We start from the raw sequence: 72,089 nt of genomic DNA on the forward strand, positions 1-72,089 counted from the left end.
ACAAGGCTATAGTTATTCAGCTAATTTATTTCAAATGCCTACTAACTCAAATTACTTTTTTAATCATAGTGAAGAATACCAGCTTTCTTTCTTTTTGTTGTGAGCCATATTATTTGACATTTTATTAAATATATATATTTGAAGACCAACAAGTAGTATCATATCATAGATTTTCTTAACTACATTAATGATATAAGTTAGCTATTATCTTCCAAGTTACTTTTATCATTCATTTTTAATTTTTAAATTTATATATTCTGTTTTATTACTTTTAATTTTTCTGTATTTTACATTATACAAATTTTCTTCATTTACATTTTCTCATTAAATTGTTTTAGGGTTTTCCTATAATCAAAATTTTGTTTCATTTTATCTTGTTTTCTGGTATATGTGAACAAAAGCTTCTTTATGGTTTCTCTCTTCCACCTACAATCATAATTAGAAATTTTAGTATATATAATCTGTTGATTTTATTAATCTCCATCAAGATTATGAGTTTTTTACCAAAACAAAAGTAGTATAACATTTTTTTTGTTTTCTTTTAATAATTTTTTTTAACATTTAACAACTGGTAACTAAAGTAATTGAATGTGTTTTCCTGTGCTGCTGTCCATGTTTCTTCTTTTTTGATGAGCCTTCATATATGTTGTCATTTCTATTACCTTTCCCTGACAAATTATAGATGTTATATATTCTGTATGCTAATGTTATATAAATTTTCTGTGTTGCAAATATCTTCTAATTTCACTTCAGTTCTTAACATAATATATGATATCTTGTGTCCTGTAAAATGTTAATTTCATTTAATCAAATGTATCACAATGTTCTTTGTTTTCTCAAAGGTCAAAACAGCTACCTCCTACATTATTGTTTCCTGTAATTTCTACCTTTTAGCTATTTAGAACTTATACTTCAGTAAAGTCTGAAGTAGAGATCTAATGACAATTTTAATAAGAAAAATCAGTTATCTCAACACCATTGCTTAGCTAGTTCATCATTATCCATTGATTGATAGTGTTCTTATAAAAATGTCTTGTACAGGCTTTGTTGTATTTCTGGGCTTTTAACTCTGATCAATGTATTTATTGTCTGTAGCTCAAACCACACTATACTTTTACACTTCATTTTGATACTATTATGTTTAATCTCATTATGTCTTACTATTCTTTTGTCTTCCCTTAACTTTTATTAGGTTTTAAATTTCCATATGAATTTTATCATATGTGTTTAGTTCTGCAAAGCTCATTTTGTGATCTTGATTGTAATTGCCTTGAATTTATAGAATGGGGGAAAATTAACATCTTTATGAAATTGTGTCTTCTCTTTCATGAGTATGCTATAATATTCCATTTATTTGGGTCTTTTTTTTAAGTTACTATAATGTTTTGTAATATTTTTATAAAGATCCTCTTCTTATTTGTCAGAATTCACTCCACATGTTTTTATGTTATCATAAATGTACATTTTGATTTTTTATAATCATTTTTCTAGTCATTCACTTAATATATAAACTGTTTAAATTTTTATATGCTGACAACAGTCCTGATGAACTGTCTCCAAGCAACTATATTGTTTGAAAATAAGAGTAACTGCATATATTTCTATAAATTATTTGCCTACTCCTATTTTTGATTAATGTAGTAGATAGAACTTCTACTAAAATATTAAATAAAAAATAGCTATAATAATTACCTTTAGTGGAAATAATTCTAAAATCATAATATAGACCATGTTTTCTGTGGGCTTTTGGCATCTATCTTTAGAGGATTAAATAAGTTATTTTGTATTTTTAATTTGCTAAGCTTTCTAAAACTTGTGAATAAGTACTGCATTTTATTGGATGATTTTTCTACATTTAATAAAATAATGATATGAACTTTTCCCTGATTTTTTTAATATGTAGAAATATATTCATAGTTTTTTTTTTTGAATTTTGAAACTTTTCTGCAGTTGTAATAATGTGTACTTGACTATTGGGTAGTACCATTTTTAATACATGAACAAATGTAACTTGGGATCTTTTCTTTAGAACTTTTTTATCTGTGATGGCAAGCAGAATGAGCATAAGATGTTTTTAATTTATTTTTTAATTGAAGAATAATTGCTTTACAAAATTTTGTTGTTTTCTGTCAAACCTCAACATGAATCAGCCATAGGTAGATATGTATATCCCTTCCCTTTTGAACCTCCCTCCCATCTCCCTCCCAATTCCACCCTTCTAGATAGATACAGAGACCCTGTTTGAGTTTCCTGAGCCATAGAGCAAATTCCTGTTGGCTGTCTATTTTACATATGATAATGTAAGTTTTCATGTTACTCTTTCCATATTTCTCATCCTCTCCTCCCCTCTCCCCATGTCCATAATTTTATTTTCTATGTCTGTTTCTCCATTGCTACCCTGTAGATAAATTCTTCAGTATTATTTTTCTAGATTCTGTATATATGTGTTACAATATGGTATTTATCTTTCCCTTTCTGACTTACTTCACTCTGTATAATAGGCTCTAGGTTCATCAACCTCATTAGAACTGACTCAAATGCATTTCTTTTTATGGCTGAGTAACTGTGGTGTTGGAGAAGACTTTTGAGAGTTCCTTGGACTGCGAGGAGATCCAAACAGTCCATCCTAAAGATCAGTCCTGAGTGTTCATTGGAAGGACTGATGTTGAAGCTGAGGGTCCAATACTTTGGCCACTTGATGCGAAGAGCTGACTCTTTGGAAAAGACCCTGATGCTGAGAAAGATTGAAGGTGGGAGGAGAAGGGGACAACAGAGGATGAGATGGTTGGATGGCATCAGCAACTCAATGGACATGAGTTTGGGTAACTTCTGGGAGTTAGTGATGGACAGGGAGGCTTGACGTACTGCAGTCCATGGGGTCACAAAGAGTCAGACACAACTGAGCGACTGAACTGAACTGAACTGAACTGAATATTCCATTGTGTATAGGTACCACAACTTCTTTATCCATTCATCTGTCAATGGACATATAGATTGCATCCATGTTATATCTATTGTAAATAGTGCTGCAATAAATAATGGGATGCATGTATCTTTTTCAATTTTGGTTTCTTCAGGGTATATTCCTAGGAGTGGGATTGCTGGGTCATATGGTGGTTTATTCCTACTTCTTTAAGGAATCTCCATACTGTCTTCCATATTGGCTGTATCAATTTATATTCCCACCAACAGTGCAAGAATGTTCCCTTTCCTTCACACTCTCTCTAGCATTTATTCTTTGTAGACATTTTGATGATGGTCATTCAGACTGGTGTGAGGTGATATCGCATTGTAGTTTTGATTTACATTTCTCTAATAATGAGCAATGTTGACCATCTTTTCATGAGTTTGTTAACCATCTATATGTCTTTTTTGGAGAAATGTCTGTTTAGGTCTTTTTCCCACTTTTTGATTGGGTTGTTTGTTTTTCTGACATTGAGCTGAATGAGCTGCTTATATCTTTTGGAAACCAATACTTTGTCAGTTGTTTCATTTGCTATTCTTTTCTCCCATTCTGAGAGTTGTCTTTTCACCTTGCTTATAGTTTCCTTTGCTGTGCAAAAGCTTTTTAGCTTAACCAGGTCCCACTTGTTTACTTTTCTTTTATTTCCATTACTCTAGGAGGTGGGTCATAGAGGATCTTGCTTTGATTTATGGCATTCAGTGTTCTGCCTATGTTTTCCTCTTAGAGTTTTATAGTTTCTGGTCTTAAGTTTAGGTCTTTAATCCATTTTGAATTTATCTTTGTGTATGGTGTTAGGAAGTATTCTAATTTCATTATTTTATATGTAGCTGTCCAGTTTTCCCAGAACCATTTATTGAAGACGCTTTCTTTGCCCCATTGTATATTTTTGCCTCCTTTGTCAAAAATAAGGTAACCATAGTTGCTTGGAGAAGGCAATGGCAGCCTACTCCAGAACTCTTGCCTAGAAAATCCCATGAACGGAGGAGCCTGGTAGGCTGTGGTCCATGGGGACGCTCCGAGTCGGACAGGAATGAGCGACTTCACTTTCACTTTTCACTTTCATGCATTGGAGAAGGAAATGGCAACCCACTCCAGTGTTCTTGCCTGGAGAATCCCAGGGATGGGGAAGCCTGGTGGGCTGCTGTCTATGGAGTCACACAGAGTCAGAAATGATTAAAATGACTTAGCACCAGTAGAATAGGCGCATGGGTTTATTTCTGGGCTTTCTATCTTGTTCCATTGGTCTATATTTCTGTTTTTGTGCCAGTACCATACTGTCTTGATGACTGTAGCTTTGTAGTATAATCTGAAGTCAGGAAGGTTGATTCCTCCAGCTTCATTCTTCTTTCTCAAGAATGTTTTGGCTATTCTGTTTTTTTTTTTTCTTCTTCTTTTTTTTTTTCCATATGAATTGTGAAATTTTTTATTCTAGTTCTCTTAAAAATGCCTTTGGTAATTTAATAGGGACCACATCAAATCTGTAGATTGCATTTAGTAGCATTACCATTTTCACAATATTGATTCTTCCTACCCAGGAACATGGATTATCTCTCCATCTGTTAACAGTTTATTGTGATCCACACAGTCAAAGGCTTTGGCATAGTCAATAAAGCAGAATTAGATGTTTTTCTGGAACTCTCTTGCTTTTTCCATGATCCAGCAGATGTCCGCAATTTGATCTCTGGTTCCTCTTCCTTTTCTAAAACCAGCTTGAACATCAGGAAGTTCACGGTTCACATTTCTCTTCAGACCGTATAAATCTTTTCATTGTTAGGATACAGAAATGCAAGTGATTTCTGTGTATTGATTTTTCTAAATTCACTGATTAGTTCTAGCAATTTTTTGTTACTATATTTAGGAATTTCTATGTACAGTAATATGTAGGAATTTCTTTATACAATATCATGTCATCTGGAAACATTGAGAGTTTTACTTCCTTTTTTCTGATCTGGATTCCATTTATTTCTTTTTCTTTTCTGATTGCTATACCTAGGACTTCCAGAATTGTGTTGAATAATAATAGTGAAAGTGGAACCCTTGTCTTGTTCTTGATCTTAGGGGGAATGCTTTCAGTTTTTCAACATTGAGAATAAAATCTGCTGTAGGCTTATCATATATGGCTTTTACTATGATGAGGTAGGTTCCTTCTATGCCCATCTTTTGAAGACTTTTAATCATAAAGGGGCTAAATTTTGTCAAAGGCTTTTTCTGCATCTATTGTGATTATCATAGGGTTTTCATCTTTCAATTAGTTAATATGGTGTATCACATTGATAGATTTGCATATATTGAAGAATCCTTTTATCCCTCAATTAAACCCAACTTGATCATGGTGTATGAGCTTTTTGATAAGTTGCTGAATTCAGTTTGTTAAAATTTTGTTGAGGATTTTTGCATCTATTTTCATCAGTGCTATTGGCCTGTAATTTTCTTCTTTTGTGCTGTCTTTGTCTGACTTTGGTATCAGGGTGATGGTGGCCTTGTAGAATGAGTTTGGAAGTATTCCTTCCCCTGCACTTTTTTGAAAGAGTTTTAGAAGGATAGGCATTAGATCTTCTCTAAATGTTTGATAGAATTCTATTATGAAGCCATCTGGTCTGGACTTTTGTTTTTTGGGAGATTTTGATCTCCCAAAATTGATCACAGGTTCAATTTCAGTGCTTGTAATTGGGTTGTTCATAATTTCTATTTCTTCCTTGTTCAGTCTTGGAAGATTGAACTTTTCTGAAAATCTGTCCATTTCTTCCAGGTTATCCAGGATTTGGAATAGCTCAACTGGAATTCCATCACCTCCACTAGCTTTGTTCATGTTCATTTCTAGTGATGCTTTCTAAGGCGCACTTGACTTCACATTCCAGGATGTCTGGCTCTAGGACAGTGATCACACCATCATGATTATCTGGGTCATGAAGATCTTTTTTGTACAGTTCTTCTGTGTATTCTTGCCATCTCTTCTTAATATCTTCTGCTTCTGTTAGGTCCATACCATTTCTGTCCTTTATTGAGCCCATCTTTGCATGAAATGTTCCTTTGGTATCTCTAATCTTCTTGAAGAGATCTCTAGTCTTTCCCATTCTGTTGTTTTCCTCTATTTCTTTGCATTGATTGCTGAAGAAGGCTTTCTTATCTCTTCTTGCTATTCTTTGGAACTCTGCATTCAGATGTTTATATCTTTCCTTTTCTCCTTTGCTTTTCACTTCTCTTCTTTTCACAGCTATTTGTAAGGACTCCCCAGACAGCCATTTTGCTTTTTTGCATTTCTTTTCCATGGGGATGGTCTTGATCCCTCTCTCCTGTACAATGTCATGAACCTCATTCCATAGTTCATCAGGCATTCTATCTATCAGATCTAGGCCCTTAAATCTATTTCTCACTTCTAATGTATAGTCATAAGGGATTTGATTCAGGTCATACCTGAATGGTCTAGTGGTTTTCCCTACTTTCTTCAATTTAAGTCTGAATTTGGCAATAAGGAGTTCATGGTCTGAGCCACAGTCAGCTCCTGGCCTTGGTTTTGCTGACTGTATAGAGCTTCTCCATCTTTGGCTGCAAAGAATATAATCAATCTGATTTCGGTGTTGACCATCTGGTGATGTCCATGTATAGAGTCTTCTCTTGTGTTGTTGAAAGAGGGTGTTTGTTATGACCAGTGCATTTTCTTGGCAAAACTCTCTTAGTCTTTGCCCTGCTTCATTCCGTATTCCAAGGCCAAATTTGCCTGTTACTCCAGGTGTTTCTTGACTTCCTACTTTTACATTCCAGTCCCCTATGGAACGTCCTGAAGATATCAATGAAATCCATCTCATCTCATGTGTCATTTAAGACTTGTGTTTCCTTATTAATTTTCTGTTTTGATGGTCTGTCCATTGGTGTGAGTGGGGTGTTAAAGTCTCCTACAATTATTGTGCTACTGTCAGTTTCTCCTTTTATGTCCGTTAGTGTTTGTCTTATGTGTTGAGGTGCTCAATATTGGGTACATAGATATTTACAATTGTTATGCCTTCCTCTTGGATTGATCCCTTGATCATTATGTAGTGTCCTTCTTTATATCTTATAATATTCTTTATCTTAAGGTCTGTTTTGTCTGATATGAGGATTGCTACTCTAGCTTTCTTTTGCTTCCCATTTGCATGGTATATATTTTTCCATCCTCTCACTTTCAGTCTATATATGTCTTTAGATCTGAAGTGGGTTTCTTGTAGATAGCATATATATTGTTCTTGTTTATGTATCCATTCACTGAGTCTGTGTCCTTTGGTTTGAGCATTTAATCCATTTACATTGGAAGAAATTATTGATATATATGTTCCTATTGCCATTTTCTTAATTGTTTGGGGTTGATTTTGTAGATCTCTTTCTTATTTTGAATTTCTTGACCATATAAGCTCCTTTAACATTTGTTGTAATGCTGGTTTGGTGGTGTTGGATTCTCTTAACTTTTACTTGTCTGAAAAGCTTTTTATTTCTCCATCAATTTTGAATGAAATCCTTGCAAGACACGGTAATCTTGATTGTAGATTTTCCCCTTTCAGTACTTTAAATATATCCTACCATTCCCTTCTGGCCTGCAGAGTTTCTGCTAAAAGATCACCCGTTAAGCACATGGGGTTTCCCTTGTATGTTACTTGTTGTTTCTCCCTCGCTGCTTTTAATATTCTTTCTTTGTGTTTAGTCTTTGTTAGTTTGGTTAGTGTTTGTCTTGGCATGTTTCTTCTTGGGTTTATCCTGTTTGGGACTCTTTGTGACTCTTGGACTTGATCGACTATTTCCTTTTCCATGTTGGGGAAATTTTCAACTATAATCCCTTCAAAAAATTTTTCCTACCCTTTCTTTTTCTCTTCCTCTTCTGGGACCCCTATAATTGGAATGTTGGTGCATTTGGTACTGTCCTAGAGTTCTCTGAGATAATCCTCAGTTCTTCTCCTTCTTTTTACTTTATTCTGCTCTTCAGAAGTTATTTCCACCATTTTATCTTCCAGCTCACTGATTTGTTCTTCTGCTTCAAATATTCTGCTATTGATTCATTCTAGAGTATTTTTAATTTCAGTACTTGTGTTATTTGTCTCTGTATGCTTATTATTTAATTCTTCTGTTTCTATTAATTGATTCTTGCATTTTTCTTCATTTTGTTTTCAAGGTTTTTAATCATCTTTACTATCATTATTCTGAATTCTTTTTAAGGTAGTTTGCTTATTTTCTCTTCATTTATTTGGACTTCTGTGTTTCCAGTTTGTTCCTTCATTTGTGTAGTTTTTAATCTTCCCTTTCACTTTTTTTTTTTTTTCAACTTATTTTGTCTGAGGCCTCACTTTCCCAGGCTTCAAGGTTGAATTCTTTCTTCTTTTTGGTTTCTTCCCTCTTAAGGTTGGTCCAGTGGTTTGTGTAAGCTTGTATAGGGTGTGCTGAGTTTTTGTTTGTTTATTGGTTTGTTTGTTTTTCCTCTGATTGGCAAGGCTGAGTGAGGTAATAATCATGTCTGCTGGTGATTGGGTTTGTATTTTGTTTTGTTTGTTGTTTAGATGACGTGTCCTGCACAGGGTGATACTGGTGGTTGGGTGATGCAGGGTCTTGTATTCAAGTGGTTTCTTTTGTGTGAATTCTCACTATTTGATACTGCGTAGGGTTAGTTCTCTGGTAGTCTAGGGTCTTGGAGTCAGTGTTCCCACTACAAAGGCTCAGGGTTTGATCTCTGGTCAGGAACGAAGATTCCACAAGTGGTTTGTTATGGCATTAAGTGAAATTAAAACAAGTATCCAAAAATGAGAAACCAAAGATGAACCTCAGACAAATGGAAGTTATAAAATCAGGAAAATAGTAATTAAAATAATGGAATATACACATATACATATACACCCACAAGCAAAATCAAGCAGTCCAACAAAAATAAAGTACAGTAGATTCACCCAGCAAACAAAGAAAATAAAAAATTATATCTACCAGTTAAGAGCAAAACTAAAGCACAAACTAGAAAACAAAACTAAAGCAAGGTACCAAGTTGGGAATAATGCAATGAAAACAAAACTAACAAATATGTTGAGAAGAAAGGAAAGAAAGGAAGAATAGATATGCAAAGTTAAATAGAGGTAAATAAAGAAGATTTATATGCATTAACAATTAACTGCAAGAGAAAAGATTAGTAGGAAAAGCAAACAAAGGAATAAATGTAGAAAATAATAATAGGCTTAAAAAAATAAAATTAGAAAAAGAATAAAGGGGAAAAAAGGAAGAAGAAAGAAAAAAAAAAAAAAGGAAAACTCCACAGCCCTGCAAAAGCCCAACTTGGAGGCAGAGGTTTATAACAATAAAAAATGTGACTGAGGGAAAAAAGCTCAAAAGATTAATTAGATTTCATACTGCGAATAAAATAGACAAGTACAACAAAGGGGTGGAAGAAAAGAAAGAACTTTTTTAAAAAAATCCAAAAGAATCTACAGAACAAGTCAAAACATAAGAATAATAAATGTTTTTCTTGAATCACTGCTGTCAGAGTCCTTTCCCTCGCTGGGAGTCACAGTCCACCTCACCTCCCTAGGATGCTTTCCAACTTGGTGGTCTCTGGACCTGTTGTGGGGGCAGCACACACTCTAAACTGGTCCTACTCTCGTGTGTTCTTGCCTCCAGTTTCTACAGCTACCAGAACTAGTGCATTTTTTTTTTTTTTTGTGGGAGCTCTCAATGCCTTTTTATATATTCCATAGACACAGAGTCTGTCTAATTCATTGCGTGGATTTAATCTGCAGCTTGTATAACTGGTAGGGTTTGGGGTCTTCTTCCTTAGTCACACTACCCCTGGGTTTCAACTGTGGTTTTATTTCCACCTGTGCATGTAGGTTGTCCACTAGGGTTTGCTCCTGGGGCTGCCCTGGAGGACTTGGGTCTGCCCCAGTGAAGGCCAGGTGTGGGGGTGGTTCAGCTGCTTGGGTTTCAGGGGTTCTGGCAGCACCAGGTATTCAGAGGAGACAGATAGGGCAGCAGGAAATATAGTGCTCTAGAAGGGTATGGAAACCAATATTGACCAATACCCTCCATTATTCTTGCCTGGAGAACCCCCTGACAGAGAAGCCTGGCAGGCCACAGTCCACAGGGTCCCAAAGAGTTGGACATGACCGAAGCGACCCTGTGTGCATAGACCCAAGACTCTTTTGCCTGTGGCAGCTCTGCTCCAGTGAGTGTTGAGTGTGAAGGTGGTGCAACTGCTTGGGTTGCGGGGACCCTGGAAGCTCCAAGTGTACAGAGACACGGCCTGCCTCTGCCACAGGTGTTATGGCCCTAACAGAGTCTTTTTTTGAGCCTCTTGTAGCTGACAATCAGAAGGCCTCTTTGGCCAGTTTTTCTCCATAGCTCTGCCCATTCAGGCACTTAGAGGACTCACTTGTCTGGGGTCCTTCTCTGTTGTTTAGCATGTCAGGCATGTAGAGGGGGCCCCCTGGCTGGAGTCCTACTCTGTTGTTCAGCAAATCAGTCACTTAAAGGAGCACCCTGGGTGTGGTCCTACTCTGTAGTTCAGTGCACCAGGCATTTGATGGACCAGCCTCTATATTGTTCAGCTGCCAATGCTGGCATGTGGGGAGAGGCTATGGTGATGGCTTCAGCCCTACGAGTGACTCGGCAGTATCACCTTGTTTCCATGGCTGCCTGGCTTTCCTCAACAGGCATTTTCCACTACAAACTCCTCCCTTACATCTCCTCAATCTGTCTCTCTGCAGTCAACATCAGCCCTCGCCCTGGGATTGTTCCACAATCCCTAAACTCTAGCTCCCAGCTGTTGCCCCTCTAGGGGACCTGTGTCCCTGTCCAGGGTATGCATGGCTTCAGGAAGAACTGTCTGATTTTCATTTCATTTAGTCTGCCACAGATCAGATGTTTCACTCTCAGCCTTAAATGTTTCTCTTCTGACTCAGACAATTGCCCCGAAGTGGGGACTGGACCCCTGCTTCAGTTCCCCTACCCGTCGAGGACAGGTCCAGTCCTACTAACACTCCTGTTTTTCCCCCTAGTTCCTTCATCCTACCAAGTTTTCCGTGGTTCTATATATTCTTTTCCACTGGTCAGGTACTCCTGTCAGCTCTTAGCTGGTGTTCTGCTTGCACTTCTGTGTCTGAAATTTTATTCCTGATGTATCCGTGGAGAGAGATATACTCCATGTCCACCTACTCCTCCTCCATCTTGTTCTCCTCTTGAGCGTATGATTTTTATTTTTGTTCTTTCCCAATGTTTTTAAGGTTTTACTAGCTTTATAAATTTGTTAGCCCTGTTCTTTTTCATTACTCTAAATACTTTGTGTAAAATGATGACTGTACACTGAAAATTTAGAAATCTTTGCATTTAATGCAGCTTGGCTCTTGTAGCAGATACCTGTGATGCTGTAAACAATATTCCCTCATCTCATTTGGGCTGCAGCTGAGTTTGAAGATTTTCTAGATCATTTTGTTGCTCCCTGTCTTCAAAACCATAGAAGTCAGACAAGAATTGTGGGCAAGTGATTCTCAAATAAATGGAAGGGGGTTGAGAGATAATCATGTATGGATGTGAGAGTTGGACTGTGAAGAAGGCTAAGTGCCGAAGAATTGATGCTTTTGAACTGTGGTGTTGGAGAAGACTCTTGAGAGTCCCTTGGACTGCAAGGAGATCCAACCAGTCCATCCTAAAGGAGATCAGTCCTGGGAGTTCATTGGAAGGACTGATGTTGAAGCTGAAACTCCAATATTTTGGCCTCCTGATGCAAAGAGCTGACTCACTGGAAAAGACCCTGATGCTGGGAAAGATTGAAGGCATGAGGAGAAGGGAACAACAGAGGATGAGATGGTTAGATGGTATCACCAAGTCAATGGACATGAGTTTGGGTAAACTCCGGGAATTGGTAATGGACAGGGGGGCCTGGCGTGCTGCAGTTCATGGGGCCACAAAGAGTCGGACACAACTGAGTGACTGAACTGAATTGAACTAATCTTACCCAGCAATGGTCATGCTGGTGACCATGGGAACACCCAACTCTAATCCGGGGTTCCTACGAGGTCCATCTGCCTCGACCTGCCTAGGGATCTAGTCCTCGAAAGCTTGTCACGCCACAACCTGCTCGGGGATCTGCCAGTCCAGGGTTCTCAGGAAGTTGAAATTCCTTGACCTGTCCAGAGATCCAATTGTCAGGAGGCCGACATGCCTCGATGTGCCCAGGGATTCAATCTGCAAAAGGTTGTCACTCCTCAGCTTGCCTGGGAATTTGCACCCTGACGTGGAAGTGCCTGGCTTTCAGGTTACAACTGTACTGTGTAGGATAAGCTTCAAAAGGACTCACCCCTAAGGAAGTCCTCTCATGGAAATTGAAGGAAGCCTATTAGTTTTTTTTTTTTTCTTTTTCTCCCTTTCATTGCTGTTTTTCAGATGGGAAATAACCAATCCACTTCCCAGCAGATTCTTTTGAGATGCATCCTTGATAACTGGAAGCTGTTTGATCCTCTAACTCTAAGAAGTTGCTTTAATTATTTTGTGCCACTGCGTGGCCATGGTGTCCTCTGGGGGACAAGGAACACTGGCCTGAGGATGGGAGTTTAAATTACAATACCATCCTACAGCTAGAATTATTCTGCAAAAGACAAGGTAAATGGACAGAGATCACCTGTGTCCAAATTTTCTTCTGACTAAGAGAAATGAAGCAACTCTGTCTTAAGTATGGGATTGTTGTATGCCCTGAATGTAAGCCTAGGAGGCAAAAGGTGTTAAGCACAGACAACCAAGAGAAGGAGCCGCCCATGAAGGCTCACCTCTGACAGCTCTCGAGTTGCCTGGTGCTCCTTCCTTGTATCCAAATGTGTCCCCATATCCGGGAGCACCCCCTCCACAAAAGCCACCTTGAGTATGTCCCTTAGTCGAAACTGGAAGAGAATTCAGACCAACCCAGGTCCATAAGCCCTCTCCCTCTTAGAACTAAGACAGATCAACAAGTTCTGGGAAGCTATACAGATGACCCAGGCAAGTATATAGATACATTCCAACACATTACCTTGGCCCTTGACTTGACATGGAAGGACATCATGGTCATATTTAGCCATACTTAATCTGATCCTGAGCATACTAGGATCTTAAAGGAAGCCCGAAGGTATGCGACAGGGCTTCACATGTCAAGCGATAAATACCCAGTAAGGGAAACTGCAGTCCCCTCCTCGGATCCTATTTGGAATTATAATAACCTTGAGAATATCTGGGAAAGGGATCATTTTCTTATCTGTTTGAAGGCAGGACTGAAAGCAGCCCAGCAAAAAGTAATTAGCTATGCCCAGGTCTCAGCAATAACTGAAGAACCCAATGAGACCCTCATTGCCTTTCTGGAAAGACTAAAAGAGGCCCTCCAAAAGTTTACTGATCTGTACTTAGATTCTTACAAGGGACAGGTGATTTTAAAGGACACATTCCTCTCCCAACGTGCATCAGACATCAGGATACAGTTACAATAGCTACAGCAGCAGAACCCTGCTGCCTCTTTAGATGAGATGGTCCAGACAGCCACCAATACCTTTTATAATAAAGAACAGGAGAGGGAGGCCAAGGCCCAGGAAAGGGAGAAAGGGATAGAGAAGAGGCATGCCCAGATGCTGGCTGCCCTCCAGGGAAGCCCTATGGCAAACCCCGTGTCCTTCAAGGACAAGGCAGGATGCAAATGCATAATCTATAAACAGGTGGGGCATTGGGCCAAAGAGTGTCCAAACCTTGACAAGTCTCCTAAAATGGCTTGCTACAAATGCCATCAATTGGGACATTGGGTGGCACGCTGCCCTCGGGACCCAAGAGCCTAAAGGTCAAGTGCCAAGCCTTCCCTCTTTATGGTTCAACAGGACTGAAGCGGCCTGCTTCAGCCAGCCTGCCTGTCACAGATAACCATCACGGGGCTGGAGCACAGGGTGCAAGTAGATGTGGCAGGAAGGTCCGAGAATTTTCTGTCTGACACAAGGACTGCTTACTCTGTCCTGACCTCCTACTCTGGAGCCTTTGCCTCTGAAAACTGTACCATTTTGTGTGCTACAGGAAAAACAGTTACTAAAAGATTCACCAGAACACTTCTTTGTTGCTGGGATGGATATATGTTTTCCCACCAATTTCTGGTGGTTCCTGAGTGTCCTCCTCCCTTATTGGGAAGAGACATTTCCCTGCCTTTGAAATATTGCAGTCCTGATAGAAGATGCTTTAAAACTCTCTTTTGGGGGCAAACTAACTATTTTTACCAGTCACCAAGTTAAACAACTCCTAAATGGGAGAGGCCATTTATGGATGTCTGATCAAAGAATCTTCAGACATCATGTAGTTCTGATAGAAAATCCAGGCCTCACTATATTCCCTTGTTAGTTTCTTAACCCAGCCACCCTCCTGCCTACCCTTGAGGGCTCTCTCTCCTTTCACTCTTGTCTAAAAACCTTGGACTACTGGACAAAGCCCCTAGAGGGATTGGCAGAAGATCCTCTGACCAATCCTGAGGAAATCTGGTACACTGATGGAGATTGCTTTGTCTTGGATGGAAAAAGAAGAGCCGGATATGCAGTAGTCTCCAATTTTGAGACCATAGAGGCTAAACCTTTGCCAGATACTTCAGCCCAATTAGCTGAGCTCGTAGCCCTGACTTGAGCTTTAGAGCTAGGAAAAGGGAAAAGAGTAGCCGTTTACACTGACTCTAAGTATGCCATTCTGGTGCTACATGTACATGCTGCTATTTGGAAAGAAAGAGGCCACTTGACCCCTGAGAGTCCCCAATCAAATATGGTGATCAAATTCTTAGGCTCTTGGAGGCAGTCCATCTGCCTGCTGAAGTTTCAGTCTCCCACTGTAAAGGACACCAAAAAGGGAGCATGGAAGTGGCACGAGGGAACTAAGCGGCCGATCAGGCAGCTAAGACAGCAGCATTGCAGAACAATGACTTAATAGGAGTTGTCACCTTAGTTCCACAGACTAATTTGCCAGAAACTCCTTCATATATTGAAGTTAAGACTCTTAAAATTAAGAGTGAGGGCTCTCAAGAAGATCATATGGGGTGATTCCAAAAGGAGGGACTCCTTTTTCTTCCTGGAAACCTCCAATGGAAGTTGGTTAACTTCTTACATGCCACAACTCATTTAGGGGAAAAGGCCTCCAAAGATTACTAGAAAGGTCCTTCAGAGGATCAGGCTTCCAAACAACTATAAGGCAAGTGGTCTCCTCTTGTCCCACTTGCCAATTAAACAGCCCCCAAGGAGCTCGAAGACCCCAACTGGCCCAGCCTGTCCAACAACGTGGGACCTACCCAGGAGAGGACTGGCAGATGGACTTAACCCAGATGCCAGTTTCTCAAGGGTATAAATACCTATTAGTCATGACAGATACACTCATGGGATGGATTGAAGGCTCTCCCACTCAGGCTGAGAAGGCTGAGGAGATGGTAAGAAAACTGCTCCATGAAATTATTCTGAGATTTGGTATGCCCAAGTCATTACAAAGTGACAATGGGACATCATTTACTTCTAAGGTCTCTAAAGCATTGGGCATTATGCATCATCTCCATTGTGCCTGGAGGCCTCAGTCTTCAGGAAAAGTAGAAAGAGCCAACCAATTCTTAAAATCAGCAATAAAAAAGATAACCCAGGAGGCCTCCCTGGGAAGAAAGGAGGCTTTACCAGTAGCTCTCCTCCACAACCTTATTGCCCCTTAGGAACAGGTTGGTCTTAGTCCTTATGAGATGCTATATGGGAGACCTTTTGTTTATGTCAATGACTTTTTCCTAGATACAGAGGCCCAGGCCCTCTGGTCTTATACCATGGCCACTGGGCAATTCCAACAAGGTATACTCTTGTGGGGTGCCAACCAGGACCCAGAAACTTTTAAAGAGTCACCACTATATGCTCCAGGGACTCAAGTCATAATGAAAGTCTGGAAAAAATGGGTCCCCAAATGCTCAACTGTAGCCCACATGGAAGGGCCCCTAGCCTGTAATACTTCCTACCCCCACAGCAGTCAAGGTACCAGGACATGACTCCTGAATTCACTACTCACAAATCAAGCCATGGAAGAAAACAGAAGAGGACACTCAATACACCTGTGAGCCCCTGGGAGATTTCAGATACCTCTTCAGAACTACAAATGAGTGCCATTCTAATGAACACCCCCATAATTAAGTTTCTGGGGATAAGATTTCTCAGGACAGCTCTAACGAGCCAACACAGCTTGGCAGGGGTTATACTCCACAACAGGACATATGTGTTCTGATCCCTGAACAAGGAGGGACTTGAGCCATCTTGAAAGAGACTTGTCATTTCTGCATAAATACCTCCAGCTAAGTTTAAAAAAAAAAAAAAAAAGTCTCAGAGTCCTCAAGAAAAACATTCAGACCCTATAGGATCTCAAAGAATGAGCTCGGGAGTTCTCAGGGTGGCTACAAACTTTATTTGGGGGATTCTCCTGGCGATGGGAAACTTGGAGTTGACTAATGCCCCTACAAAAAAGATCTTCATGACCAAGATAATCACCATGGTGTGACCACTCACCTAGAGCCGGACATCCTGGAATGTGAAGTCAAGTGGGCCTTAGAAAGCATCACTATGAACAAAGTTAACGGAAGTGATGGAATTCCAGTTGAGCTATTTCAAATCCTGAAAGATGATGCTGTGAAAGTGCTGCACTCAAAATGCCAGCAAATTTGGAAAACTCAGCAGTGGCCACAGGACTGGAAAAGGTCAGTTTTCATTCCAATCCCAAAGAAAGGCAATGCGAAAGAATGCTCAAACTACTGCACAATTACACTCATCTCACACACTAGTAAAGTAATGCTCAAAATTCTCCAAGCCAGGCTTCAGCAGTATGTGAACCGTGAACTTCCAGATGCTCTAGTTGGTTTTAGAAAAGGCAGAGGAACCAGAGATCAAATTTCCAACATCCACTGGATCATGAAAAAAGCAAGAGAGTTCCAGAAAAACATCTATTTCTGCTTTATTGACTATGCCAAAGCCTTTGACTGTGTGGATCACAATAAACTGGAAAATTCTGAAAGCGATGGGAATACCAGACCACCTGACCTGCCTCTTGAGAAACCTATATGCAGATAAGGAAACAACAGCTAGAACTGGACATGGAACAACAGACTGGTTCCAAATAGGAAAAGGAGTATGTCAAGGCTATATATTGTCACCCTGCTTATTTAACTTATATGCAGAGTACATCATGAGAAAGGCTGGGCTGGAAGAAGCATAAGCTGGAATCAAGATTGCCAGGAGAAATATCAATAACCTCAGATATGCAGATGGCACCACCCTTATGACAGAAAGTGAAGAGGAACTAAAAAGCCTCTTCATGAAAGTGAAAGAGGAGAGTGAAAAAGTTGGCTTAAAGCTCAACATTCAGAAAACTAAGATCATAGGATCTGGTCCCATCACTTCAAGGGAAATAGATGGGGAAAAAGTGAAAACAGTGTCAGGCTTTATTTTTGGGGGCTCCAAAATCACTGCAGATGGTGATTGCAGCCATGAAATTAAAAGACACTTACTCCTTGGAAGGAAAGTTATGACCAACCTAGATAGCATATTCAAAAGCAGAGACATTACATTGCCAACAAAGGTGCGTCTAGTCAAGGCTATGGTTTTTCCACTGGTCATGTATGGATGTGAAAGTTGGACTGTGAAGAAAGCTAAGTGCTGAAGAATTGATGCTTTTGAACTGTGGTGTTGGAGAAGACTCTTGAGAGTCCCTTGGACTGCAAGGAGATCCAACCAGTACGTTCTGAAGGAGATCAGTCCTGGGTGTTCTTTGGAAGGAATGATGCTAAAGCTGAAACTCCAGTATTTTGGCCACCTCATCAAAGAGTTGACTCATTGGAAAAGACCCTGATGCTTGGAGGGATTGGGGACAGGAGGAAAAGGGGATAACAGAGGATGAGATAGCTGGATGGCATCACCGACTGGACAGACATGAGTTTGGGTAAACTCCGGGAGTTGGTGATGGACAGAGAGTCCTGATGTGTTAAAATTCATGGGGTCGCAAAGAATCGGACATGACTGAGCAACTGAACTGTATGCCCCTACTAGTCCTTGTTATCACCATATTGATGCTGCTTATGATTGCTCCATGTATTATCAATTGTCTAACCCATTTTGTCTCTGCCCAGGTCAACAAGCTACAACATGCAGTGCCAGTTCAAAAAGGATATTTAAAACTACAGTTGACCACAGAAAATAAGGGTGTCACCCTTAGATGGACACCGATATAAGGATATAAGAATATAAGGATATAAGGACTCTGAGGTGTGAGATTAACAAGAAGTGGAGGCCCAATATCCCTTGTTATCCCAGTTCAGCAGGAAGTAGCCAGGAAGACCTCGATGCCCCTATTTCCAAAGAATTGCGCCTCCCATCTCTTGAGGAAGGGATGTTAGGTAGTTAGAATAGGAAAAAGGAGTCCAGAATGGCAGTGGCTAAAAGACGAGGAAGAGAAAAGCCCATAAATGTAGAACAAAGGAAGGTCCAAGGACCAGAGTGAACACCTCGGGTAGAACAAACAGCACTCCTGGCTAGCCCTATTTACATAAGGCAGGCCCGGGGAGGAGAAAAGAGCAGGTAAAAAGAGGAGCCAAAATTGGGCCAGGGGCCTCTCTTCTCTTTGCATCTTTTGGGTTGGCGTGCCCTCATGCCTTGAGGATGTATTTTATTTATTTTCTAGATAAAACTGAGCTGTAACACTGGTCCATCTGAGGGCTGTAACACTGGTCCATCACTTCAAATTTTTGTTGCAATGAGACAGAACAGAGGAAACTACACACTCCCCCAACAATATGACCCTGGGTAATGAAGAGTTTAACAGATGACAAATCTCATGTTGTGCCTTACAATTTAATAGCCTGAAAAATCTGGAGCCAATTCTAAAACTCTCTCAGAATGGCTGTCTACAATTTGGACTTGGTGCTATCCTGGTTAATGTGTTCATTTCTGCTTGCAGAGTATTGAAGAATGGGTGAGAGGTACAGAAAGGTAAACATGTCTGTTATGTGTGATTTTTTTAGTAGACATTGAGTGCATAAGAAGCACACTGAGCAAATGTGAGAATAGGAGTGGATGAGCCTTGAGGAAAGCAGGAAGGATGTAGCATTATAAAGATTCTGTCTTTTGTGTTAATTTAAATGGACCAACATTAGAGGATTTTGAGTGAAGAATACTATGACCTCATCTACATTTCTTTAAAACTTGATTGTTTGGATTGTTTTGTAAAGAATAAAATATTTATGTTAAACATGAAAACAAGGAGATTACTTAGGTTGATATTTAAATACTCTATGTGACAAATTTGTTAAAGTTCATCAAAAGTAAACAAATTTAATGCTTTGCACAAAGAAGTATTTTATAATTATTTGCTGTTGTGTTTTACATCTAACATAGTGATTGTATAAATATTTCTTAGCAGCTATTAAATATAAATTCACCACCTTCACATATTAATTTATAAAATCCCCAGGCTTTATGTAGTTAGCAAACTGATGGGGGGGGGAGGGGAGAATAACTGAAAGCAGTCCAGTAGTGTTCATAACATATACAATAGTGTTCATGACACATTCAAGAGAATAAATTTTGCAATTTAGAAATGATTGACTCTACTAACAGGAAGGTTATTTACATTTTAGGGTAAATATATTATCCATTATTGGTTTTCAGATTTGTAAGCCAATCATCAGCTATATTTCAAAGTATGCTCTAATAAAGAGGTAATGACAAAACATTCCAAAGCAAGAACAAAATACAAAATTTTATGTGATATATATTTTTCTTTAAATATTTCCAGTAAAAAATACTTATCATGGAGGAAATTAGCCAGTCTAAAATACAACATACAGATATTAAATAATCATGCTTTCCACCACAGATAATATATCTCAGTATGTCTTGCCAGCACTTAATCATTTTTATGGAATTACAATTTGGTTTTCACTAACTGTGATTTACTTAGTGTGGGCTGATTTATGCCATTGAGAATTTGTTTAGTTAATGGAACATTTTAATTTATGACAGAAGGCAGCATAAAATTGCTTTGCATATTTGGATTGCATTACTATTGACTGCCAGTCAAAATTTGAAATGAAACAAAAAATGACAGATAAAAGCATTTTTAGATCAGCTATACCTATCACTGGTAGAGTATAGATTTGAAACAAAATAACATGAGAAACTAGTAGCTTTTTCACTTGCTTCTCCAAACTCTTGACTAGATTTTTCAGTTCTCACTGACATATGGTACTGTCTGTGAAGTCTTTTCAGTGAAGCCTCACAGGGAAAGAGTGAGATGTTTCATAATGTAGTGTCAGCAGTATGGTCTTGGCACCCAGCACTGGGTCTCCTTTCATCTGGCCCAGATGGTATGGATCCCTGACTCTTGAAATGTCTGCCTGAAATAAGAAAAGTATTGAAAGCAAACTGGCTGATGGTCTATACTGATGAATTCAGAATAGCACGTATGGGTCAAAGGAACCAGAAACAAGTAAAGCTTAGCTTTCTCCATTAGAAAAGATTTATTGAACCTTTGCCATTAAGTCATATCAATTTGTATTTAATGGTTGACTTCTAAATATCCATTTCTATATAACAATTGATCATCCATTCTTCAAGTGTTTCTTTCAGGCTGTGAGACTTTTCTTGAAAGAACGTATTAGGAGTAATCTTTCAAAGAATCAGAGACTTTTAGGGCTAAGTTTACATGTTCCTGGAAGTGTTTGGGCTGCATACTTGGTGCCTTATTCACTTACCAGAAGAGTCTGTTCATGGAATGTGTTGGTGGCCTTTGTGGATTCAGTTAACTGGGCTCTCTTGTCTTCTGGTCTCCTGATGAGTTAGACATATGAAGATCACCAGCAGAAGGCTGAAGTTGGGAGGCTGAGGGTATCAGAGAATAGTCAAGGTATTTATTTCCCCAGCTTTCTCTCTATCAGGCTACAGGAGGTTGCAGTGGTTATGCTCTCCATTGTTGTTCAGTTCTCATTCGGTTGCTACATCATGTCTGGCTCTTTGTGACTCCATGGACTGCAGCATGCCAGGCTTTCCTGTCCTTCACTCTCTCCCAGAGTTTCTTCAACTCATGTCCATTCAGTCAGTGATGCCATTCAACCAGCTCATCCTATGTCTCCCCCGTTTCCTCCTGCCTTCCATCTTTCCCAACATCAGGGTCTTTTCCAATGAGTTGGCTCTTCACATCAGGTGGCCATAGTAGGGGAGCTTCAGCTTCAGCATCAATCCTTCCAATGAATATTCAGGGTTGATTTCCTTTAGGACTGACTGGTTTGATCTCCTTGCTGTCCAAGGGACTCTCAAGAGTCTTCTCCAACACCACAATTTAAAACCATGCTTTCCATATCAGGCCTTATTTCCTGTTGTGTGACCTTCCCCCACAGAGGGAGGGATAGAGATCCCTGAGTTCTGGCAACCCATCATTCCCCTTTCTCCTTCAACTTCAGGTTGGTTATGGCTCACCATTGTTCTTAGCCTCAAGATGCTCTACCATCTCTTATTAGCTTTTCTTTGATTTAACCATGCTTTTGCAAAGAGTTTATTCATAAAAGTGTTGGCAGTATCCCTATTTGAGTGTGCCATTCTGTTTTCTTGCCATATCCTGATGATATCTTAGAGGCTTGAATCGCCATTATAGCTTTATAACTTATCTTCTAAATGATCGTCTTGACCTCATGTTTGAATGAATATAGTAATATGGAGCCTGCTCTCTCTTTAATCAACCTCTAGCTGAATGTAATCTCTTATTTATGGCAAAACAGCAGTAACTGTGCAACTGTAGAGAAAATGTTTTAATGTTTTCGCATAATTAGAAATTTCTGAACATGGAAAACTGGAACCTGCAGTAAAGGAAAATATTTGGAGGCTAAAAGGTTAATATTATAGATAGAGGCCTCTAGAGAGATAGATTTATCACTGTCTGGAGCCATAGGTATACATTTCAAAACATAATAAAACCAGAAATGATTCATTTATGTTCAAAAGATTTGCAAGCTAGGAACTGACTTCTCTTCAGAGAGAATATATGAGGGAGATAAGGTTTCCCTTCCATTCACAGGATGGGATAAAGCAGATCACCAGTAGTTTTTTATCTAAATTCCAGATTCATAATTTTAAAATATACTCCTTTATACTTATGCCCAGCCATCTGGCTCTCATTCTGTTACCCAAAAGAAGTGAATGGAGTATAGGGAACCAATAAATTCACTGTTATTAGTAATAATAATGTTTCTTTACATCTAGAAATCTGTTTGCTTTCTGGAAAAAAATAAGTAAATATAGATATTAAAAATTTGAATCAGTTTCTTTTCCATCTTTGGATTGAGTATATAAACATGCAAAAGGGATTACCTTTTCAGAAGACAGCAGTTTTGGGTTCTGATCTTGATGTCCTAAATATTTTGCCTAGTCTTCAAATATCATGGACTAAAATCCCATCAACCTGTTGGTTGTTCTTTTAAAGAAACTCCTCTATATTCACTTGTTAATTAAATTCTTTTTTTTTTAATTTTATTTTATTTTTAAACTTTACATAATTGTATTAGTTTTGCCAAATATCAAAATGAATCCGCCACAGGTATACATGTGTTCCCCATCCTGAACCCTCCTCCCTCCTCCCTCCCCATTCCATCCCTCTGGGTCGTCCCAGTGCACCAGCCCCAAGCATCCAGTATCCTGCATCGAACCTGGACTGGCAACTCGTTTCATACATGATATTTTACATGTTTCAATGCCACTCTCCCAAATCTTCCCACCCTCTCCCCCTCTCACAGAGTCCATAAGACTGTTCTATACATCAGTGTCTCTTTTGCTGTCTCGTACACAGGGTTATTGTTACCATCTTTCTAAATTCCATATATATGCATTAGTATACTGTATTGGTGTTTTTCTTTCTGGCTTACTTCACTCTGTATAATAGGCTCCAGTTTCATCCACCTCATTAGAACTGATTCAAATGTATTCTTTTTAATGGCTGAATAATACTCCATTGTGTATATGTACCACTGCTTTCTTATCCATTCATCTGCTGATGGGCATCTAGGTTGCTTCCATGTCCTGGCTATTATAAACAGTGCTGCGATGAACATTGGGGTACACGTGTCTCTTTCCCTTCTGGTTTCCTCAGTGTGTATGCCCAGCAGTGGGATTGCTGGATCATAAGGCAGTTCCATTTCCAGTTTTTTAAGGAATCTCCACAATGTTCTCCATAGTGGCTGTACTAGTTTGCATTCCCACCAACAGTGCAAGAGGGTTCCCTTTTCTCCACACCCTCTCCAGCATTTATTGCTTGTAGACTTTTGGATCGCAGCCATTCTCACTGACGTGAAATGGTACCTCATAGTGGTTTTGATTTGCATTTCTCTGATAATGAGTGATGTTGAGCATCTTTTCATGTGTTTGTTAGCCATCTGTATGTCTTCTTTGGAGAAATGTCTATTTAGTTCTTTGGCCCATTTTTTGATTGGGTCATTTATTTTTCTGGAGTTGAGCTGTAGGAGTTGCTTGTATATTCTCGAGATTAGTTGTTTGTCAGTTGCTTCATTTGCTATTATCTTCTCCCATTCTGAAGGCTGTCTTTTCACCTTGCTAATATAGTACACCTTACCAATGGAAACTATATTGTTTTTATTCTTCTACTTACTTACAGGAATTAGTTTTGGGGGAAAAAAAGTAGGAAATATCAAGGCCACAAGGACAATTATAATGTTTCTATAATGTATCATCATCAGGAAGAATCGATTCTAATCATTTTCAGTCTTTAGGCAACTAGCTCAAGATTCATATTTCAAAAAAAATAAAAAAAGTTTGGCCTTTATTGGATTATGTAGGCATCCTGAGCGGAGAGAAGGTGATTCATTTTGATTGACATCCCATCCAAGTTATTTTCAAAAGAAAGAGGATTCTATAAAAGAGAATAAGAATATTATTACTAGAAAACAGGGATATATGTATACTAAGCAGTCAAAAATAAATATTAATAAAGGATTTTGTAAAGAAAGTAAGGAATGTAGGAAAGGGTGAGAAAGGTAATTTTGGAAATAGGTAAAGCTTCCAGTTTCTGGTAAAGAAGAAAATAAGGAGAAATATGTGATGGAAAATTTAAAATTGGGAGGGATTGTTGGTGATTTTTATTTAGTTTAGTTTTTGTTTGTTTGCTGTTTTGTTTTGTATATTTTTGCTTGCAGCAGACCAAATTGAATGTTATATTAAGGGAGCTGGAAAATCCAGTCAAGAGACCATTCCCAGGGAAAATACAGTTTTAATAAAGGTGGCAAAATAAGGTGTTTTCAGACCAAAAAAAAAACAGAACACAGCAACAAAAACTAAGAACATTTGTTTTCAGCATAGCTTTACTAAAAGAAATACTAAACAGAGAGAAAAAAACTATCAGCAGGAAACTCACATTCAGGAAGGACTGAAGAATTATACAAAGAGGAAATACACGGACAAATTTAAATAAGAAATGAAAATACACAACTATAAGAGTAATATGCTGTGCAAATTAAAATATAAGTAAAAGTATAGATTTGGAAACAATAATGCAAAGATCAATTATGTTCAGTGCAGTCATTCACTTGTCTGACTCTTTGCAACCCCATGAACTGCAGCACGCCAGGCTTCCCTGTCCACCACCAACTCCCAGAGCTTACTCAAACTCACGTCCATTGAGTCAGTGATGCCATCCAACCATCTCATCCTCTGCCATCCCCTTCTCTCCCGCCTTCAATCTTTCCCAGCATCAAGGTCGTTTTCAATGAGTCAGTTCTTCACATCAGGCGGCCAAAGTATTGGAGTCTCAGCTTCAGCATCAGTTCTTCCAATGGATATTCAGGACTGATTTCCTTTAGGATGAACTGGTTGAATCTTCCTGCAGTCCAAGGTACTCTCAAGAGTCTTCTCCAACACCACAGTTCAAAAGCATCAATTCTTCGGCAATCAGCTTTCTTTATAGTCCAATTCTCACATCTATACATGACTACTGGAAAAACCAAAGCTTTGACTAGACAGACCTTTGTTGGCAAAGTAATATCTCTGCTTTTTTTTTTAATTTTATTTTATTTTTAAACTTTATATAATTGTATTAGTTTTGCCAAATATACTGTCTAGGTTGGTCATAACTTCTCTTCCAAGGAACAAACATCTTTTAATTTCATGGCTGCAGTCACCATCTGCAGTGATTTTGGAGCCCCAAGAAAATAAAGTCTGTCACTGTTTCCATTTTCTCCCCATCTATTTGCCATGAAGTGATGGGACTGGATGTCGTGATCTTAGTTTTCTGAATATTGGGTTTTAAGTCAACATTTTCAGTCACCTCTTTCACTTTCATCAAGAGACTTTTTAGTTCCTCTTTGCTTTCTGCCATAAGGGTGAAGTCATCTGCATATCTGAGGTTATTGATATTTCTCCCGGCAATCTTGATTCCAGCTTGTGTTTCTTCCAGTCCAGTGTTTCTCATGATGTACTCTGCATATAAGTTAAATAAGCAGGGTGACAATATACAGCCTTGACATACTCCTTTCCCGATTTGGAACCAGTCTGTTGTTCGATGTCTAGTTCTAACCATTTTTTCTTGACTTGCATACAGATTTCTCAGGAGGCAGATCAGGTGGCCTGGTATTCACATCTCTTTCAGAATTTTCCACAGTTTATTGTGACCCACAGTCAAAGGCTTTGGTGTACTCAAGCAGAAGTTGATGTTTTTCTGGAACTCTCTTGCTTTTTCGATGATCCAACAGATGTTGGCAATTTGATCTCTGGTTCCTCTGCCTTTTCTAAATCCAGCTTGAACACCTGGAAGTTCACGGTTCAAGTACTGTTGAAGCCTGGTTTGGAGAATTTTGAGCATTACTTTGCTAGTGTGTGAGATGAGTGCAGTTGCAATCTTGGTTTGAGCATTCTTTGGCATTGTCTTTCTTTGGGACTGAAATGAAAATAGACATTTTTCTAGTCCTGTGGCCACTGCTGAGTTTTCCAAATTTGCTGGCATATCGAGTACAGCACTTTCACAGCATCATCTTTTAGGATTTGAAATAGCTCAACTGGAATTCCATCATGTCCACTAGCTTTATTCATAGTGATGCTTCCTAAGACCCACTTGACTTCACATTCTAGCTGTCTGGCTCTAGGTGAGTGATCACGCCATTGTGACTATCTGGGTCGTGAAGATCTTTTTTGTATAGTTTTTCTATGTATTCCCTCCACCTCCTCTTAACATTTTCTGCTCTGTTAGGTCCATACGATTTCTGTCCTTTATTGTGCCCATCTTTGCATGAAATGTTCACTTGGTATCTCTAATTTTCTTGAAGAGATCAGTAGTCTTTCTCATTCTATTGTTTCCCTCTATTTCTTTGCATTGATACCTGAGGAAGGCCTTCTTATCTCTCCTTGCTATTCTTTGGAACTCTCCATTCAAATGGGTATATCTTTCCTTTTCTCCTTTACCTTATGCTTCTCTTCTTTTCACAGCTATTTGTAAGGCCTCCTCAGATCACCATTTCACCTTTTGCATTTCTTTTTCTTGGGGATGGTTTTTATCACTGCCTCCTGTACAATGTCAGGAACTTCTGTCCATAGTTCATCAGGCACTCTGTCTATCAGATCTAATACCTTAAATCTTTTATCTAATCCCTTGAATCTATTTAATCTAATCCCTTGAATTTACCAACAAAACAAGCATTAGTTGAAGTTATGCTGTATTAAAATTGACTTCAAGGAAAGTATTATTAATGGAGACTAAAGGAAATATTTTGAAATGGTAAGAAGATCATTCTACTAGAAAAAGTTATGCATTTCTAAATCTAGCTCAATCAAATGCTATAGCTTCAAAATATATCAAGCAAAAATGCATATAAGTAGCGGAAGACAGCATGAATCCAATAAAACATGTACATTACCATATGTAAAATTGTATAGCCAGTGGAAATTTACTGTATGATGCAACGAGCTCAAATCCAAAATCTGAGAACTGTATTTAAATATTGCTTCAAGTGCAAATAAGCAGAAAATAATGAGATTACAGAAGTTGTTTTAAAAAAGCAATTAGATAATTAACTAACTTTACTTAGTTATTTTAAAGAGTATTTTACCCCAACATAACAGAATACATATTCTTTGAAATTTACATGAGATATTTACCAAAACAGCCAGTAAGATGAATAATAATGAAAGCCTAATAAATATAAAATGATTCAGAATATTTTTAATAATCATTAGATATAAAGAACAATAACAAGAAACAAAATCATATCAAACTATTTGGGAATTAAGCAGTACAGCTTAAAATAGGCCATTTTTCAAGGAAGAAATCAGAAAGGAAATAAGTATTTTGCATTGGATTACTGTAATGGAACATGTCAAGACCCATAGAATACATTTAAAGCAGTGCTAAGAGGAAAAGTTAATAGTTTTAAATACACTTATTAGAAACAAAACTTCTTAATAAATGAATTTTAAAATGGTGACTCAAACCTAATAAATAGAAGAAGGAAATAAGAGCAGAAATCAAAAACATGGAAGACAAAAGGTAACAAAAGAACAATTCCAATATTTTTTCCTTAAAACAATTGACAAAATTATAGTATGACCAGTCAAGAACAAATAAAGAAAGCACAAATTATAAACAAGAAAGAAAATGGTAGTATCACTATACTGCAGACATTAAAAATTCAAAAGAAATAAATGATGAATAACTTCCCTCCATTAAAGCTGATGATTTAGAAAAGGACAAATATTTTGAGAAACATAACCTATTAAAACTAAAAAAAAAAAAAAAAAAAAAAAACAACAAAGAATAGAAACTCTAAATAGTTATATTTATTAAATTAATTGAATCCATGTGAAAACCTTCCTGGAAAGAAAATTCTAGTGTCAGCTAACTATATTACTGACTTGTCCCCCAAATTTAAAAAAGATTTGAATCCTAGAATCTTATGTAAACTTTCCTCACTAAGGAAAGTTTCTCAACAAGGAAAAATAGAAATGCTTGGTGATTCATTTTATGAGGTTAATATACTTGGCGTACAAAAACCTGACAAAGGACAGTACAAAAAGAAAAGAAAATATACAGATGATTTCCAAAGATGGCTCTAAGTATCTAACAAAATAGTGATGTCTTCCCAGAAATATTGAAAAACAAAAGATAACATACAAAACCAAGGGGAATTTGGTTCAGGATTGGTTGAGCATTTAGTAAAATTCTTTTAAAAAATATGGATTGGTGCATGGAGAGATGGATAATTATGTGATGGCACAATTGTAGAAAAATCTTAACAATCACAAGATGTGGTTGCTGTTAATATATGTGTTCCCTGTAAAATTATCTCACCTTATCTGTATGTTTGGGTTTTTATGAAACTATTTGGAAAATATAGAATTTTAAACATCAACCACTGAAATGCATTACTATATATAGAGAAAGGAAAGAGAAAGATCATTTATATGATAATTTCAATAGATTCAGAAAAATTATTTGACAAAACTGAACATTCAGTAATGGTTGAAAATTCTCATAAAAGTAAAAATAAAAGGCAATATCTTTAAGAAGATCTACCAAAAAAAGAAAAAGAACTATATCAAGCAACCCTATATATGGGTTGAAAGAGTCCCCTCTGAGGTTGAAGACATAACAGTGATAAAAGGAAATAAATTGATATGTAATATAACTACCTCTATTCCACATTGAACCAAGGTCTTGGCAGTGCCATAAAGAAATAAAAGGAATAATAATTTGAAATGAAAAAATAAAAGTGTCACTTTTCACAGATAATGTGACGGTGATATAGGAAACCCAAGGGAACTTACAAGTTATTAGAATTATTAATAATATTACTAAGGTAACAGAATACACTTGTATTTCCAATAAACAATAGAAAAAATCTGGTGTATTTTTATTTCTGTAACATCAAAAACTTTAGTCACTCATTCCAGTGCGACTCTTTCTAACCACATGAACTGTAGCCTACAAGGCTCCTCTATCCATGGGATTCTCCAGGCAAGAAAACTGGAGTGGGTATCCATTCCCTACTCCAAGAGATGGTCCCGATCCAGGGGTCAAACCCAGGTATCCTGCATTGCAAGCAGATTCTTTACTGTGTAAGCTTCCCTAGTGGCTCAGACGGTAGCCAGGTTCACACACTGTCTCAGGAAGATCCCCTGGAGAAAGGAATGGCTACCCACGCCAGTATTCATGCCTGGAGAATCCCCACAGACAGAGGAGACTGGTGGACTACAGTCCATGGGGTCACAGAGTCAGACACAACTGAGTGACTAAGCACAGCACACAACACACAACATTACAAACTTTAAGTTAAATGAAAATGTGTCAGATCTCTGCAGTGTATAGCACTAAATAATATTGATAAATATTGAAGAGTGTTCGTGGGTTTGGAATAGTTAGTATTATGAAAATGTCAATTCTCCCCAGTTGATCTACAGATTCAATTAAACCCCAATCTGAATCACTGTGGGCCTGTGTGTGTATATATGCCCGTGTGCATTTTAATGACCAGAAAGAGCCAAGGCAGTCTCAAAGAACAATAACAACATTTAAGTACTTACACTATGAGATAGAAATATTTATTTTGAAACTATGACAATTATTCAGTGTAGTAGTGGTGCAAAGGGAGAAAAATAAACCAATGAAACAGAGGAGAGTCCATAAATAAGTTAACATATAAAGTCATTTGGGGATTGCATTTGCTATATATTCTGCTTATCAAATTATCTCAAAATTTAGCAGCTTAAAACAACAAACATTTATTATCTCACATACTTTCTATGTGTCAGGAATTCTAGAGTAGCATAGCTGGATGCTTCTAGTTCAGGGTCTATCATGAGGTAACAGTCAAGCAGTCAGCTGCGGGGCTGCAGTATCAGCTTCCAAGTTCACTCAGTTGCTTCAGGGACGAGGCTTCAGATCCTCATCACATGAGTGCCTCCATGGCAGCTGGCTTCCTCCAGCAAGTTCTCTGAGACAAAGCGAGGGTAAATGGGAGTGCACTCAAAATGGAAGGCACATTCTATCATAGCTTAATATTAGTAGTGACACACTAGTACTTTCACTTAATGTTACTGGCTACCCAGGCCAGCTTGATACTACTTAGGAGAGGACTACACAAGGCCAGTCTCTTGCATATAAGGGAGCAAGTACTCAGATATTTTTCTAAAGACCATGAAGAGAGAAAATCTGAATATGCATGTGAAGATAGAGCCTTAAAAAAAGAGTAACACAGAATATAGTAAAGATAAATGAGTAAAAGGTTTTTACATTTAGGGTGAGTGAAAAAAGGAAGACAATATGAAAAGACACAATATTAATTCAGGGTTTCTCAGACATTTTTCTATGATGAATCAGTATTTTTGGAAGTACAATTATGTACAGAGGGTGAGAGAAAACAGGGGACAGTTGGATTTTTGAGGAAAACAAGGTTGTAAAATATTTTGAGGAGCTGTATCAGGGGATTAGAGCTTCCCAGTTGGTGCTAGTGGTAAAGAACCCACCTGCCAAACCAGGAGACATGAGAGGCAGGTTTGATCCCTGGATCGGCAAGATCCCCTGGAGGATGGCATGGCATCTCGCTTGAGTATTCTTGACTGGAGAATCCCATGATGCAGGAGCCTGGCATGCTACAGTCCATAGGGTCACAAAGTCAGACACAACTAAACTGACTTAATATGCACATACCAGGGAAAAAATACTAAACATTAGTGACTGTAAATATTTCCATCGTAATATTAAAACAAAGTCCATCACAAAATATGCATTATAAATAAGGTACAATAAAGCTTATTGTTTATAAAAAGAAGATAATTTACATAAATATACGTTTGTATTGTTACCTCTAATAATTTTTGTAAGCTTATCTGTACTTAAAGAACATTTTTATATGAGAATTGGTCACGTCTCTCTCATTTGCATTAAATAAAGATCTATTGTATTTATATTTACACTTGTCATAATAATATGTCAGTCAGTCAGTTAAGTCGCTCAGTCATATCAGACTCTTTGTGACCCCATGAATTGCAGCATGCCAGGCCTCCCTGTCCATCATCAACTCCCAGAGTTCACTCAGACTCACGTCCATCCAGTCAGTGATGCCATCCAGCCATCTCATCCTCTGTTGTCCCCTTCTCCTCCTTCCCCCAATCCCTCCCAGCATCAGAGGCTTTTCCAATGAATCAACTCTTCACATGAGGTGGCCAAAGTACTGGAGTTTCAGCTTTAGCATCATTTCTTCCAAAGAAATCCCAGAACAGATCTCCTTCAGAATGGACTGGTTGGATCTCCTTGCAGTCCAAGGGGATCTCAAGAGTCTTTTCCAATACCACAGTTCAAAAGCATCAATTCTTTGGCACTCAGCCTTCTTCTCAGTCCAACTCTCACATCCATGCATGACCCCAGGAAAAACCATAGCCTTGACTAGACGGACCTTTGTTGGCAAAATAATGTCTCTTCTTTTCAATATGCTATCTAGGTTGGTCATAACTTTCCTTCCAAGGAGTAAGCATCTTTTAATTTCATGGCTGCAGTCACCATCTGCAGTGATTTTGGAGCCAAAAAATATAAAGTCTGACACTTTCCACTGTTTCCCCATCTATTTCCCAGGAAGTGATGGAACCGGATGCCACGATCTTCGTTTTTTGAATGTTGAGCTTTAAGCCAACTTTTTTTCACTCACCTCTTTCACTTTCATCAAGAGGCTTTTTAGTTCCTCTTCACTCTCTGCCATAAGGGTGGTGTCATCTGCATATCTGAGGTTATTGATATTTCTCCCGGCAATCTTGATTCCAGCTTGTGCTTCACCATGCCCAACGTTTCTCATGATGTACTCTGCATAGAAGTTAAATTAAAAGGGTGACAATACACAGCCTTGATGTACTCCTTTTCCTATTTGGAACCAGTCTGTTGTTCCATGTCCAGTTCTAACTGTTGCTTCCTGACCTGCATACAGGTTTCTCAAGAGGCAGATCAGGTGGTCTGGTATTCCCATCTCTTTCAGAATTTCCCACAGTTTATTGTGATCCACACAGCCAAAGGCTTTGGCATAGTCAATAAAGCAGAAATAGATGTTTTTCTGGAACTCTCTTGCTTTTTCCATGATCCATCAGATGTTGGCAATTTGATCTCTGGTTCCTCTTCCTTTTCTAAAACCAGCTTGAACATCAGGAAGTTCACGGTTCACATATTGCTGAAGCCTGGCTTGGAGAATTTTGAGCATTACTTTACTATCATGTGAGATGAGTGCAATTGTGCGGTTGTTTGAGCATTCTTTGGCATTGCCTTTCTTTGGGATTGGAATGAAAACTGACTTTTCCAGTCCTGTGGCTACTGCTGAGTTTTCCAAATTTGCTGGCATATTGAGTGCAGCACTTTCACAGCATCATCTTTCAGGATTTGGAATAGCTCAACTGGAATTCCATCACCTCCACTAGCTTTGTTCGTAGTGATGCTTTCTAAGGCCCACTTGACTTCACATTCCAGGATGTCTGGCTCTAGGTCAGTGATCACACCATTGTGATTATCTGGGTGTGAAGATCTTTTTTGTACAGTTCTTATGTGTATTCTTGCCATCTCTTCTTAATATCTTCTGCTTCTGTTAGGTCCATACCATTTCTGTCCTTTTTCGAGCTCATCTTTGCATGAAATGTTCCCTTGACATCTCTAGTTTTATTGAAGAGATCTCTAGTCTTTCCCATTCTGTTGTTTTCCTCTATTTCTTTGCATTGATCGCTGAGGAAGGCTTTCTTATCTCTTCTTGCTATTCTTTGGAACTCTGCATTCAGATACTTATATCTTTCCTTTTCTCCTTTGCTTTTCACTTCTCCCTCTTAGAGACTTCTCATCTCCAAATATACCCAAGGAAATCTACTATTTACTTGCACTGGCCCACTCATCAGTTTACTACTAGATCATTTCTTGCCACCTGTCAGGAGAGCAAAGACTCTGATATCCAATGGAATCAGATATAGGACCTCCTAATGTACTAATGATCCCTCTTTTAAACTCAATTGCCAGCAGACCTCTTTCTACCAGTCTAGTGAGAACAGAGATGAACCAAAGTAGCTGGAGGCCAGAGGCTTTCCCATCACTTTATCAATGGAAAAGGTAGTTTTGGGAGTCCCATCCTTTCCTGGGTGGGCCAGGCAACCTGGCCACCTACCTGGAATACCATTCATGCATGAGTGCATACTAAGTCATTTTAGTCATGTCTGACTCTTTGTGACTCTGTGGACCATAGCTCACCAGACTCCTCTGTCCATGGGATTCTCCAAGCAAGAATACTGGAGTCTATTGCCATGCCCTCCTCTGGGGGGCTCTTCTGAACCCAGGGATCGAATACCACCCTCCTCCAAATCCTACCTCTGCCAGAAGACTGGATTTGAGGAGAGGCTCAGGAATTTCTCCTCCTAGGAATTAATATCACAGTATTTTTATGTCAGTGTTAACTATTCCTCTGCAAATTTGGCAGTGAATGAACCTAGCCACCAGAATTCTAAGAGAAAATAGCAAAAATAAATGTGACTGAAATACGTCCCAAAGCATGGGTTGTTCAGTTTTTATCAGTGAGCATCTTACAACATATGTGCTTTTCTCTGTGTGTGTGTGTGTGTGTGAAAAATAGTGCACGAACAGTTTAATAAATACCATCAACTATTGTTGGGATGGTTACATAAGGGATTTTCTTAATTTTATTCCTTATAGTTTCTTTATCTGCTAAAGTTTGAACATATGGTCATACTTAATTCAGGAAAAAAAGTATTAGTTTTTAAAGTAAATTTTAGTATTGATACCAGTCCTATTTCATTTCCCTGTTAACATTAATGAACAGAAAACTCTTTAAAATTCTCTTGACTATATTCCATTAAAAATCTAATCCACCTTTCTACTTAACATATGAATAAGTTTATTTGAAATTTTCAAAGACTGTTAGTAGCACTAATAGTCAATCAACCAAGTAATTAGCTTGATGTAATTGGCTTATTGATATCCAGGAAGGTACTTTATAAGCAATCTTTGAAATTCATTCATTCAACAAACAGTTATTAGGCTTATTAAAGGCTAGACACTGGGATTCTAAAATAATTAAAACATAGATTTTGCCATGTATGAAAATCAAAATGTATGGCAGAAACAAATAGATAAAATGTTGAGTGGAATACTACTCCAGAAGTGCTCTGAGTATCATAGCATAACAAAAGTACAATGCATGATACTCATAATTAGAGCACTGTTGGAATAGTATTCTGTTTGGGGTTTTATGTATTTGTTTCTGCTATTTATTTTGATTTTCCTACATAGCAAAATCTGTATTTTATTTTATAAGCCCAGTGTCTAGCCTTTAATAGGTCTACAACTGTTTGTTAAATAAATTCTTGTCTGCCTGACAGTGATCAGATTTTATTTTGTACCTAGCAGAGTTTTAAGAAACTTAGGAATACAAACTGTTACTCTATAAATTATCAAACCAAACCATTTTGACTTTTCAATATACTCCGTTTATATTCAGTTTTTTAAAAAAGCAAATATTCTGAAAATATACCCTATAGCAACAAACTTAGCCTTATCTAAGTTTGGACAAATGAGTAGAAATAGTCTCAGTAATCCAAAGAACTGTGCTATTAATTGCAGGTTTAAAAGAATTTCCTTAACTTTATGCATTTTTATTTTCTCACAATTAAAATTTGTCACAATTAAAAATTTTGTCATGATTGAAAGCTGCTAGAGCCAAAAGATCCCTTGCTTGTTAAGTATTGCACATTTCCAAGGGCCAGTACTTTGTTATACTTCTTCAAGCAATCTTACTCTTCATAATATTGAACTAGGGTGATACTTGGGCTTCCCAAGTAGCATGGAAAGAATCCATGTGCCAGTCCAGGAGACATAAGAGACATGAGTTTGATCTCTGGGTCAGGAAGGTTCCCTGGAGTTGGGCATGACAACCCACTCCAGTATTCTTGCCTGGAGAGCCCCATGGACAGAGGAGCCTGGTGGGCTACAGTCCATAGTATCACAGTCATACACAACTGAAGCAACTTAGCACAACTGGTGCTCCATAAGCAATCAATAAGTCACTGACTACTACTCCAGCAACACTCAACTTTCTTGAGTATTGCCCACTAAAGCAAGAGAAAAGTCCTACCTTAACTCCAGTATAGGATGGAAAGTTGAGACTACATAAAACTTGATATTATATGTATGCTAGATGTTTATTTGGGGGGAAAAGCATATTCTACAAATCTAAGGATTTATACTTTAATTTCTGAAGAATGCACAAGTGCATATGTATATTGCTACAGATATTTCTGAGGAGCTTTGAATGTACAACTTGTCGCTTTTATCTCCCCGGGAACCTTATGGATTACCTGGGTATACGTGTTATCTGTTGCATGAAATCAAGACAGAGAGAGAGAAACAGATTTCCTAGTTTATAAATAACTAGTGTATAGGAAAATTAGGGGCAAACTGAGGTTTTTCTTATCTCCCATCTGTTGCTTTTTCTCTATGTGATACAGAGCATTTGCCAAATATTATAATTTGAAAGATGAAATGCAAAATTAATAAATTGCCTTTGCCATAAAAATTAAATCAATGCTGTCTTTTTGCTTATAGAAAACGTAAATTTAAATATAATGTTCTTAGCATCTGAATTTTCTCTTTTACTTGAAAAAATAAGACATAATTTAGATAAAGAAGGCAACTGCATCTCTATAGCAGTCGTATCTCTGTAGCTTTTTATCAGTTAGGAGGCTTTTGGTTGAAAAGTACAGAGTATATAAAATACAATAGAGTTTGAACCTGAGACTCAACTGAAGCCACTGTAATACATTTTTTTTCTTTCTTGTTAAGTGACACTTCCTTAGACTTGACTTGATTTAGTATAAACTGACTCTTCTTCAGAGCAAGAGTGTGCAAGTTGTTCTAAACTATGAACTTTCAGGTTCAAATTTCAAAGGAAAAGGGAGGTTCTCCCAGAAATTCCAGGAAAGTTGCCCTTCATTCCATTGACTCTCAGTGTACCATGTATCCATCCATAAACCAGTCGTATTCACTGAAAATGGGGTGTCCTGGTTAATTTAGATCAAAAGCTAAGCCCTGGATCTAAAAGTGGAAACAGTTTTATCTGACCCCACAGACTGTGGGTGAAATAAGTTCATTTCCTCAGAGAATATTGAATAATGTTATCCCCAAAGGGAAGGGGATGACAAGTGCCATACATCAGTTGGAGTACTTGGTTTGCAAGTAACAAAAACCAGTTTGGTGTAACCTAATTGAAGTGGGCTAATTTTCACAAGAAAATAAAAATGCCCCATTGAATTCAAGAGTCAGAATGGAACAAGGACATTTGAACTGTTTATGTTTTTCCATCTCTTGTTTCTTATTCTCAATTAAAACCTTCATGTCTTGTTTCTGCAGGCCTGATTTCTTTCATACTCAGTCCCTGGGCAGTTGAATGCAGAGTCAAAACTTCTGAGATTTTATATCACTATTCAATCTCAGTTAGAAACTCTTATTCTCAAGTGAAGCTTCTTTGTTGAAAGAACTTTCTTGGACCAACCAGCATCAAATGGTCATCCAATTGGCTGGGGCTGGGGCAAAGTTGGATAGAAGAAATAAGGCTACCATAGCTCTACCAGAAACTACCAGAAAGATATTTAAAGACATTTTTATGAGTGTGGTGGATGTTCCAAAAGTTGGCTACCTGACATGAAGCATTTCCAACCTAAGGTAATCTTAAAGCTTCCCTTAAAGTAGCTGATACTTGTTAATGTTTAAATCTTAGGGTGGAAATAGCATTTAAAAACTTGTAGTAGTTGCATGCAATTCATAGCTGTGTAAATTGATGTTAAATTGTTTAAATCAAAGCAGTAGGTGCCTGAGGGAGTGAAGTCATAGAAGGTGAAAGAAAGAACTCAAAGACATTGGGTTTTCTAAAAATATGTATTTCACAAATTAGCTCAGGGCTAACCTTTCTTACATTGTAATATCTATGAGCCAAATATCTTAAATTATAAATCAAGGAAGGTTAAAACTATATAATTATCTTCACACTATCCTGAAGAAAAATGTGTAAGAAAAAAGCACATAAAAGATTAATGAAAATATCTGCTTCCAGTTCCCTAACATTTAAATCAAAGAATCAGGTTTATGAGTGGTACAACCAATCTCAGCTGTGGGATGATTTACAGGTACAGAGGTAATCTGTAAGGCAATGCAGGAGGCCACCAGAAGAGGATTTATAAAGTAAAATCAATATATGTATTCCACTCTGAAGCCTGTAGTAGTTAGTGCTGATTGCTGAGCTCTGGTGAATGGCCTTTAAACCTGTTTCTACTCATAGATCACTGCATTTGCAACCAACTGCAGTTTGAGACATTGCGTGCCTGGGAATTTCAGAGGGAAAATTTATTTTGTGAAGGACTATATAACCCTGGAATATTTTGTAAAATATTGCACACATTGACAAAAAATGCACACATTGACATAGAGATGAGCATCTGAACTACAAGAATTATTTTTTTGTTGTTTCATGTTTTTGTTTGTTTTGTTTTAAAGTGAGTCTTGAATAAAATAAAAGTGTCCAGATGAATAAAATGCATTAGTTATCAAGTTGGCATTTTAATATATGATATATGTCATATATTATCAGAATTATTTTTATTCTCATTAAAAGCAACATTATAAAATGATTAAATGCACCCACTCTGAAACTGGAATCCTTGATCCTGAGTACAGAATTCAAACAGGAGAACTATTACTGTTGCTGTAGTTTCTTTCAGCTTCAGTGTCCTCAGTAAAATGGGTTTGGTTTGGCATACTGCCCCTTCTCACCCTTATTCTCACTTTCCTGACATAAGTAATTACATTTTTCTTATATAATCTTTCAGAAATATTTATGGATTTAAACATTAAAAAATTAACAATTCACTTACAGACAAATTTTCAGTTCTTCCATATCAGTATGACAGAACACAATCATTTTTCTTTTAAAATAGGCACATGCAGAAGGCAATGGCACCCTACTCCAGTACTCTTGCCTGGAGAATCCCATGGACAGAGGAGCCTGGCAGGCTGCAGTCCATGGGGTCGCGAAGAGTCGGACACAACTAAGTGACTTCACTTTCACTTTTCACTTTCATGCATTGGAGAAGGAAATGGCAATCCACTCCAGTGTTCTTGCCTGGAGAATCCCAGGGACGGGAGAGCCTGGTGGGCTGCTGTCTCTAGGGTTGCACAGAGTCGGACACGACTGAAGCGACTTAGCAGCAGCATACTCCATGTGTGAATGAACCATCCTTTTTTATTTTATTTATTTATTTATTTATTTTTAAATTTTATTTTATTTTTAAACTTTACAAAATCATATTAGTTTTGCCAAATATCAAAATGAATCCACCACAGGCAAACATGTGTTCCCCAAACCTCTGAATGGGAATTGATTTATTTACAATTTTTTTTTTTTTTTTTTTACTACTTGAAAAAAAGTAGAGGAGTGGTGGATAAGTGGTAAACATCTTTATACTTACACAGTTGCAAAACAATATATCTGCATAATGTGTTTCTAGATATGGTATTGCTGGATCAAGGTCTAGGAACTTCTCAATGAGAATCTTACCTCCTAATTTAAATTTTTTTACCTCCTATTTTCTATAAATTGAGGAACTAGCCATAATGTGTATTTGCATTGTATATGGTGTAAAAATGTTCAATATTCTGAAAAGCTCCCTTTAGAATGAAATACTTAGAAGGCATTTGATTTGCTTTGGTTGCTTATACAGTTCTTTTTCTCTTTATCTTGGTTTTTACCTATGTTCTTATAATTAGTGTATTACAGACAAGTTAGGAGTTGTTGCCTACCACAGAATTAGATTAATATTTCATACTTTTCAAATATTTTTTAGTTCATAGACTAATTCAGTTTGGCAATCTTTGAAGTGAAACACAGTAAGTGATTAAAGGAAATATGGGAGAAATTTGGCAACATAGCTAATATTTGTTTATATTTGAATTTTGCATTTCTCATGTAAAATGTTTCCAATGACACATTACAAAAGAACCAATTTGTTAAGTGAGAAAGTTTACAATAGTGACTATGAAAGCTTTCCTCTGAAAAGGAAATCTTAGAGCTTTGTGTAAGTAAATCATCTGTAAGCCTCTTTTTTTATATCTTACTTTTTTTCACTAACTTCATTGACACTCTTTACAAGACCATTCTGTCAAGGTGTCCTTTTGCCATTCCACACAGTTTTGACCATCTCTAAATCTTTATTTAAGTTTTTCTCCAGTGACATCCTTTATCTACTAAGATAACCAATTCCTTTTATCTCCAGGTTTCTCAGATGAAGGGCTTAAGAAAAACTGGAGTGTGGGGGCAGGAGGAACAGGACAGTCCCATTCTTTAGAAGATTTTAGTTTTTATTTTACTCAGCTTTTATGCATGGGAGAAAAAAAATATCCTGAACTATCCTGCTGTCTTCCTCTTTTTCTTCCCTTCCCCCACTTATTAAGTAGTCCTCTGTATATCCTGGAGTAAAGAAAGAAGAAATACACAAGAGAACAATTTTTTTGTTTGTTTGTTTTATAACTAATTTCCAGTTAAAATGTTTCAGACTACTATGAAATAATTATCTGAATCATTTTAAAAATTATTTCCTGAGTGCACATTTAGGCTTTAATGACACAACTGAATGATGAATTTGGTTTTGTCTTTAAAGTCTCAGCATTCCCTTTAGGCTTTCAAAGCTGCATTATCTTGCCTAAGACTAATAATTAGAGAATTACCAACTTTTAGTTCATGAGGCTTAATGTATCATCTGCTTTATGATACAGAATTTTGGGTTTTCTCTATTTAAATTCCATCTGCATATTATACTCTGGGCAAAGGATGGCTTTGCCAGGTGATGCTAGTGGTAAAGAACCTGCCTGCGAATGCAAACTACATGAGAGGCTTCCCTGGGTGGGGAAGATCCCCTGGAGGAGGGCATGGCCACCATTGCAGTATTCTTGCCTGGAGAATCCCATGGAGAGAGGAACTTGGAAGGCTATGGTTCGTAGGGTTGCAAGAGTCAGATACAACTGAAGATACTGAGCACCAGAAATTTAAAAATCTGAATTTAAGCCAGTCATTTTTTAATGACTTCCTGGAAGTGTGATATCTTGATATTAATCTTTGAGTTTCATTGATTCCATCTACATTTACAAAGACATTTTCTATCTCCTCTAAATCTGTGTTCCTATATAACCTAAGTGTTGTTTTTTGTTAAGAAGAACGTTTTAGGATTAAATTACTAGTTATGGAATTGGAAGAACTTACATTTACCTAGAAAAATTAATGTGAGCAGTTCCTTTGTTTCTCCTCCAAATACAGCACCATTCATTTTTTTCAGCCAATTTAATGAAAATATCAGCATTAACAAAGTGATGGGCAAACTCAGTTTTTAATTCTTAGCATTTCATATTCTTTCTCTGTGTTTGATATGAAGTGCAGACTATACTGAGAGCAATGAGAAACTTTTTTACTAACCCCATCTGGAGACTTCCAGCTGAGATTATATTTTTCTAAAGCTGGAGGTAGATATTATCAATTACCAGCAGTTTCTTAGCTAGATACTTTGAGTAGCTTTTAATGCCTTTAAATGCCAAATGACTGAAGATTAATACTAATTATATGCAACATATTAAGCTACTGTAGACTGCTAATGTTAATGGTGACTAGCATCATTTTTTGAATTAGACCAGTATTTAGCACCTCATTAAATAAGCATTTCACATCTTACTAGTAAGTTAAAAATTTGACTTTAGTGTCATGAAATGGTTTTATAGCCTCAGGGTGGAGGGAAACATAAACAAAATCCTTTAAATCTCATTAAGAAATTGGTGAATATATAAAACAAATATTTATTATTAGGATGAAAATATTTGATTTTCTGTGGTAAGATAAAACTAAAAATTAGAATAGTTGTTTTTAACTAAGTGTTGGTGTTTAAAATTTATAGGTTTCAGACTTCAAACGTGGCTTTCCAATTTATTAGCGAGACAAAGATAAAAGATAGTTTGTAGATTTTTGAAACTGCCGAGATTAATGACAAAACTTACTGGCAACACAGAATGCTTTAGCAGGGTGGATGGGTCAAGAGAATGAGCTGGGCTAGGTTGGATCCTATAATCCTGGCTGAGTACTAACATGGATTGACATTATTTTATGTAGACAATCTCTTAATTTCAGGATATACATTCCTGTTATCTTTGTTTCAAAAGAGTGAGGATTGAGGCTCTGAAAGGATAGAAAACAACTTGTGTGGGTAACTTAGTAAACAACCCAACAAAAACCCTTTGTTTACTTAGTAAACAACTTAGTAAACAAGTCATGAATTTCTGACTATGATACTTATTTTCATAAGTATTATTTTCAGGACCTCACAAAAAATGAAGAGGAACTAATTGCTTTGAAAGTTAAGCCCAGTGTACCTAAAATCTAGTCTAAGATATAATACTGATTTGTGGACTCAAAGTACTTTTATTTAGTGCTTACTATGTGTCAGGCACTGTGCTATGAACTGTTGGGAGTACAAGGAGATGCTAATAGTAAATCCTAGAACCAGTTCATGAATTGAGGCAGTTATTCCCCAGAATCCTCACTTTTAGCCCTTGTACTATTAAGCAAGTACGTCATAGATGACAGCAAAAAGACCCTAGCTGACTTTACCCCTTCTAATTTGCCTCAAGAAAATTGAGAAGACAAGCAAGAGCCAGATATTGGAGTCTAGGCCACTACATCCCAGTTTTAAAGAGTATTCTATGCTTTTCTGAATGTAATGTACTAGCATATTTGCTTCTGTAAAGGTTGGCTCAAAAATTTGCAAGAGCCAATACAAGTAAGTTCCACTAATGCCTCCTAGAAGAAAAACCAGAAGTATACTAAGAATAGCAAAAAAAAAAAAAAGATATTTAAAAATCCATTAGAATATTTCTTGATTAGTCTTCTGAGTCATTAGAAAACTAAATGTCTATCTATGTAAAAGTAAATTGGACCTTTAGAAGCCATCTGAACAATGATGATTCCTTAGAATTGTATCAAGTAGTTTTGTTATTTAGATATAGATATATGCTGTCAACAAGAGATATTCCATTTTAAAATTTATATTTTGTTGCACTTTTACAATTATGATTTTTAATGCTTATATTAAGCAATGAATATGAGTGAACTAAATTTTACCTCTTACTTTAATCATATAAAAATGTTTCATATAGAAATACTTACAGAGATCTTCCCTGTAGCTCAGATGGTAAAGAATCTGCCTGCAATGCAGGAGACCTGGGTTCGATCCCTGGGTCAGGAAGATCCCCTGGAGAAGGGAACGGCAATCCACTCCAGTATTCTTGCCTGGAGAATCCCATGCACGGAGGAGCCTGACAGGCTACAGTTTGTGGAGTCGCAAAGAGTTGGACAGGACTGAGTGACTAACACATACACAGACATAGAAATACTTTGGCTCAACAAATATACATAATACTTAAAGCAGTTAATATTTAAAAGATACAGATTTACACTAGAGAAACTTCAGATGGACACTAGAGAAACTTCAGATCTAAAATTGTGTTTCCCTAAGAATTATAAAATATGAAGTTTAAATATTTAACATAAAATTAATTTTTTCTTGGACTTACATAGAGGTTATAGATAAGCAAGAAATCACATTGTAATTTAGAGGAATTATATTACTTATTCGCATGAATATATTACTAAACCAATGAGAAAAGCAACACCAATTTAGACTGGCTTCTGAAACAAAAACCCTATCCTTTTCTTTAAACATTTTACCTATCAACTTCTTACTATTGGAAACATGAGTTCCACTTTTACCTATTTATTCATTTTATAGACCGTACAAAAAATAAGATCCAAATCATCACCTTGCCTGCGACAAGCCAGCTGGAGCCAAAGACTCAGCCCCCTCCCTCCTTCATAGAGACTGCTCACAGACTGCTCATCTCTCTATAAGAAAGAAGTGCAATTCCCAAGGTTTCTAAGTTTGGGGAAGTTGGAGTTTTCTTCCCTAAGGTCTTCCTTAATTATCTTACATATGATCTCAGACAGCTTGGTGCCTGAGCCCAAAATGCATAGTCCCCACCATGCAAGACTTCTCTCATTTTAGAGCCGTACACAGAGAGAGCTGGTAGATTGGGATCCCTCTGATCATGCACAGCCCACATTTTTTTTCATAGAACGACAAAGAAATAAAGACACTTGGACCCAGCAATCCTTCTGCCTGTGAACTGCAGTCTGTATATCAAGTGATGCTCCTTATGGTTGCCAGAAACCTTTGCTCAACAGTGACAACAGTTAATAATCAGAGTTCAGGCTCTTTCAAGTCATTCATGAAAAATTCAAAAGTGTATATACACAATAAAAAACAAACCGCTCTCTCAAATACTAAGCATGAAAGTACGAGCATGCTTTATGCTCTAGAAGTTTGCTGAAGAAGATCATTATATTTTGATGATATATATTCAAATATATCTATATTTGAAATGAAGATCATTTCAGTGTTTCATTTGCACACCAAGTGTCCAAGTGTGCAGTTGCTTGGCTTTCAATTCATTTGCTCAGTCCTGTTCGACTCTTTATGACCCCATGGACTGTGGCACGCCAGGCTTCCCTGTCCAGCATTAACTCCCTGTCTATCAGCCAACTGTTTGGCTTGGGGCACAACTAAAAATATCATATGTATAAATATTTTAAATCTGGCTAAAATTTTAAAATATGTTCTATATTTCCATTTTGATAGGTTAGCTTATATAATGACATGGAAGGCCAGGTTTGAATTTAGAATTTTCTCAAATTCTTTAGAGTCAATGAGATTACATTCCTAGTTCTACCCTGAGCTTCTCTCCCTTGCCCTGGCTTAGTCTCACATTGCAGGAGGCAAGTAGGGTGCGACCTACTTTGAGAAGGCTCTATTCAGCTGAGGCAGACCCTAAAGGATCTCACAGCTAGATGCTGTTTCTGGACCACATCCCCTGTACCCGGGCTGTAAGTTCTTCCTTAAAGAGAATCTGGGCTGTATAGTTTCCCATCTATTATACTATAGTGGCCAAGCCCTAAATATCCATCCCCCAGTGACAAGACCACACTAATTTTGGTTTTCATTGTTAAGGAAAACAACAATGAGGGAATCTTTTCTGGAATCCTGCCATGTCACCTGTACAGCTCTACTTTGGCCCAAGTACCTTCTGTGAAGCAAGCTAAGTGAAGAGAAGACTCATATAATCCTTCTTTATATGAGTTCTGACTTGAAACAAATAATACTGCCTGTGTTGATTTCAAGATTTTGCTTAATAGATAGACCCAACATGAAGCACACAGTGTTTCAGGGCATGGAGGGGTTTGGTTGTAATATCCAGAGGTGGGACACATTTACCCACGGGATAAGAGTAGTTTTCTGCATATCCTATAAATAGGTGGGAGCACTGACTGCAAGCAAATCAAGGAAAAGAGGGGAAATGATCAAAGAAAGGAAAACCAAGTCTAATAGAGTCTGGTGGCCCTGGTATAATACAGCTTTAGGAACTGGCAGGCTGTCACAGAGGCTGGGCAGAATCTTCAGAAAGTTATATGATAAATTTTTAGTAGGAGGCATAGCCTCCTCTAGGTGATACTCATTAGTCTGCAAGACACTGCTGCTCAGGATGGTGTCTATGGGAAGTTAAATTAAAAAATTATTTTTAAAATCTGGGTGAAAATAATAGGTAAAAAGCTAGGAATCATTATTAGAAAAGGAAAGAACTATCTAGAAGACTGTGCAAGGAGGACAAAAATCATCCAGATGGTTGGTTGAATAGGGAAAAAACGGGGAAGATCTAGAACAGGGGTTGCCAACCCTGGGACCACAGACCAATACTGGTCTGTGACCTGTTAGGAACCGGGTTGCACAACAGAAGGTGAGTGGCAGGTGAGCGAGCAGAACTTCTGAAGTTCCCCATCATTCACATTACCACCTGAACTGTCCCCCACTACCCTGTGTGTGTTTGTGCTCAGTCGTGTCTGACTCTTTGAAGCCCCATGGACTGTAGCCCATTAGGCTCCTCTGTATATAGAATTTTCCAGGCATGAATCCTGGAGTGGGTAGCCATTCCTGTCTCCAGGGGATCTTCCTGACCCAGGAATCAAACACAAGTCTTTTGCATTGCAGACGGATTCTTCACCACTGAACCCCAGGGAAGTCCAAAACATGAATCCAGTTTACAGAAAGTGTCCTTGTTCTGTCAAATCTCTATAACCCTAAACAATAAATGCCTGTTCATATAACAAAGACTTCCTACCAATATATTTTGGAAGTCTATTGGTTTTATGCTTCCATTTTTGAGTCCAAGTGCGAAAGAGTGGCATAACTGCAATACTTGACAGAATAAATCTGTTCAGCTGACAATCCTTATTTTGAATCAAATGCGTACAAGCACAGCATAGACAAAGGCAACAATTGAAAGTCCCGTAATTTATCTTCTACTCCTCAGGGAGAGTAAAGAAAGTAACATCAAGAAGCATGAAGCCTTATCTTAGGCATCCCAAACTAGATTTCCTTAGTTTTTTATCTTTTCCTGCTCAGAGGGTCTTAAAATACCCAGAAATAACTTTGTTACTGTGTTAAACAATAAATCAAGATCTGGTGTCTGAACTCAGGGTCCTGAATTCTTGCTGTTCCATATTTTAAGCAGCTTTTCTTATGTGTTCTTGGGGCTTCCCAGGTGGGACTAGTGGTGAAGAACCTGCCTCCAATTCAGGAGACATAAAAGACATGGGTTTGATCCATGGTTTGGGATCACCTGCAGGAAGGCATGGCAACGGACTCCAGTATCCTTGCCTGGAGAATCTCGTGGACAGAGGAGCTTGGTAGGCAACAGTCTATAGGATCACACAGAGTTGGACATGACTAAAGTGACTTAGCACTTAGGTGAGAGACCCAAGAAGTTTCTAATTGTGTGCATTTACAAGCTCCCCATGAATAAGTCCAATCTTGACCCATTGCATATCCTAGCATCAACTGGTCTTTCCTCTGTTGTGTGTTTTATATTTTTGACTAACGTATGAACTAAATGAAGAAATTCGTGATTGATATAAAAGGTTGTATATTCTTCTTATAGTTCATATTTTTTTTTAATTCACAAATTCAATGGCCAAATTAGAGTTCCAAATATCCACATATTCAGTTCAGTTCAGTGCACTCGTTCAGTCCTGTCTGACTCTTTGTGACCCCATGAATCACAGCACGCCAGGCCTCCCTGTCCATCACCAACTCCCGGAGTTCACTCAGACTGATGTCCATCAAGTTGGTGATGCCATTCAGCCATCTCATCCTCTGTTGTACCCTTCTCCTCCTGCCCCCAATCCCTCCCAGCATCAGAGTCTTTTCCAATGAGTCAACTCTTTGCACGAGGCGGCCAAAGTATTGGAGTTTCAGCTTCAACATCAGTCCTTCCAATGAACACCCAGGACTGATCTCCTTTAGGATGGACTGGTTGGATCTCCTTGCAATCCAAGGGACTCTCAAGAGTTCTCCAGCACCACAGTTCAAAAGCATCAAGTCTTTGGAGCTCAGCTTTCTTCACAGTCCAACTCTCACATCCATACATGACCACTGGAAAAACCATAGCCTTGACTAGACGGACCTTTGTTAGCAAAGTAATATCTCTGCTTTTCAATATACTATCGGGTTGGTCATAACTTTCTTTCCAAGGAGTAGCATCTTTTAATTTCATGGCTGCAAACACCATCTACAGTGATTTTGGAGCCCTCCCAAAATAAAGTCTGACACTGTCTCCACTGTTTCCCCATCTATTTGCCATGAAGTGAAAGGACCAGATGCCATGATCTTCGTTTTCTGAATGTGGAGCTTTAAGCCAACTTTTTCACTCTCCTCTTTCACTTTCATCAATAAGCTTTTTAGTTCCTCTTCACTTTCTGTCATAAGGGCGGTGCCATCAGCATATCTGAGGTTATGGATATTTCTCCCTGCAATCTTGATTCCAGCTTGTGCTTCTTCCAGCCCAGCATTTCTCATGATGTACTCTGCATATAAGTTAAATAAGTAGGGTGACTATATACAGCCTTGACATACTCCTTTTCCTATTTGGAACCAGTCTGCTGTTCCATGTCCAGATCTAACTGTTGCTTCCTGAGCTGCATACAGGTTTCTCAAGAGGCAGGTCAGGTGGTCTGATATTCCCATCTCTTTCAGAATTTTCCACAGTTCATTGTGATCCACACAGCCCAAGGCTTTGGCATAGTCATTAAAGCAGAAATAGATGCTTTTCTGGAACTCTCTTGCTATTTCAATGATCCAGCAGATGTTGGCAATTTGATCTCTGGTTCCTCTGCCATTTTTAAAATCAGTATAAACATCTGGAAGTTCATGTTCATGTATTGCTGAAGCCTGGCTTGGAGAATTTTGAGCATTACTTTACCAGCCTGTTAGATGAGTGCAATTGTGCAGTTGTTTGAGCATTCTTTGGCATTGCCTTTCTTTGGGATTGGAATGAAACCTGTGGCCACTGCTGAGTTTTCCAAATTTGCTGGCATATTGAGTGCAGCACTTTCACAGCATCATCTTTCAGGATTTGAAATAGCTCAAATGGAATTCCATCACCTCCACTAGCTTTGTTCGTAGAGATGCTTTCTAAGGCCCACTTGACTTCACATTTCAGGATATCTGGCTCTAGGTGACACCATCATGATTATCTGGGTCGTGAAGTTCTTTTTTGTACAGTTCTTCTGTGTATTCTTGCCATCACTTCTTAATATCTTCTGCTTCTCTTAGGTCCATACCATTTCTGTCCTTAATCGAACCCATCTTTGCATGAAATGTTCTCTTGGTATCCCTAATTTTCTTGAAGAGATCTCTAGTCTTTCCCATTCTGTTGTTTTCCTCTATTTCTTTGCATTGATCTCTGAGGAAGGCTTTCTTATCTCTCCTTGCTATTCTTTGGAACTCTGCATTCAGATGCTTATATTTTTCCTTTTCTCCTTTGCTTTTCGCTTCTCTTCTTTTCACATCTATTTTTAATGGCCTCCTCAGTCATTCTGATTTTTTGCATTTATTTTCCATGGGGATGGTCTTGATCCCTGTCTCCTGTACAATGTCATGAACCTCCATCCAGAGTTCATCAGGTACTCTGTCTATCAGATCTAGTCCCTTAAATCTATTTTTCACTTCCACTATAATCATAAGGGATTTGATTTAGGTCATATCTGAATGGTCTAGTTTTTTTCCCTACTTTCTTCAATTTAAGTCTGAATTTGGCAATAAGGAGTTCATGATCTGAGCCACAGTCAGCTCCTGGTCTTGTTTTTGCTGACTGTATAGAGCTTCTCCATCTTTGGCTGCAAAGAATATAATCAATCTGATTTCGGTGTGGACCATCTGGTGATGTCCACATGTAGAGCCTTCTCTTGTATTGTTGGAAATGGGTGTTTGTTATGACCAGTGCATTCTCTTGGCAAAACTCTATTAGCCTTTGCCCTTCTTCATTCCGTATTCCAAAGCCAAATTTGCCTGTTACTCCAGGTGTTTTTTGACTCCCTACTTTTGCATTCCAGTCCCCTATAATAAAAAGGACATCTTTTTTGGGTGTTAGTTCTAAAAGGTCTTGTAGGTCTTCATAGAACCGTTCAACTTCAGCTTCTTCAGCGTTACTGGTTGGGGCATATAGGCTTGGATTACCATGATATTGAATGATTTGCCTTGGAAACAAAGAGAGATTATTCTATTGTTTTTGAGATTGCATCCAAGTACTGCATTTTGGACTCTTTTGTTGACCATGATGGCTACTCCATTTCTTCTAAGGGATTTCTACCCAGAGTAGTAGATATAATGGTCATCTGAGTTAAATTCACCCTTTCCAGTCCATTTTAGTTCGCTGATTCCTAGAATGTCGATGTTCACTCTTGCCATCTCCTGTTTGACCACTTCCAATTTGCCTTGATTCATGGACCTGATATTCCAGGTTCCTATGCAATAGTGTCCTTTGCAGCATCGGATCTTGCTTCTATCACCAGTCACATCCACAACTGGTTATTGTTTTTGCTTTGGCTCCATCCCTTCATTCTTTCTGAAGTTATTTCTCCTCTGATCTCCAGTAGCATATTGGGCACCTATCGACCTGGGGAGTTCCTCTTTCAGTATCCTATCATTTTGCCTTTTCATACTATTCATGGGGTTCTCAAGGCAAGCATACTGAAGTGGTTTGCCATTCCCTTCTCCAGTGGACCACATTTTAAGTCAAAACTCTCTGCCATGACCCATCCATCTTGGGTGGCCCCACACGGCATGATTTAGTTTCATTGAGTTAGACAAGGTTGTGGTCCATATGATTAGATTGTCTAGTTTTCTGTGATTATGGTTGGTATGTCTGCCCTCTGATGCCTCTTGCAACACCTACCATCTTACTTGGCTTTCTCTATCCTTGGATGTGGGGTATCTCTTCACCGCTGCTCCAGCAAAGCACAGCCGGTGCTCCTTACCTTGGGTGAGGGGTATCTCCTCACAGCCGCCCCCCCGACCGTGAACGTGGAGTAGCTCCTCTCGGCCCTCCTGAGCCCATGCAGCCGCTGCTTCTTGGACATCGAGTTGCTCCTCCGGGCTGTGGCCCCTGACCTTGGGCGTGGGGTAGCTCCTCTCAGCCACCACCCCCCTTTTTGAAACCTGGTAACCCATTCACTGGGGAGCCAAGAGACTCCCATTGTCAGCCATGACTGACCGTCTGACAAAAGACTGCAGCTGCCCTGGGCAGATCCTGGTTTTCCTTCTTTTTGGGACTTGTTTATAACCTTCTGTTAATCAAACCATCACCAGGGAAAAGCAGAGCCCCAAGCCTGGCCAGTCACAGCCTTGTCTCCCCCTGGCCACAATGATGGTTCAAGGGTGAGCAGAGGACCCAGTCAGACCCAAGGGGACTGAACTGTAGGAATGGCCACACACTTGGAGCTGGCAGAGGGTCAGTGCAGAGCTGATGGTCTGTCTCCAGGAGAGGACATGCCCGGGCCTGAGGCCATGAAGGTGAACAATCCACATATTATGAATGGCTAAATTGACCTTTGGGCCTTTTCTCCCATCTGTCCTAGTTCTGTTACTGCTTTACAGGTGTGTCTCATTTCTATGCTGGCAAGAGAGTTGACTCACCAGTTGGAAAAATCTTCAGGCTGCATAAATAGTGTCTATGAAATATTTGGGATTTCAAGTGTCCTTCTCTTGCATCATTTCCTTGAAGTCTTGGATTGTAACACTCTCTTATTATTATAAATGACAATGATACATCCAAAGTTTGTTAATGAGGAACTAGTTAATATATTATTCTTGTAAAATGAAAATAATTCTTTTAAAATTTTATTGAAGTGCAGTTGATTTACAATGCTATGTTAATTTCTGCTATACAGCAAAGTGATTCAGTTACACACACACATACACACATACATATATATATATATTCTTTTACATATCCTTTTCCATTATTGTTCACCACAAGATATTGAGTATTGTTCCTTGTGCCATACAATAAGACCTTGTTGTCTATTATATATATATATATATATATATATATATATATATATACACACTAGTTTACATTTGGTAACTGCAAACTCCCAATCCTTCTTTCCCTCACCTTATTCCCCCTTAGCAGCCACAAATCTGTGTTCCATATCCATGAATCTGTTTCTGTTTTGCATTTTTGTCATACTTCAGATTCCACATATAAGTGATATCATGTGGTATTTGTCTTTCTCTTTCTGACTTATTTCACTTAGTATAATAATCTCTAGGTCCATCATGTTGCTGAAAATAGCATTATTTCGTTTTTTTTGTGACTGAGTAGTATTCCATTGTCTATATATACACCATCTTCTATACCTGTTCTTCTGTTGGTGGACATTTAGGTTATTTCCATGTCTTAGCTATTGTGAATAGTGCTGCTATGAACATAGCAGTGCATGTATCTTTTTGAATTATAGATTTGTCCATATACATGCCCAGGAATGGTATTGCTGGATCATATGCCAACTCATTTTTACTTTTTTGAAAATTTCTCATACTGTTTTTCATAGGGTCAGCACCAATTTACATTCCTACAATAGTGTAGGAAGGTTCCCTTTTCTTCAAACCTGGAATTTATTATTTGTAGACTTTTTTATTTTAAATGACAGCCATTTTGACTGGTATGAGTTGGTACCTCATTTTACTTTTGATCTTAATTTCTCTAATAATTAATGATATTGAAAATCTTTTCACGAGCCTGTTGGCCATCTGTATGTCTTTGGAGAAATATCTATTTAGGACTTCTGCACATTTTTCAATTGAGTTGTTTGTTCTTTTGTTATTGAGTTGTATGAGCTGTTTGTGGAAATTAATCACTTGTTAGTCATATTTACAAATATTTTTTCTCAGATCGTAGGTTGTATTTTCATTATGTTTATGATGTCCTTTGCTATACAAAAGCTTGTGAATTTGATTAGGTCTCCTTTTTTTATTTTTGCTTGTATTTATTTTGCCTTGGGAGACTGTCTGAAGAAAACATTGGTACAATTTATGTCAGAGAATGTTTTGTCTATGTTCCTGTTTAGGACTTTGATGGTCTCATGTATTGTATTTAAGTTTTTAAGTTATTTTGAGTTTATTTATTATATTTGGTGTGAGAGAGCATTCTGAATTCATTGATTTACATGCAGCTGTCAGCCTTCCCAACCGCCACTAGCTGAAGACACTGTCTTTTTTTTTGTATGTGCTTTCCTCCTATGCCAAAAATTAATTGACTGTAAATGTGTAAGCTTATTTCTGTGCTCTCTATTCTGCTCCATATACCTGCTTTTGTGTCAGTGCCATGCTATTTTGATCACTGTAGCTTTGTGATATTGTTTAAAGTCTAGGAGGGTTTTGCCTCCTTTTTCTTCAGGTTTGCTTTGACAATTCTGGGTCTTATAACATTTCATATAAATTTTAGGACTATTTGTTCTAGTTCTGTGAACAATTTTAAAAAGGACTAACTCTTTTTTTTAATTTAAATTTATTTATTTTAATTGGAGGCTAATTACTTTACAATATTGTATTGGTTCTGCCACACATGAACATGAATCCACCATGGGTGTACATGTGTTCCCCATCCTGAACCCCCCTCCCATCTCTCTCCGCATACCATCCCTCCAGGTCATCCCAGTGCACCAGCCCCAAGCATCCTGTATCGAACCTGGACTGACAATTTGTTTCTTATATGATATTATATGTTTCAGTGCCATTCCCCCAAATCATCCCACCCTTTCCCTCTCCCACAGATTCCAAAAGACTGTTCTATACATCTGTGTCTCTTTTGCTGAAAAAGGACTAACTTTTAAGGACTGGGGATGAAGACTGAGTCAGTCAGTGAGGCCAGTATGAAAAACATTAAGAAGGGAAGAGTGAGGTTTTTTCTTAGCTGAAAATATGTTCCCAAGACAGGCATTTACACAGACTTACACTGGCACCAATATTGCATAAGCATGTATTTGAAAATACATATTTCAAATCTTAAACAACATTGCACACACATTTTTAACTGACCTTTAGTCTTCTCTTTCTACCTGTTCTCTGTTGTACAATACATGTTCCCCTGAATATCAATAAGACAATCTTGAAATAAAAGAAACTGGGTTATTCTAGTCCATTAGAGCCTATTAAAATACATTAATTTTTTTTCAGAATTTTTTGCTTTATAAGTTTCAAAAGCTCTAAAAGTTTATACCAAAATGACAAATGATGTGCCAGGGTTGTACTGAAGAAGACAAAGGCTGCCATTACTGAACATACCACAGCAGTTGTAATCAGGTGCTGTCCAGCCAAGAGTGGCAAATACATCCAGATAATTTCTGGAGTGAAAAGCAGAGCTGTTGAGATGAAGATTATTATGCACTGAAAATATTCCTTCTACAGAAAGTTTCTCTCTTTTGCCTCTAGGAAGACAAGGAGAATCAACTAAACAGAAGGGCAGTGTCTGTAGACAGCAGGTTATTTATGAATGCCAATTATGGCCCCAGAGCAGTTAATTTGATTCCTCTCATGCTTCAAAAGATGAGTAGGTGAAGGAAGTGTTTTTTATTTCAGTTTATTGCAAAGAAATCTTAGCTAATCATAGCTTATATAGTTTTTAACACTTGCAGGATTAAACCTAGGCATCGCTTTGATGTTGCTAAAGAAAATAGAGATTTACATATCACTTCATTAGATCAATGTTAATTAAATTATGATGGAAATTTTTCAGTCTTTCTTCTAATTTTTTGAGTCTTCATTGAAAAGAAAAAAAAAAGAACATCATGAGTCAATTCATGCTTCTACACTTAAACCCCAAAGAAGAAAAAAAAGAAAAAGAAAATGAGAAACTTCAGTGTTTAGGCAAGATTCACTTTAGAAGCAGCTTTTGTTGTTTGTTGCAACTTCAAACCCTAGAGCCTTACTCTAAGATAGTATTTTAGAGAGTCAAAGAATCTTTCACTCACACTTCTAATTTTTATGATTTTTAATAACTCGGAAATCCTAATTCAAAGAAAGTAAGATGTACGAAAAGGAATGCATTTTGTGATGGCATTGATTATTTTATACACCTTTGTCCTTGAAAGTACATCTGGGCCATCATTTGGTGATATTAATCAATACCCTGTTAGGCCCCAAACCGGTTAAAACATGCTTTTATGCTTTGTTATGGGAAGGGCAGAGAATGGTTCCATTTGTCATATACGACCCTACAGCACTGTACTTTATAAGAAAGAGTCTTTCGCATTTTCAGCCTAAATAGCAGTCTCTGCTTGCAGATGTTCTATTTGAGTAACCTGATTAAAACTGAATGATAGCTTTTTTCCAAGTCTTTACTGTATTTATGATTGCTATAATAAATGGCCACAATCTTCTTTCTCTAGAAGGGATATTTTCCCTAAAGAAGCTCAGCATCCTTTAACTCATGATACTGAAGACTTTTCTTTTATAGGCTATTAGTGAAGATTGTTTGATCAAAGCATCTTTTATAATCAGTGGCCCACCTCATTTTTAAACTATACAGATAAAAGCTATCCAAAAATAAATATTGATATTTATTCCTATCAATAGAAAAGGGAAATAGTTTCATGAATGGATTTAAGAAGAAAGACATAAATAAGTGAAACCCTGGTATCAACATTGTTTCAGAAATATTTTTTAAAAACTTACTCTCAAACAACTATTTAAAAGATAATGCCCCTGAAAAGAAATGTCATCCATGGATGATGTTTTGTTGCTAATAGTAAGGTAAAGCCACAATATTTATTTTCTTTTTTATTTTATTTTTTAACTTTACAATATTGTATTGGTTTTGCCATATATCAAAATGAATCTGCCACAGGTATACACGTGTTCCCCATCCTGAACCCTCCTCCCTCCTCCCTCCCTGTACCATCCCTCTGGGTTGTCCCAGTGCACCAGCCCCAAGCAAGCCACAATATTTATTTTCTGAGGTTAAAAAAAAAAAACCTCTGCTACTTCCTAAAATATTGGTAAAAGAGGATTTCATGTTCTGAAGTATAAAGGCAATTAAAGGCAACCAGTAGTCATATATGGATGTGAGAGTTGAACTATAAAGAAAGCTGAGCATAGAAGAATTGGTGCTTTTGAACTGTGGTGTTGGAGAAGACTCTTGAGAGTCCCTTGGAATGCAGGGAGAGCCAACCAGTCCATCCTAAAGGAGATCAGTCCTGGGTGTTCATTGGAAGGACTGATGTTGAAGCTGAAACTCCAGTACTTTGGCCACCTGATGTGAAGAACTGACTCATTTGTAAAGACCCTGATGCTGGGAAAGATTGAGGGCAGGAGGAGAAGGGAACGACAGAAGATGAGATGGTTGAATGGCACCACTGGCTCAATGGACATGGGTTTGGGCGGACTCCAGGAGTTGGTGATGAACAGGGAGGCCTGTCGTGCTGTGTGTGGTTCATGGGGTCACAAAGAGTCAGACACGACTGAGCGACTGAACTGAACTGACCTGAAAAGCAAAAGCTACATTTAAGCATACATCTCAGAGTTCACAGGAAGTTAAGGTCATCTAATCTATTCAGATATAGTAGAGTCTTTTGTATGTACCTGACAGGAAAGCATCCATTTTTTCCTTGAAAATGTATGCAAATAGAAGTCTGTATAGTTCATAAAATATTATTACTTATTGTCAGTGGCTAGAACAATTCTTCATATGTTGAAGAAAAATGCACATCATCACTCTCTTCCTATTTAGTTCCATTTCTGGCCAATCACATGATACAAGGAAATCAACTCCTTAGGTAACTCTTCCAATTTGTATGTTAATCATCCCAAATTCATCTTTCCAAACCAAAAATTTCTCAGTCTTTCAACTCTTTAACTGATATAAGCCTTAATATTGGACAACACATGTCCCTGATGAATTTGGGGAAATTCTTGCTTTCCTTGTCTTGATTAAGAGAGATTATGGGTGCATTTATGGTTTTAACTGTCTTGTTATGCTACTATTAGCTGTTCAGCTAAAAGCATAACACTAAAGTGCTAGTAATTGTTTTAGCTATTTGTATGTATAAGTATATATACTTATATATATATATATACACACACACACATATATATACATGTATATATATATATATATATATATATATATATACTTTCCTAGTCTTTTTCAAATTAACTGCTGTTGAACTCTACCCTTTATCCAGTGCCTAATGTAATTAAAATGGAAAAAAAAATGAACATTGTGCTTTAACTTTCATTGTTGAGTATAGGTTAGGAAACAACAGTTAGAACTGGACATGGAACAACAGACTGGTTCCAAATAGGAAAAGGAGCACGTCAAGGCTATATATTGTCACCCTGCTTATTGAACTTCTATGCAGAGTACATTATGAGAAAGGCTGGGCTGGAAGAAGAACAAGCTAGAATCAAGATTGCCGGGAGAAATATCAATAGCCTCAGATATGCAGATGACACCACCCTTATGGCAGAAAGTGAAGAGGAACTAAAAAACCTCTTGATGAAAGTGAAAGAGGAGAGTGAAAAAGTTGGCTTAAAGCTCAACATTCAGAAAACGAAGATCATGGCACCTAGTCCCATCACTTCATGGCAAATAGATGGGGAAACAGTGGAAACAGTGTCGGACTTTATTTTTTGGGGATCCAAAATCACAGCAGATTGTGACTGCAGCCATGAAATTAAAAGACGCCTACTCCTTGGAAGGAAAGTTATGACCAACCTAGACAGCATATTGAAAATCAGAGACATTACTTTGTCAACAAAGTTTGGTTTAGTCAAGGCTATGGTTTTTCCAGTGGTCATGTAAGGATGTGAGAGTTGGACTGTGAAGAAAGCTGAGCACTGAAGAATTGATGCTTTTGAACTGTGGTGTTGGAGAAGACTCTTGAGAGTCCCTTAGACTGCAAGGAGATCCAACCAGTACGTTCTGAAGGAGATCAGTCCTGGGTGTTCATTGGAAGGACTGATGCTGAAGCTAAAACTCCAGTACTTTGGCCACCTCATGTGAAGAGTTGACTCATTGGAAAAGACTCTGATGCTGGGAAGGGTTGGGGGCAGGAGGAGAAGGGGACGTCAGAGGATGAGACGGCTGGATGGAATCACTGACTCGATGGACATGAGTTTGGGTGAACTTTGGGAGTTGGTGATGGACAGGGAGGCCTGGCGTGCTATGATTCATGGGGTCACAAAGATTCGGACACGACTGAGTGACTGAACTGAACTGAACTGATCTGAGAGTAGGAAATGTAGATGGAAATGGCAACCCATTCCAGTATACTTGCCTGGATATCCAATGGACGCAGGAGCTTGGTGGGCTACAGTCCATGGGGTCACAAAGAGTTGGACACAACTGAGAGACTTCACTTTCTTTATAGTAGGAAATATTAATAGCATTTCCTATCATTCTATCATTTCACATTTGGCTAGTGTTTATCTATGTGTGTATACATACACATAAACAAATACTATATATACGTGTGTGTGTGTGTATATATATATATATATATAGTCTTTCAACCAAACTATTCTCTTCCAAGATCCAAATTCTTACTTTAATATACAAAAAACTTTACCATAATTAACTTACCTAGTCTTTCTTCCTGTCTATGAGATTTCTTCTTTAATGACTGACACTGTACTTTTTGACACTCTTCTCCTGATTTCTTGAATTACAGAACACCCATCACTGAGATGTTTGCAATATGTCCTCAAGTCTTTTCTTTGAACAAATTGTAAGTGCTCTTGAAAATCAAGGTATTAAATTATGCAAGAAAAATAACTGAATGATGCTTCTGAAAAAAACTTTTACATAAGGAAATATGAACTCTTGATTACATTTTTATAGAAGGTATTAACAAGACTCCTTAGTCCAAAGGGTCAGATTTAATGGCATGATTTTGGCATAAAACAATCAAAAGCAAACAGAAATGGGTTGTTTCCTGGCTTGCTACTTATAAGTAAAGCAAATTTGGAGAAGAAACAATGTTTTGAAGTTGATCTTCCTCATCTGTCAAATGAGGGACAGTTTTTTTTCTTTCATCCTGCTTGTGAAGAATAAAATAATCATATTTTAATTTATTATTCACTTACTTCATTCCAAATACTTTAGTAGGTAATTTGTGCATTTTTCAGCATTAATGTAATATTCACAATATCTGTGTGACTTAAATAGCAAATGTCAAAATTTTAAGACTTGTCTGACACACAGCAGGTACTTGATATATGTTTATGGCTTCTCTCCTTTTTATACTAAAATTATAGAAAAATATATTTTCAGTATTCAGGCATTTTGTAAATCTGCATGCTGTATTACCCACTGGATTTAAATCATCATCATCATCACCATAATAATGCACTTACTGATTTGCGTTACAATAGTCATCAGATACATGGCTTAACACTAATTCTGATACAAAAAGTTTGAACAATTTAAAATTCTCCTTTTTATCTATTTATTTAGTATTTTAGCTAGGCATAGAATACCTCCAAATATAAAGACTTGGTAAATTTCATACTTAAAATCCCTTACAAAGAAATGTACATACTGTTTTTTATCAAATCCAATATACAACACCTTGAAAATTGCCTTAAAGTAAAATGTAACAAAAGGTTTAAGGACTGCTTTGCAATAATTGCTGAAAACACAACTTGTACTGAATGTAAATTTATGAGTGTCACAAACACACGTGCCTAGAACAGTTTTGGCTTTTCTAAATTTCTTATATTGACATTAGTATCTACAGCGACAAAAATTAGTAAAATAATTAGGGCTGTATTTTGTTTTGGTGAAATAAAATCTTTAGGCACATATTAAATATATGTGTGAAACATCTCTAACCAAGTTCAATAGTGTCTTTAATACATTAGAGAAAACTTTGGCTTAAATTAAAATGATTTTTATTTTTTAAAATAGTGAAAATATGACTCTAAATAGTAAAGAGCCCATAGTCCTCTCTTTTCCGAATTTTGGACATTTTCTCCTTTAATGTTAGCATGTGCAAGATGTAGTGAAATGCAGCATACTGAAGACACTAGCCTTTGTTACTTCAGAGCTAGAAATACACTGTGAAACATATTGTGTGACAGAGACCATGCTGATGTGCTGCAGCAAAATGCACCTAGCTGCAGTCTTACAAGTATTATTGCAAAGCTTTTAGTGCCTCTGTTCTTTCGGGAAACCCCTTCACATTATCTAGAAGCTTGATTGTCTCACTGTTTCCTATTAGTCTTTTTTTTTTTTTTTTTCTAGTTGTCTTTTTTCTTTTTTTTTTTTTCTTTTTTTTTTTTAATTTTATTTTATTTTTAAACTTTACATAACTGTATTAGATTTGCCAAATATCAAAATGAATCCGCCACAGGTATACATATTAGCCTTTAACTGCTTCCCCTCTTTACCCTATCTGTCGCCTTTAAATGATAAGTTTAGAGCTAGGAACTATTCCTCCGACACTGCAGAATTCAATAAGGTCATTATATACATGCTTTCATTCTCCCTGTAAACAATTTTGTGGGGAGGTACTATGTGCCAAGCACTGTGTTAGGCACTGGAAACTGATAACTAAAGAAACACGTATTACATATTCTCAAGGGACTGCTCATGGTCTGTTGAAGAGAGTAGCAAATGTAGCAACTACAATACAGTTTGATGTTTGTTATAAATGTTATAGAAAGACTTCTGAAAAAGTATAACTGGAGAGCCTAAGAAAACAAAAAACATATAAGAAGAAAATATGTCTAATGTGAGGCCTGAAATGCACGTATCATTTAACCAGATGAAGGATAGAGTAAGGTGGATAAGTAAGAGAGAACTTAATTCCTTAATGGAATTTTCAATTTCTGTATGGCTAGAGTGTAGCAAGTAAATAGGAATGACTCTAAGTAAAATAGGAGAAATAAGCAATGTTCATATCACGAAAGACTCAGCTGGTTGACATTTTCCCTGAGTATAATAGGAAGCCATTGCTAATTTAAAGTACCAGAGAGAGAGAAAATTCACCAGCTTTGGATCTTAGTCAAATCAGCCTGGATGCACTGCAGAGAACAGATTGAAAAGGGGGTAAAATTGGAGCTAAGGAAAATAATTAGAAAGTCCTTATAGAAATCCTGGTAGGAAACAATGGTGGTCTGACTTTAGAAAGAAGCAAGTGGATTTGATAGCTAATTTAATAAATTAGCCAGTAGAAGGGTATGCTTATTTACTAGGATAACTAAATAACCATTGCATATTTTCCTACAAAAGTAAAAGGGAAGATAATTAGAGATTTCATGAAGCATTTACAGATGCTCTACTGTTGGTTAGATGCATATACAAAGATTTAATTTACCCTTCATAACTTCCCTTCGGTGTAGTTGTTATTAGTTTTGTTGTTTGAAAAATTACTTCCTGAGGTTGCACAGCTAGTAAGTGACAGAGCTGGAATTTCAATCCAGGCATATCTGATTCCAAAGTTCACACAATTCTTTACATCCTGTTGCATCCCCTCATTCTTAATTTCAGATTCAACAGTTGAATAACATTAAGAATATTAAATAATTTTAACTACTGATACCTTGCCAAATGATATCTCAAGCTGTTTTTAATCCAAGTGTGATCCATGCAACACTGACAACTGAGTCATATGGGCTTTTGTAAAATAAGTAGTTTTCTAGGCCTCATGCTGCACTTAGGGCATAATTTAGAATATTTGGAGATAGACAGGACAATCTCCATTCTAATAAGGCCTCCAAATGATTTTTATGCTCCACAAATTTTGAGAAACCCTGCTATAAGATCTAGAACTACATATGTAGCCAAATTTATCTTTTTGTAAAGAAAAAAGGGACAAAGCATAAAATTAACATGCTATTAAACAATAAAATTATGAAACCAAACTTATAGTCACATAATACAAGTCCAAGGAATCTTGCTTTTCTCTGCAAAGGATTAATAGGAAAAAATGTTAAAATAAATTAAATTTTGAAAGTTAAAATATTTTTCCAAAGGCTTTCTTCCAAGGTTAACTTATGTTGTTTTTAGAATGTGTTTCTACATTGAGAGGAACCATAATGTTTTATATGTTGAAGCCAAGGAATATTTTTACTTCTTATTCCAGGTAATCTATTTGATTTATTTTTTTCTAAAGACAACTATCCTGAAAATCATTAATACACTGAGTTTTAGCCCCAAGCATCCTGTATTCTGCATCGAACCTGGACTGGTGATTCAGTTCATATATGGTATGAATATTCATGGACTAAATGGATGAGAAAAATTGCAAAAACAGAAAATAATAAAGTATAAATATTGAGATATTAAAAATATTTCCTAATCGATTTACTTCTAATATCCCATGTAGATATGTAGGCATGACCGTTATGATGCCTTCTTAAATAAAACATTTTTTAAAATATTGATACTTATACCAGTGTTCACATGTTAGCCTCATACTAGTTTTATGCTTTCATGATACGAGAGCTTAGGAGAAGGGAAAGTCAACTTACAGAGGAAGTGTGCAGGCCTGTGTGATTCTTTCAGTTGTATCTGTATTTAATCTGCCCAAATATTGCCCTGTCTGAGCCAAAATGAAAGAAATGTACAAGTTCCTATTGCAAATGGTGAATATCTGTTTTATTTCATCATAGATTTTTTTAACTGATTATTTTGTCTGTAAGGTTTTTTTTTTTTTTTTCCATAGAAACTACCTTCAGAATCTTCTAAAACAGTTAATGAGTTTTCCAGAAATTCTAATAAGTCATTCTTAAATATGTAGTACATTTTTTGTCCCTCAATATGCTCCTCATAAAAATGAAAAGGAAGCAGAACAGCAAAATGAATAAATTCAGAGTTTATTCATTCACCCAAGTTTCAGGAATTCTCTTTGAGTTAAGAGTATTTGAGGAGGTAAAACAGACACCGTTATGTTCTATGAAACAATAACGTTTGAATCCATAAAAAAGGGAAAGTTTGGAAGAACTCAAGCTATTAATCTCAAGCTGAATCTTCCACTTTGTATCATTGATGTTCTAAAGGCACTGCAGTTTCGCAGTCAGAGCTACCACTTCTTTAAGAATGTACTTGACAGAAATTGTAGGAGGATGAGTTGAACACATGAAACTCAGTCAGTTATTTATTTTACATTTAGAAATCAACCTTCCAGGCAGACCAGCTTTGGAAAATATTTGTGTCATAAATTATCTCAAGTGTTCCATAGTTCCTTCTTGTAGTGATGCTTTGCGCGGTCATTTGTTATTCAGAAATTTCACTGGTGCATTCTATTAGCAATAATTTATGTTTTCCAATGAAACCTGAAGGGACAACTTGACACTTTGACATTTAATGCTGTGGTGAGGTGAAGTAAATTGGTGGTTTCATACTGCCTGTGCACTACAGTAATTTATGTGGCTCTTGTATATATTGAACAATAACATTTGAATCCATAAACAAAACTAAGAAACAATAGTTTAGAGGAACTCAGTCAATAACACGTATCTCACTGAGTTATTACCTTGCAACTAACAATACATATACACTGCCTATTTCCATAGCTAACTTAGTTTTTTCAAGTCTCTTTTAAACTAGGAGTAACTTCAAGGTAAATGTGGAAGAGCTAGCTTAACTCTCTTAACGAGTATTTCCAATGTTTTTAAATGCAGAATTCTGTTTTACAAACACTTTGTATCAAATGAAATCTGCATTCATAATTTAATCTGAGAGTTTTTCTGAATGACTGGTTAAAATATCTTGATTGTTTCCATCACTGAAAATTAATAATGAGAAAATAATTATATCTTCCATGTTGAAAAGATATGTCTCTTGTATGAGTATCACATGTCATAAAAATATGAGTTTAATAAGGATATATATTAATTTTATCTTTAACTTCATTAAAGAACATATTCCTAGGTAGGAATTATAATAAATTTATGTTAGAATTATCGATCTTCTACTTCATTAACTAGTTTGTTTATTTTGACACACTTTATCCATCTTAACAACTCATTTTACTTGAAGCTTAAAAAGGAGAAAAAAAAACTTCAACTCACATTAATCTCTAAAGGATGCAAATAGATTTTTCTGCTTGACTCCCTTGAAAAAGCTAGAACAACGTCTAGTAAATCAAGGATAAGCATAGGTTCAAACCATTTCCTTTTTTTTTTTTTCCCAACCATATATTGGGAGTTGTCAGTATTTTTAATGATCTCCTACTTTATCCAATCTCATCAAAAGAAGGCTGCATCCAGAAAAGGTTAAGGGGTTTTCCAAGTCTATTTGAATATCTGAAAGCACACAGGCTTATTTCAGATCAAATCAGTCGCTCAGTCATGTCCCATTCTTTGCGACCCATGAATCTCAGTACGCCAGGCCTCCCTGTCCATCACCAACTCCCGGAGTTCACTCAGACTCACGTCCATCGAGTCAGTGATGCCATCCAGCCATCTCATCCTCTGTCGTCCCCTTCTCCTCCTGCCCCCAATCCCTCCCAGCATCAGAGTCTTTTCCAATGAGTCAACTCTTCCTATGAGGTGGCCAAAGTACTGGAGTTTCAGCTTTAGCATCATTCCTTCCAAAGAAATCCCAGGGCTGATCTCCTTCAGAATGGACTGGTTGGATCTCCTTGCAGTCTAAGGGACTCTCAAGAGTCTTCTCCAACACCACAGTTCAAAAGCATCAATTCTTCTGCACTCAGACTTCTTCACAGTCCAACTCTCACATCCATACATGACCACAGGAAAAACCATAGCCTTGACTAGACAAAACCTTTGTTGGTAAAGTAATGTCTCTGCTTTTGAATATGCTATCTAGGTTGGTCATAACTTTCTTCCAAGGAGTAAGCGTCTTTTAATTTTGTGGCTGCAGTCACCATCTGTAGTGATTTAGGAGCCCAGAAAAATAAAGTCCAACAGGCTAGAAAATAATTCATTGTTTCATAAAAGGACAGAACATTACCAAAAATCATTTTAATACTTTAGCTTGGTTTTACAGAGAGAAAACAGCAACATTCTTTATTTTAAACGTGGCTCCAGTCGCTGCTACGGCTCTAACTGCCACAGTATCATTTTGCTAGAGACTCAAGGACAAGCTGAGGTCACTGAATATCACTTACAATTCAGACAGTTTGAGATGCTGTGAAATAATGTGATACTGCCACATTCTCACAGTATATTATTTTATGATTCCTGATGTTGGAAGTGAGAAATAGATTTAGGGGCCTAGATCTGATAGATAGAGTGCCTGATGAACTATGGAATGAGGTTCGTGACATTGTACAGGAGACAGGGATCAAGACCATCCCCATGGAAAAGAAATGCAAAAAAGCAAAATGGCTGTCTGGGGAGGCCTTACAAATAGCTGTGAAAAGAAGAGAAGCGAAAAGCAAAGAAGAAAAGGAAAGATATAAACATCTGAATGCAGAGTTACAAAGAAGAGCAAGAAGAGATAAGAAAGCCTTCTTCGGTGATCAATGCAAAGAAATAGAGGAAAACAACAGAATGGGAAAGACTAGAGATCTAGTCAAGAAAATCAGAGATACCAAAGGAACATTTCATGCAAAGATGGGCTCGATAAAGGACAGAAACGGTATGGACCTAACAGAAGCAGAAGATATTAGGAAGAGATGGCAAGAATACACAGAAGAACTGTACAAAAAAGATCTTCATGACCCAGATAATCACGATGGTGTGATCACTCATCTAGAGCCAGACATCCTGGAATGTGAAGTCAAGTGGGCCTTAGAAAGCATCACTACGAACAAAGTTAATGGAAGTGATGGAATTCCAGTTGAGCTATTCCAAATCCTGAAAGATGATGCTGTGAAAGTGCTGCACACAATATGCCAGCAAATTTGGAAAACTCACCAGTGGCCATGGACTGGAAAAGGTCAGTTTTCATTCCAATCCCAAAGAAAGGCAATGCCAAAGAATGCTCAAACTACCACACAATTGCACTCATCTCACATGATAGTAAAGTAATGCTCAAAATTCTCCAAGCCAGGCTTCAGCAATATGTGAACCATGAAATTCCTGATGTTCAAGCTGGTTTTAGAAAAGGCAGAGGAACCAGAGATCAAATTGTCAACATCCGCTGGATCATGGAAAAGCAAGAGAGTTCCAGAAAAACATCTATTTCTGCTTTATTGACTATGCCAAAGCCTTTGGCTGTGTGGATCACAATAAACTGTGGAAAATTCTGAAAGAGGTGGGAATACCAGACCACCTGATCTGCTTCTTGAGAAATTTGTATGCAGGTCAGGAAGCAACAGTTAGAACTGGACCTGGAACAACAGACTGGTTCCAATAGGAAAAGGAGTTCGTCAAGGCTGTATATTGTCCCCCTGTTTATTTAACTTATATGCAGAGTACATCATGAGAAATGCTGGACTGGAAGAAACACAAGCTGGAATCAAGATTGCTGGGAGAAATATCAATAACCTCAGATATGCAGATGACACCACCCTTGTGGCAGAAAGTGAAGAGGAACTAAAAAGCCTCTTGATGAAGGTGAAAGTGGAGAGTGAAAAAGTTGGCTTAAAGCTCAACATTCAGAAAACGAAGATCATGGCATCTGGTCCCACCACTTCATGGGAAATAGATGGGGAAACAGTGGAAACAGTGTCAGACTTTATTTTTCTGGGATCCAAAATCACTACAGATGGTGACTGCAGCCATGAAATTAAAAGACGCTTACTCCTTGGAAGGAATGTTATGACCAACCTAGAGAGCATATTCAAAAGCAGAGACATTACTTTGCCAACAAAGGTTCGTCTAGTCAAGGTTATGGTTTCTCCTGTGGTCATGTATGGATGTGAGAGTTGGACTGTGAAGAAGGCTGAGCGCAGAAGAATTGATGCTTTTGAACTGTGGTGTTGGAGAAGACTCTTGAGAGTCCCTTGGACTGCAAGGAGATCCAACCAGTCCATTCTGAAGGAGATCAGCCCTGGGATTTCTTTGGAAGGATTGATGCTAAAGTACTTTGTACTCCAGTACTTTGGCCACCTCATGAGAAAAGTTGACTCATTGGAAAAGACTCTGATGCTGGGAGGGATTGGGGGCAGGAGGAGAAGGGGACGACAGAGGATGAGATGGCTGGATGGCATCACTGACTCGATGGACATGAGTCTGAGTGAACTCTCGGAGTTGGTGATGGACAGGGAGGCCTGGCGTGCTGCAATTCATGTCGGACATGACTGAGCGACTGATCTGATCTGATCTGATGTTGCAACTTTGGGATGCATATTAGTCGGATAATTTCATTCTTCATGTTTCCTTTCAGTTCATGCTACATCTAAATATCTAACACCCATGAAGGAAGCTTCAACCAAAATTCAGAGGCTTCAAAACAAATTTCAAAGCTGATATCAGATAGGAAAGTAGAAGGCAGAAATCCTCTGCCATTACTTAATCATCACAACTGATTATTTAATCATCATAGTTTTTGGAATCTAAGCATCATATTTTTAACCTAAGTATTTTGAGAGTTTTGTGTCACTAGAGAAACGAACACAGGAAAAAAAAAAAAAAACTTGGATTCCATAAATAGACTAACAACTCTTCCTTAATTCAAAAATAGAATGTGCATAGTTCTAAAATACCACTCCTTACATTAAGAAGGGACAGAATAAAGAGACAAAAGTGAAAACAGATCCTTTCATATGAGTAAGAGGACCTTTAGAAAAAATATCTGAACAGACCCTAAAGATTTAAACATTCGTACATTTATTTAAACTCATCACTCCACTATCAGATCAGATCAGTCACTCAGTCGTGTCTGACTCTTTGCGACCCCATGAATCGCAGCACGCCAGGCCTCCCTGTCCATCACCAACTCCCGGAGTTCACTCAGACTCACCTCAATCGTGTCAGTGATGCCATCCAGCCATTTCATCCTCTGTAGTCCCGTTGTCCACCTGCCCCCAATCCCTCCCAGCATCAGAGTCTTTTCCAATGAGTCAACCTTTCGCATGAGATGGCCAAAGTACTGGAGTTTCAGCTTCAGCATCATTCCTTCCAAAGAAATCCCAGGGCTGATCTCCTTCAGAATGGACTGGTTGGATCTCCTTGCAGTCCAAGGGACTCTCAAGAGTCTTCTCCAACACCACAGTTCAAAAGCATCAATTCTTCTGCGCTCAGCCTTCTTCACAGTCCAACTCTCACATCCATACATGACCACAGGAGAAACCATAACCTTGACTAGACGAACCTTTGTTGGCAAAGTAATGTCTCTGCTTTTGAATATGCTCTCTAGGTTGGTCATAACATTCCTTCCAAGGAGTAAGGGTCTTTTAATTTCATGGCTGCAGTCACCATCTGCAGTGATTTTGGAGCCCAAAAATATAAAGTCTGACACTGTTTCCACTGTTTCCCCATCTATTTCCCATGAAGTGGTGGGACCGGATGCCATGATCTTCGTTTTCTGAATGTTGAGCTTTAAGCCAACTTTTTCACTCTCCACTTTCACCTTCATCAAGAGGCTTTTTAGTTCCTCTTCACTTTCTGCCACAAGGGTGGTGTCATCTGCATATCTGAGGTTATTGATATTTCTCCCAGCAATCTTGATTCCAGCTTGTGTTTCTTCCAGTCCAGCATTTCTCATGATGTACTCTGCATATAAGTTAAATAAACAGGGGGACAATATACAGCCTTGACGAACTCCTTTTCCTATTGGAACCAGTCTGTTGTTCCAGGTCCAGTTCTAACTGTTGCTTCCTGACCTGCATACAAATTTCTCAAGAAGCAGATCAGGTGGTCTGGTATTCCCACCTCTTTCAGAATTTTCCACAGTTTATTGTGATCCACATAGTCAAAGGCTTTGGCATAGTCAATAAAGCAGACATAGATGCTTTTCTGGAACTCTCTTGCTTTTTCCATGATCCAGCGGATGTTGGCAATTTGATCCCTTGTTCCTCTTCCTTTTCTAAAACCACTATAGTAGCTTACAAAATGATTCCTAAGGAATACATGTAGTAAGTTACCCTCAGAATTTATCAGGAATTGACTGAAGACATTCTTCGACATATTTTACATTAAATTTTTGCTTATCTGAGACTATTATATGAGATTTTATATACACAAATGTCTAATAAGCCTAAAGTAGTGGTTCTTCAAAAATTTTAGTCAGAGACATTGATATTCTTTCTGCTAAGCAGAAAAAATTCCTATAGAACTTTCAGAAAATCTATAAATGCAAAATGGAGAATAAGAACATACATTTGGAGTAAATGGTGAGAATATATATGTGTATGAAGGAAGTAAAAGTTAGAGGAAAAAAAAGTAAAATTGAGAAAGGAATGAAAGGAGGCCGGGAGGAGAAAGAGAGAGAATAAGTTTTTACTAAAAATGTCCAATGAAATACTTTCTATAGGAAGTATTTTTTTCTACTATTTTCTTCTATTTCATTCAATTGCCTTAACAAATGTAATAAATACTTCTATCTTAAAATGCAGATAGGATCTGTAAAGGGGTAGGTATAAAAAAAAGGTTTTTCCAGTCTATTTCTTCAACAATCTGAGGATCATGATTAGTAACAACCATTATAATTACAGCTACCCTTCCTTGAGTAGCTATTGGGTACTAGGAGTTAGTATAGATAGTATATGCAGCAGGTGTAATCTTCCCAAAGTCTTGTTTGTCCCATATTAGGAATGAGGGAACTAACATGCAAAAAGAAAAAGAAGCTTTTCCAGAGCACATGACAAATAAATGAGAGCCAGGCTCTAAATTAAGGTCTTAACTACCTCTGCCTGTGGCTTCAATCTTTATAGCAGAGACAGAACGAAAATTTGAATATCCTGTGCTGCATTAACATGGATTTTTTTTTTCTACTACAACATACTGATCAATGACACTGCCAAGCAGAAGGCATGAGGATGATATTAGCCACCATGATGTAAATAAAATTATCATGTTCTCTTCAGACCCACTATAAAATGTCATCTCTTTGTGGATGATTTCCTGTTATCTTCCCAGCACATGTGGCACTTAGTTCTTTGCCTTTATTTTTTTAAAGGACACTAAGATATAGGCAGCACTCTAATATCTTAATAACTAATAGTAACTGATGAAGAAGGGACCATAGGAAAAAACAAGACCTATGTTGGAACAAAGAAAATAATCAGAATAATGATAATGGTGTAGAAAACCTACTTATTGCCAAGGAGGATAGGACAAAGTAGAGACAGGTGATGAAAATTCTTTAGCAACAGTTTGTGTTAACATGCTTTAAATACCAATTATTGTTGTATGTGTGTATATATATATATATATACACACACACACACACTTGTGTGGGCTTCTTTGGTGGCTCAGTGGTAAAGGAACCACCTGCCAATGCAGGAGACACAGGTTCAATCCCTAAGTTGGGAGGATCCCCTGGAGTAGGAAACGGTAACCCACTCCAGTATTCTTGCCTGGGAAACCCCATGGACAGAGGAGCCTGGTGGACTACAGTCCATGGGGTTGCAAAGTTCAGTTCAGTTTAATTCAATCACTCAGCCATGTCCAACTGTTTGCAACCCCATGGACTGCAGCACGCCAGGCCTCCCTGTCCATCACCAACTCCCACAGCTTACTCAAACTCATGTCCATCGAGTTGGCGATGCCATCCTAACATCTCATCTTCTGCCATCCCCTTCTCTCCCACCTTCAATCTTTCCCAGCATCAAGGTCTTTTAAAATGAGTCACTTCTTCACATCAAGTGGCCAAAGTATTGGAGTTTCAGCTTCAGCATCGGTCCTTCCAATGAATATTCAGGACTGATTTCCTTTAGGATGGACTGGTTGGATCTTCTTGCAGTCCAAGGGACTCCTTGGACTCCAACACCACAGTTCAAAGCATCAATTCTTCAGTGCTCAGCCTTCTTTATAGTCCAACTCTCACATCCATACATGACTACTAGAAAAACCATAGGTTTGACTAGACGTGTGGACCTTTGTTGGCAAAGTAATGTCTCTGCCTTTTAATATGCTGTCTAGGTTGATCATAACTTTTCTTCCAAGAAGCAAGTGTCTTTTGCAAAGAGCCGGACACAAAGTAACAACTAAACAACCAATCACCCGACCATCGGTTTTTATATAGTGATCCTCCTAGAGTTAAATCCTCAGACTGTGTTTGTGATCAAAATACTAAAAAGAAAAACAATTAAAATGTAATATTTTATATTACTAAGATATAATAAACTATTTTCCATGCATCCTATGTATATAAAGACATTGTTAATTAAGCTTGTGTGATTGAATGCTAAAGTATGGAGAATTTCATTGCTCCTATTACTTATTTATATAGAAAATGCATGCTGCTAATATTATTGCTTACTGATTGTCTTCACATACCTAAATCAATGGATGGGTTCCATATGAAAAATTATTATAAATTCAGAGCTGGTATAAAGGCCTGCTCAAGTCAACAGGTAATATTTAATTTTGCATAAGCCTGCCAACTGTAATGCACTGTTGGTCTGTGTTTTCTCATTGCTAAAGCAAGATTATATATAGCTATATTGATGAAAATGGGAAGAAAAGAATTTGAGGACGGTGGTTCATAGTCATAAAAGTTAAGGAATTAATAGCAAGAGCGGGAGCCAAAAATGTAACAACTTCCCCTAGTGCATCAGGAAAATAAAACAATGCCTTTTCCAGTCAAGGGTTTCTACTGTGTGAAGATAAATGGTTATAATAATATTCAGCACTTTCAATGAAAGATCACAAGGTTTTTTATAAACTAGTATGTCATAGTCTCAAAATGGAATACAAATATCGGTTTAAGATAAGGTGAAAAGCTGAAATAGAACAAGATGTTCTATTCTATAAAATGCAGTTATAACCCAGCTTCCAGAAGGCTTTGGTCTCTAGAACAGCTTCTTTATAATATTTTAGAACAGCTACAGTTTGTATAGTCACCATATTGAACAGAATACTGTAGAATATTTTATTTGAAAAGGTATTAATATTAAGAAAATGGATATGTAGTTGAATAATAATGATAGAAAAGAATATTTTAGCATTATTATATGATTCTATTTTTAAAAGAAATTATATCTGTATGTGTATTCATATACATAAATACATGTACAGATGGTGTAGAAATTTGTTCACAATATGTTAGCAGTAGTTATCTTTAAAGCAGTAGTTATCTCTGAGAAGTAGAATAACAGGTGAGTTATGAAAATATACTTTTACTCATCACTTCTTTTGTAATTATATATGTTACTTGTATAATACAGAAATAGCAAAGAACAGATAATATTTATAACAAAGTTGTGTTAAAATACAATTTTAAAGAATTGTTTTACTTAGTGATTCACAATATTTAGAGAGCCGTGGTCCTTTAGACCTGGTGATGTAATTTGTGTTAAAACTTATAGCAGTGTGATAGAATATATTTAAAGACTTTTTTCTATATTTTATGTATCCCTCATATCTTTATATATATAATCACATTTTCTATTATTTCGCTTATAATTTTAGTTCTATGATTCTGTAATTCCCATTCCACTGTTCATTTGTAAATGCCATCTACCTTTTCTGGAAGTCATAAAAATTCATTTTTATAGAGCATCTCTTATATGACAAGCACACATTAGACGCATTACGTGAATCATGTCACTAATTTTTATAGCAACTCTGTGACCATGACATTAGTGCTTCCACTTTGTAGATGAAGTAAATTCAGGAGGGGCGAGGTTGGAATAGCAAACCAAGATCAAACACCTAGAAAACATCAGTACAAGAATTTAAAGTCAGATCGGTCTAAAGCCAAAGTCAACACTTTCCACTGCAACACTAAGGATTACTCTAAGAAGTTATCAGAGGGATAGTCAGTCCATAAGAATTTTGAATACATATTTAGAAACATTCATATGTTAAAATATACCACACAGTTAATTTTGAGTCCTCTGGGATTTCTCTCTGACTCCATAGAACTTGAATCTTTAAACACCTCACTGGCCACATCATTAACAATGCAAACATTTGGCAGAACTTCCTGACTGAAAATGTTTCACATTAATGCTTTTTAATATAGTTCAGATAGTAAAGTAATTCATGATATACACATAAAAGAAAAATATTTTGTGTGTAATTCCTTGAGTATCTATTCATCCGTTTATCATCTATTTACTCTACTTATCATCTGTCTTTGCTAGAGAAAATCCATGCATGATCACACATTTTATAATCACATTTTTAAAGAAAGCTTGCAGATAGAGCAATGCCTAACCAAGGTTTACCTAACTATGTGCTAGGTAGTCCAAGATATTTTTTCCCTTCAGGATACTCAAAATCCTTCACAGGATTCTAGCCATGGCTTTCCAGTGCATTTATCCACTGACCACCTGGCTTAACTCTGCAGTTTAGATTACACACTTGGGGTCTTATTTGGATTGATGTCCTCATTAGAACTGCCCCCTCCCTAGCACTTCTCCCTTCTCCAGCATAGCTGACTTCCTCTGTTGTTATCATTCTGTGTTTTTGAGCATTCTTACCTGATGCCCTGCAATAAAAGGACCAGCATGACTTACTCTGTACCAGTGTAGGGTTCCAGGATCACCATATGCTTCAGGCTCCAGCTTTCCTGAATTAGAGTTTGATACTGGGTAGGATAGGCTATGTGGCAGATTAAGGGA

The sequence above is a fragment of the Bubalus kerabau genome, chromosome 4, assembly GCF_029407905.1.
Source record: "Bubalus kerabau isolate K-KA32 ecotype Philippines breed swamp buffalo chromosome 4, PCC_UOA_SB_1v2, whole genome shotgun sequence".
Classification (NCBI taxonomy): Eukaryota; Metazoa; Chordata; class Mammalia; order Artiodactyla; family Bovidae; genus Bubalus; species Bubalus kerabau.